Source organism: Erinaceus europaeus, chromosome 6 (assembly GCF_950295315.1).
Source record: "Erinaceus europaeus chromosome 6, mEriEur2.1, whole genome shotgun sequence".
NCBI classification, from domain to species: Eukaryota; Metazoa; Chordata; class Mammalia; order Eulipotyphla; family Erinaceidae; genus Erinaceus; species Erinaceus europaeus.
In genome coordinates, this window is record NC_080167.1 from 58979377 (window position 1) to 59051465 (window position 72089).

At 40.1% G+C, this 72089-nt stretch overlaps 1 non-coding gene across 1 annotated transcript; it reads right to left on the reverse strand.

The window, feature by feature from the left end:
• Nucleotides 1-25175: 25175 nt before the first annotated feature.
• TRNAN-GUU (transfer RNA asparagine (anticodon GUU)) lies at nucleotides 25176-25249 on the reverse strand. The gene has a single exon. It is a non-coding gene; the product is annotated as a tRNA-Asn (tRNA).
• Nucleotides 25250-72089: the final 46840 nt, after the last annotated feature.

A 72089-nucleotide genomic window follows, 5' to 3' on the forward strand; every position in this document is an offset into this window, starting at 1 on the left:
GAAATCAAAAAATAAGTCCTACTATTGCCAAAGAAGATGCACTTTGAACTAGTTATCTTAGTTTGAGCCTTACGTCTAAGTTCAGTTTAGAAAGACTTGTTTTCTTTCTTTTAAAAACATTTTAGTTATATTTTTATTTCATTTTAAATTATGATAGACACAGAGAGAAGCAGGGACAGAGTTGTGAAGAGAGAGGAGGAGAGAAAGAGAGACACTTGCAGCCTGTTCCACTGCTTGTGAAGCCTCCCTGCTGGAAGTGGGGACCAGGGGTTTGAACCTGGGTCCTTGAGCATAACTTGTGCACTTTACTGGCAAAGTAAAAAAAAAAAAAGGCAAAGAAGTAGATAGGATTTGAAATATCCAGTATTAAAAGTTAATCTAGTCAGTTGATGAAAATTAAGTAGATTGAGAATAAATTAAGTTGGATAGTTTGACTATTTGTGAAAGATGAATTCTTATTTAAAGGACAAGAGCCTAAATTGCAGGCTCACTGGGTCCTCATTACAGATTTTTTTATTTACTCATTTTCTCTTCTTTCTTTTCTTTCTTTTATGCCTCCAGGGTTATTGCTGAGGCTTGGTGCCTGCACTATGAATCCACTGCTCCTGGCGGCCATTTTTTCCATAGGACAAAGAGAAATTTAGAGAGGAGGGTAAGATAGAGAGGGAGAGAGAAAGAGACCTGAAGACCTGCTTCATCACTTGTGAAGCAACCCCCCTGCATGTGGGGAGCCAGGGGCTCGAACCAGGATCCTTGCACGGGTCCTTGAGCTTTGCACTACATGTGTGTTTAACCTGGTGTGCCACCACCTGGCCCCTATTTACTTATTTTCATACTATGAAGTGTTTTGTGGGAAAAACAGAATAAGGCAAGACTATGAAAATTAATACCTAGGTCTTTTTAAATTCGTTATAGCTGAAATTGTGTAAACATTATTTCTTTTCATTCTTAAATGTCACTCCATAGAGATATGATTCCCAAACATTTTGGCTTCTATATTGCTGTGTCACAAAACAGCCCCTTTAACCTGCTATTTTTTGATTTTTGTTTTCTTAATATTGTGTTTTCATTTCTTCTCACTGGAAGTTGATTTCTCATTTACACACTCCCATCAAGCCAACCAACCTATTTTAATACCAACCATTTTCCCTCTCTACCTTGTCATTACTCTATAGTGATTCAACTTCCAATGACCTTAATTACTATAGTTCACTATTATGGCTACACATCTACATAGTTAAGTCATACAAGAGTCTCCGACGGCTTCTCCCCCCAGATATTTTTCTTTTCTTGATCTCTCTGAATCTGCCTCTGAATCCTCCACACACTCTGCAAAACAAATCTCAAATCTTCCAGAGGACTGGGGAGATACAGGAGGCAGGCCAGGAGTCCAGGTTGTAATCTTTCAAACAATTCTCAGAACACTGGCTGCACTGTGCACCCGCCCTTGTTCTGTGGTTTCTGCTTCCTATAAATTCCTTGGCTTTGGGGAATTCTGAGGGGGAGGCCCCTTCTCCAACCACAATCTTGGGTTTCAACTTATTCATTGCTAAATAAGGTATCACTCATCAGCTCTCCAACCTTTGTTGACATCTTTTGCCTGTTATCACTTCCTCTCCCCTTCTCTTTGTTATTATGGATTTGCTCCTTTCTAATCCTTTAATATTCCTTTAGTGTGGTTTATGGGGGAAGGGAACCACAAATTAACGCATCTCTCCAATCCACCATGATTAATCGGAAATATTTGTCCTGGTTATTTGTAAAGCATGATTTTCTATGGGCTTTCTTATTTTAACATAACTCCTACTTCTTTTGTCCATTCAGCTGTCTGTAATTAAGTTTGATAACTAACAGAGCTATTTTTTTTTTTTATGGGGACAACGTTCAATCCCAAGTAGAACGATGATGAACTTCATGTTCAGTGTCTGTAGAATCCTCTTTTTTTTTTTTTTGCCATTTTCCCCACTTGATGGCACCCTTAGCCCTCTCCCTGTCCATTACCTGCCCCTCCACCCCCACCTATCTATCTCTCTTTCTCTTTCTGCTCCTTCCCCTCAATCCTCTCAGTCTCTCTTGCTCTCGTTGGCTAAATCCTAGAAACTAAATCTTAGGAGTTAGGGGGGAGCCATATTCATACTAGGGTATAAATGATTCACATCATTACAAAGTAATTCCCAGAATATTAATACAATAAAAATTTCTAAACTGAAAATAAAGGAACATGAAATTTTGAAATTTTTGATGGTTTGAAAACACTTGCTGAGAGAAAGATGTTGGTAGAAAACTAAAGTGAAAGTAAAAATAAAAATAAGAAAGGGGTGGTGGAGCACTCGATAGAGCACAAGTGTTACCATGTACAAAGAGACAGTCTTCACCTGCAGGGAGAAGCTTCAAGTATGGTGGAAGCAGCGAACTGAGCCCCAATAAGAACACTGGTGGCAATAAAAATGAAAATGAAAGGTAAGAGGAAGGAAGGCAGAGAAAAGGGGAAAGCAGGACCCAGGAGATAGCTCATCTGGTAGAGCACACACTTTGCCATGTACAGATGTCCTCAGGTCAAGCTCCTGTATTCTGCATGAGGGGACTTATACTCGGGAAACTTCATGAGCAGTGAAGCAGTGCTGTGGTACATCTCTCTCGATGCCTCTCTCCCTCTCTAACTCTCTGTAATATATATAATAAATAATAAGTAGAGAGAAAGAAAGAGGAAGGAAGGAAGGAAACAAAGGAGCAGACAGATTGGTGAAAATGTCCAATTTCTAATAATAAAGATATATTATGAACTCACCAACCTCAGCAGCAGCAGCAACAATAACAACAACAAAATGACCCCATCCAAAAATGGGGAGAGAATATGAATAGAATATTCACCAAAGAAGAGATCCAAAAAGCCAACAAACATATGAAAAAATGCTCCAAGTCATTGATTATCAGAGAAATGCAAATAAAGACAACAATGAGATACCACTTCACTCCTTTGAAGAATGTCATACATAATAAAAGGTAACATCAATAAATGTTGAAGAGGTTGTGGAGACAAAGGAACACTTCTGCACTGTTGGTGGGAATGTAAATTGGTCCAGTCTTCCTTGAGAGCAGTCTAGAGAACTTTCAGACACTAGAAATGGGCCTAGCCTATGAACCTGCAATTCCTCTCCTGGGGATATATCCTAAGGAACAAAACTTATCCATCCAAAAAGATTTGTTTATACCTATATTCATAGCAGCACAAATTGTATTAGCCAAAACCTGGAAGCAACCCAGATGAGTGGTTGAATAAGTTGTGGTGTATACACGCAAAAGAATACTACTCAGCTATTAAAAATGGTGAATTTGGGGGCTTGGCAGTAACGCACCATATTAAGCACACATAGTGGGAAGCGCAAGGGCCCATGCAAGGACCTGCGAAAGGATCTGGGTTGGAGTCCCCACCTTCCCACCTGCGGGGGGGGGGGGGGGGCAAAATGGGGGGAGGGTTCACTTCCTGGGTGGTGATGGTCAAGGTTCCATGCAAGGATCTCAGTTGGAGCTCCTGACTTCCCACATGCAGGCTCCCCACAAACAGTGAAGCCAGTCTGCAGGTGTCTTTATTGCCCCCCTATCTATCTTGCCCTCTTCTCTCAATTTTTCTCTTTCCTATGCAATAAAATGGGGGGGGGGAGTGGCCTCCAAGAGCAGTGGATTTGTAGTGTAGGCACTAAGCCCCAGCAATAAACCTTGAGTCAAAGAAAAAAAAAGTCCAATTTCAAGAGATGATCTGATATTTTCCTTCCTATGTATACAAATCTTGGGAATTCCTTCCTATGTATACAAATCTTGGGAATCTCAGGAGAGGCCACCAGGTTCCAGATGCTAACATGATGCAAACCGGACTTCCCTGGGCAAATGACTCCACCAATGTGTCCTGGAGCCCCACTTCCCCAGAGCTCTACCCTATTAGGGAAAGAGACAGGCTGGGAGTATGGATTGACCTGCCAATGCCCATGTTCAGTGGGGAAGCAATTACAGAGCCAGACCTTTCACTTTCTGCACCCCATAATGACCCTGGGTCCATATTACCAGAGGGATAAAGAATAGGGATGCTGCCAGGGAAGGGGATGGGATACGGAGTTCTGGTGGTGAGAATGTGTGGAATTGTACCCCTCTTATCCTATGGTCTTGTCAGTGTTTCCATTTCATAAATAAAAAATTAAAAAAGGGGAGTCAGGCAGTAGAGCAGTAGGTTAAGCACACAGTGCACAAAGTGTAAGGATCCCAGTTCAAGCCCCCGGCTCCCCTATCTGATTAGAACCTGTATTTAAATCTTTGGCCACAAAGCTCACTCAAACTCTAAAAGCACTAGAGAAGAAGTCAGAGCCTTGTTCAGGCTTGGTGCTTCACTTTAGGATGACAAAGAAAGAAACTCACTTCTTTTTGTCCATGTGTTCTGGGGAGAAAAGTATTTTATTAGACTGTTATGAAACTCCTGTTATATAGATAAGCCATGAAACCACTTGAAAAATACAAAGCACTATATAAATATCCATAGGTATGCTCAAATTCAATACATATTTTCTGATTTGGGACTCCCAGAAAGCATCACAGGTAGTAACATGAATTACTGCAGGTTTCCATTCATTCACATATACCCACTGGTTTTGTCATCTCTTGAAGTAACCTTTATACAAGCCTGTACCTCCTAAAAATTTCCATGAAGTAATTTCTTTATGATGGTTAAGACTCAGTTACCTTGTGAAGGCTACTCAATGTCTTATCTTTCTATGAAATTAATTTTTCTATGCTCACTGTTCAGTTTACAGAAAGAAACCAAAATTATCTCAAGGTCCTAAAACTGAGCAAACAGCAGACATTTCATTTAAAGAAGTATTTGCAACTATAAATCCACTAGCAGCTAGACATAGGGACCTCCACTGGTGGGTTTATCAACATGTCAAATTTAAGACCTCTTTGTATGTCAAAATACCTCTACAGCTGAAAAATACAGGACAAAAGAGCTTTAATATTTTGAGTGAATTTGCATTTTCCTAATCATAACAGTGTCTGTGTATATTTACAAATTAGCAAACAGATAATAACTGAGTATAGATGTAAAAAATAATTAATTTCTCACATATCAAGTGCAGGGAAAACAAGAAAAGCCAGGCAAGGACAATGAAAGTCCTTAAAAAGGGGTTGGGTGGTGGCGTACCTGGTTGAGCACACATATTACACTGCACAAGGACCTGGGTTCGAACTCCTGGTCTCCACCTGCAGGGGTAAAGCTTTGTAAGTGGTAAAGCAGTGCTGCATCTCTCTCTGTCTCTCTCTCTCTCTCTCATGCTCTCTCTCTCTACCTCATCTTCCCCTCTCAATTTCTGACTGTCTAACAAATAAATAAAGATAATTAAAAAAAGAAAGTCTTTAAAACAAATCAATAACAAGGTACAACAATACTTGTACTAAAGTGTTACTATCATATTTGTAGCAAGGTACATCCTCTTGTAGGATAAGTTAAGTACCAGTGTTATCCCACAAATCAAATTACTGTATCAGCAAAAAAAAAAAAATGCCCCACATGTTTCATGTTTTTCCCCTTTCTTGTTTTTTTATTTCTTTCCTTCTTTTTTCTTTTAGCAGAGCACTGCTTAGCTCTGGCTTATGGTGGTACAGGGGATTGAACCTGGGACTTCAGAGCCTCAGGCAAGAAAGTCTTTTTCTTGCAAATCCCACGTTTCCTAATAGACTGGCATAAAGGAAAGACCCTGAATGAGAACCCCTCGAGTGATAACAATATCAATATCTGGGTGAGCAAAGGAGCACAGGATGAGCTTGACATCTTTTGAAAACTGTCTTGGATATACTTTTAAGGTTGATATAAACTTTAATTAAGTCATACTTAAAGACTCTCTGGGGTTTTTAAGAATTAAAGTGCTTTTAAGATATAATAGAGTAACCACAATGTTGTACATGATATTCCATTTAAAGCTCTCCAATGGAAGAGACACAACTCCACTGTCACTCAATCCCTGCCTCTGGCAAGCCACTCATTGCAATTAAGAGTGATTATGTTTTATTTAATCATGTTTTGAACTTTAATTCTAAATAATACTGCCTTTCTTTAATTTTGGTAGTATGTCATACATTTCAATAAAGTATTTCCTTTGCATTAATTTGTAATAATAGTAAACATTTCATGCCCAAAACTCCATTTGTAGTGGGGAATTTATCAGGAAGATTTATAAGCAGTAATATTCAAATCCTGGACATTTTTAAAAAGTCCTAAAGCTTAATGAATTTTGCTCTGTTTACCAATTCTGATTTGCTAATTATAAAATTTTTGTTGCTTTGTTTTGCTTAGGCAAAGGCAAAGTCAAAGAAGTACCAACTGAAAGCAACATTAGATGCGTCTATGAATGCTCCCCTCCACCTTAGTGGTGTGTTAATCAATGCCATGTAAAGGGGCATGCATTCAGTCACCCATATCACCTCTTAGCTCCAAGACCCAAACATATAATCATGCATTTAACTAGATATTACTATCATAACAATCTGAACAACCTTTACTATGAATACAGTGAAAACATGGCCAGTTACTAAAATGGAGCCTACTCTAAGAACCCTGCTATTTTTCATTATTTGAATAACTAAGAATTAGGGCTGCAAAACCATGACGATGGAACCAAGACCAAACAAAGGAGAAAGTAAAGTCTCTTCAATAAGTGGTACTGGGAGAAATGGAGAGTGCCAAGGAAAAGAATGAAAGTAGACCACTATCTTATACTGCATATTAAAATAAATTCAAAATAAATGAAAGGCATGAATATGAAACCTGAAAGCACAAAATACATGGAAGATAACTCAGGTAGTATGTTCATCACCTCGGGCACATCTTTGTGGGTTCACCTCTAACAACAAAATAAAAGAGATATAAACAAACAGGACTATATCAAACTACTGGATTGCTGGAAAAGTCAATACTCATTTTTACATGGAAAAAAATACGTCAGACTTCCCCACAACCCAATAAAAAGATTCTGCACAACAAAGTGAATCATCTTTAAAGACAGAAGGCATCCTATGGAATAGCAGATGATATTTACAATGATTCAGACAAGAGATCAGCATCCAAAGTACAAACACATACAACTCAACAACAATAAAACACACAGCCCAATTAAAAAATGAACAGAGAATCTAAACAGTCATTTCACCAACGAAGACATACAGAAGGCCCATAGGCATATGAGGGAGAAAAATGTTCAATATCACTTACCACAAGGGAAATGCACATTGGGAGCACAGTAAGTTTTAATTTACTCAGTTTACTATAACTATTACTAAAAGGTCAAGAAACATCAAGTGTGGACAGGGGTGTGGAGGAAAAGGAACCATCAAGCACTTTTGGTGGGGATATAAACTGGTGTAGCCCCTATGCAAAACAGTGTAAAACAGACCTACAATATGATCCAATTATCCCATATCTGGGTATCTTACCCAAAGAATATGAAAACACAAATGTTTACTGTAGCACTAGTCACAACAGCCAAGGTAGGAAAGCAACTCAAGTGCCCACTGATAGATGATCAGCTACAAAAGATATGACATATAACATAATGTAACACTACTCAGCTATTAAAAAAAAAAGATGATGAAATTTTGCCATGCACAACAACACAGATGAATATTGAGAGGATTATGTTAAGCAAAAATAAATCAAAAGGAGAAAAACAAATACCATGTAGTTTCATTCATTTGTGGGATATAAAGAAACAAAGCAAAGGAACAGCCCAAATTAAACCAAAGTATATCCTTAGATTCTCATAATGGAATAGTGGTTACCAAAGGGGCAAGTGGGACAGGTGGAGGTGAAGGTGTGGGAGTGGCAGATAGTTATTGAGGTGAGAACTGCATGCCTGAGCCCTATGCATTGTTGTAAACTAATGGTTCTTCCCTTAAAAAAAAAGAAAACATATTCTGGGGGCCAGGCGGTAGCACAGCAAGTTAAGTGCACATGGCACGAAGCTCAAGGACCACCATAAAGATAGACAACCATCGACCTGCTTCACCACTTGTGAAGTGACGCCCCCTCTGTCTCTCCCTCCTCTCTTTTGATTTCTCTCTGTTCTATCCAACAACAACAACAGCAATAATAACAACAATGATAAACAACAAAAGGGAAAAAATAGCCTCCAGGAGTAGTAGATTCATGATGTAGGCACCTAGCCCCAGCAATAACCCTGGAGGCAAAAATAAATAAATTAATTAATTAAATAAAGTATATTTAAAAAGAAACATATTCTAGGGAGACCTGTGGTAGCACACCCAGATACAAGCACATGTTACTATGCACAAGGACCAGGGTTTGAACTCATACTGCCCATTTGCAGGGGAGAAGTTTCACGAGTAGTGAAGCAGGTTTGCAAGTGTCTTTCTCCTGAAAAGAAAAGGAAAAAAAAAAAAAAAGGAACGGAAAAAATGGCCACCAGAAGCAGTGGATTCACAGTGCTGGCAATGAGCCCCACTGATAACTCTGGTGGCAATAAAAAAAAATTACTTTCTAGGTTTAATAAAACAAGTTTGGGCTGGTGTTCCCAATGGCATTTACCATAATTTGTAGCACACCTACCTGGAGAGCTTTCTTTTTTGTATTATAGGATTTTGTGAGTTTTCCGAAATTTGTTCCGTCCACAAAGCTTATATAAAGTTATAGTAAATAACTTCACTTCTTCATTTTTCTATTGTTCTATAATATTTTACATTAGAATTCAAAGATACTAAAGATTAAGATAGGAATTATAATGCTCTTGTCTTCTGAAATTTCTAAAGCATGTAATTTGCAAACAGCCTATAAAAATTATTCTTTTATGGGATGATCTCATTCACAGGCAAAAGTTGAAAAACAAAACCAGAAGAGGAAACACTAGGCAGAACTTGCACTGGAGTTGGTGTATTGCACCAAAGGAAAAAGACACTGGGGTGGGTGGGTGGGGGTGAGAGTTCAGGTCCTGGAACAGGATGGCAGAGGGCCTCGTTGAGGTTGTATTGTTGTGTGGAAAATTGAGAAATGTTATGCATTTACAAACTACTGTAGTTACTGTTGACTATAAAACATCAATCCCCAATAAATAAGACTTTAAAAAATGTTCCTTTATCTTATAAAATACTGTAGCAGTGGGCGATATATGCCAAATCAATTTTTCAATCATTTTTTTTTTTTGTAAATAGAGTGAGTCCCCAGTGAGACTTCTTTAACCTAGTTATTGATCTATGATCTCAAGGCTGTTTCACTAGAAAGCTTTCCTTCCCATTTTGGCAATCTATTTTTGGCATAAAAATCTAGGCCAAACACAAAAGTTTTTGAATAATGTCTGGAATGAAAACTACTGAAAAGTATTCATAAATATACTTTAGATTTTGAGTACCAAATTGACATTTAAAATACAGTCTGTAAGACTATAATGCTAAATGAGAGAACTTAGAGAAAGATAAATATTGTAGTATATCTAATATGACTTACATATGGAATCTTAGAAAAGCAATTGAATTCAAAGATACAAGGTGGTTACCAGAGGTGTGAATAGGTAGGCAAAGGATACATACAACCTTCCAGATATAAAAATCACAGGGCACTTAACATATAGCATGGTAACTATAATTAATAATACTGTACTGATGATATATCTGAATGATGCCAAGAAAGATTTTAAGTCATATGGGTATTGGTGTATGGTGATAGATGTTAGCCAGATTTTCTGTGATGACAATGTGTATATATATATATATATATACATATATACATATATACATATATGTGTATATATATTGAATCATTACATTATATACTTAACAATAATATTCCCCAGTTGAAAAAACTTAGTGTTTATGTTCAAGGAAAGATAACTTATGATAGTCAAGAAGCAGAATAATTCAAGTAATCATCAGCTGACAAAGAGCTAAATAAGATATGCTGCATCTATTTTAATAGGTAATAAAAAGAGTGAAATATTAACATATGTTTGAATATGCTTAAAGCTTGAAATTTTATGCTAAGAGAAAAAAGGACAAAAGATCATATATTGTATGAGTCTATAAAATATCAGACCTATGTGTGGTCCGGGAGGTGGCGCAGTGGATAAAGCATTGGACTCTGAAGCAGCAGGTCCTAGTTCAATCCCCGGTGGCACATGTACCAGAGTGACATCTGGTTCTCTCTCTCTCTCTCTCTCTCTCTCTCTCTCTCTCTCTCCCCTGTCTTTCTCAGTAATGAATAAATAAAATCTTTAAAAAATATATCAGACCTATGAAGTAAAATGCTTATATTCTATGGAAATGTCCAGAATAAGCAGACATATAGAAACAGAAATTATATACAGGTGGGAGGCCAGGGGGAATGAAAGATGATTACTAATGAGTATGAGGTTCCTTGCTGGTGTCATATTCTAAATCTGTCCTAAACATGCTCTAAAATTAATTACAATGGTAGTTGTACAACTCTGAATATATATATATATATATATACATATATATATATATAATCAGAGCTATAGCTACATGCATACCATACAGTCTACACTGTATATGAATCATATTGACATACAATATTGTATACTATGTAGCTATGTAACATCAACTGCAAAACTATGTACTATATCAATCTATACTATTATATATATTATATATAATATACTATTATATTAATCTATACTATCTTTATTACAACCATGCTTTTTACCACACTATTTATTTTTAAAGCATGCCCAGTCAAATCACAAAAGAGAGAAAACAAGTTGAAAAACATGAGGAAATTATCAACATCTCTAGTAAACAAAAACATGAAATTTAAACAGTAGGGGTTTTTTTTGTTGTTTGTTTTTGCCAGTCACAATAACAGAAAAATCATATTTAAATGATCATTTTCACTGTTACTAAAAGCATAGCAAAACAGACATTCTCACATATTGTCAGTGGGAGGGCAAATTGACACAGTCCTTTTCAAAGGATATATACATATACATCATATACATATACATATACATATACATATACATATACATATACATATACATATACATATACATATACATATACATATACATGTGTGTGTGTAACAAAAACTCATAATCCAAATAGCATTCTGCCTAGTGCTGTGGCCATAAAAATACTGCAAAGAAATCCATTCTAAATATGAAGGAGAAGTCGACATGCAAACACTCACATTTCAGAACTGCATGTGACAATGAAATATGAACCCTACTTGATTATATGGTCACTCTGAGTCAGTGGCTAGTTCTAGAAGTAGACTGCATTCTACCACCACTTTCAGACCACACACCCTGAGGTGTAGAGGACAAAATACCACCTGCACTCACGGAACTAGCTTGGAAGAAAACATCAAGGGAGAAAAAAAAATTAACAAGGCAGAAGAAAACCTAAGTACAGACAGACCATCAATTAAGAAAATGATCTAGGGGAGTCGGGCAGTAGCAGAAGGTTAAGTGCATGTGGTACGAAGTGCAAGGACCAGAAAAGGATCCTGGTTCGAGCCCCCGGCTCCCCACCTGCAGGGAAGTCGCTTCACAAGCGGTGAAGCAGGTCTGCAGGTGTCTTATCTTTCTCTCCCCCTATCTGTCTTCCCCTCCTCTCTCCATTTCTCTCTGTCCTAACAACAGATGACATCAATAGCAACAACAATAATAACTACAACAATAAAAACAAAGGCAACAAAAGGGAAAATAAATAAATATAAAAAAAGAAAGTGATCTAGAAACTAACAGTAAAGGTGTGATTGAATTAAATATGGCTGCCCCTTGGGAGATGAGAGATGCAAATGCAGACAATTGAGACGACAATGGACCAGATAAATGATAAAAAACAAACAAACAAACAAAAAAGAGGCAACTACCATGGATACCTCAAAAGATGGCAAGGCATCAATTGCTCATAGGTGTCATCAAACTGAACCCTGTTTGACTGGTCTGTGTACCAAGACAGCCAATGTCTCCACTATACAACAGGCCCCTGAGTCCCAGATGATTACCCACAGACAACTTTGTTGGGGATAAAAATCTTTATCAAAGAAGGACCTCTGAGTGGTCAGTACCCAGGAACTCTCTAGATCTGAGGGAAATGGACAAAGTTATGAAGGGCTTGGATTAGTGCCAAGATGGCCCAGGAGGCTTCCAGAGGATCTGTGCTCTATTGGTGGGCTCCCTAGCAAATTCAATGATGGTGGTCCACAAGAAGGGAAAGAAGTAGGCAGCACTGAGCAATGACGTCTGCTGGACAGTAATTCTCCCAAAGGATCCTTTAAGAAGGCCTCCCTGTCTACAGCCTCTCCAATATAGAATTTCATGAGTAGGTTGGGCTCTTAGAAAGTGTACAAATAAATTCCAAACCCCCTTCAACCAGGAGAGAAATAAAAGTCAACAAGAGCCAGATAAACATATGATTTTTATATTGTTTGCCTCCCCTTGCCCTCAATAAATAAGCCCTTTAAAAATTTTACAGAAGGTAAATGCAGCCATAAGAGTTTGTGACAGAGCTACTGAGACAAATCCTGATTCAGCTCCAGCTTACAAGTGGTAAGGAAAACAGCCTGCATCATTGGGAGGGAAGTAGCAGTCCAGGATCTTGCCCTTGCATGTGAAACAGGATTAGAACAATGATGCTAGCCACAGTGCTGGAAAAGTCTGCAACAGGGTCCAGGAACTTGCAGAAACACAGGAGCAAGCAGGGCCAAAAATACAAAGAGCATGAGATAAAGGAAGCACAGAAAGGTTTGGGAGAGCTCTGGAAAAACATGGAGAAGAGCCCAGTGAGACAAAGGAGCCAGATGAAATTCAAGGGCTCAGCATGGCCCTTGTGCAGGTATCTCTGGAAAGAGGAGGACTGGCAGCTTTCCTGGAGAGATATCTGTCTGAGGGAGGCAACAAAATTCTCAGTGACAGAATTCCTGCAGTCATAGAAGAGATGCAAGTGATGGTGGCTTTCTAGGATGTGGCCCAGAATCTAGTGGATATGCCAAAATGTCAGAGCAACACATTTGTGAATCCCATCAGCAAATCGGCAACCAAATTTCGAGAGCAAGAGTGATGCCCTTCTGGTACTAATGCCCTTGCTGAAGGAACAACAACTCAGATCTAGAGATGCAGCTATTATAGAAGTTGTCATGCGTCTGACCACCTCCTGAAGATAGCTGTGATATTCTAACAACCCCTACCCCTCTGCTCCAAATGCAGGTGAAATATTTTATAGTGGCTTATCACTAGGTTATTCATTAAGATAATATTTTATATTAGGACTTGGAAACCCTTTTTAAGCTAAAAAATACTTAAAACAAATTTAAAGGATATATTAATTTCTTTAAAGAAGAAAAAGTGAAATATCTTAAATGTCAGTGATCAACAGTTAAGTGTGTCATGGCATACACAATAGATGGAATACTATTCAGCAACTAAAGATATCATACATATAGAGGGGATAATTATTACATCACATCAGGAGAAAATGACAGTATAAAATCATATATATATGATTAGAATTAAGCTTAATATTTTTGTTATTGAGTTATCTTTAATAAAACACATCTATTGAAACATTTAAATATCAAAGAGAAAGCTGTAACAATAACTATGGTGCAAGAGCGTATGTGATGCATAGTTGCTTTAAAGAGCACCAGATATCAGAGAAGTGTCTCAAACTGAGCATTTAAGTTCGGTATCTGAAGATGACTTTGTGCTTCTAGGCTTTCCCATACATACTCAAGTATTATTCAATTAACTCTTATTTCTTAACACCTCAGCCTTTGAGTCTACAAACAAAAATCAATAACTGGAGGCCAGGTGATGGTGAATGCTGTTGAATGCACACATTACCATGCACAAAGACCTGAGTTCAAGCCCACACTACCCACCTGCAGAGAGGAAACTCCACTAGTGACGAAGCAGGTCTGAAAATGTCTATTTTTCCCACTCCCTCTTATCTCCCCTGTCCCTCTACGATTTCTTTCTGTCCAGCTATGACAACAACAACATCTACAATAAGCACAATAAGGGCAACAAAATAGGAAAAATGGCCTCCAGGAGCAGTGGATTTGTAGTGCAGGCACCAAGCCCCAGTGATAACTCCGGAGGCAATAAATAAATAAATACATAAATAAAATTAATTAACTAAGTTTAATTTTAAAAAGCAATAACTTAGCAATAGGGTACACACCCATCCTTATTGTAAAACACATTTTTCTTTTTTTAAAAAATATTTTATTTATTTTTAAATTTTTATTTATTTCTTTTATTATTGGATATTGGCAGAAATGGAAAGAGTAGAAGGAGATAGAGAGGGAAACAGACAGACACCTGCAGACCTGCTTCACCACTCATGAAGCTTTCCACCTGCAGGTGGGGACCAGGGGCTTGAACCTGGGTCTTTACACACTGTAATGTGTGTGCTTAACCAGGTGCACTACCACCTGGCCCCCACAATTTGTTTCTTTATAGCTGTATTTACAATAAATATATACTCCTTGAATTACTTCCTATCTAGATTTGCCAAATACACTTTTAAAGTAGCGGTAGTATACAACTACCTTAAATTATCACTAATTGAATTTAAAAAGGCAACCACTTTAAGGAAAGTCACAAAAAGAGTACTTTCAATTCTTAAAAAAAAAAAAAAAATCCAGGTGGCAAATGTCTTTATGTGATCGGTAATTTAGTGGTCATTCTATTTCAGAAGCTTAGACTGTCTCTTTAAAAGAAAAGATCTAATGATGACATAACTCTCATCACTGGTAATTTGACACATAAAGCTCCTGTAAAAGGTAGATTAGAGATAATGAAACAAAAGCTGAGGAAGAACAGAATTTTGATGAAGAAGTTGAAGTTTGGAACTTGTAGCAACACAATTAAACAGTACAATCCTTCAGAAATTTTAACCCGACATTGAAAATACTGAAAGCTTAGTCAGAAATTATTACTGCTTATTGAAGTACCTCTTGCTATCCATCTATTCCACTTCCTTTCTGACAAAAAAACCAATGTAATCAAAATGGGGTACAATTTTCCTTGGGCTTCTTATTTCATAGAGAAAAAGAACTCAGTGACTACACTTAAGTTTCAAATTAAAAGAAAATAAAATCAAAAGCGTGTGTACAGCTTCATTCTACCTTGATTCAGCCAAATCAGACTCTATGGTTGCCTTGGAAACCCCTGTGTTTATTACAAAAATAACTGTTGCTTGATTTTAATGTGCTACTTACTTTGAAATTATTTTTAAGATCAATTGACATGTAATCAACATTATAGGAGAAAAAAAACCGTCTTTATTAGTCAGGTTGCTTTGCCCATTAGATGAGAACTCTAGAAGATAAAGAGAACCATCTCATAGTTTTCCAATTTTTTCTTTGCTTACCAAAAATGATGGGAAGGAGAAAAAAATAAGAACACATTGTATATACTGCATAGCATTTTATTTCATTGCACAGAAATATATTAGTCAGGTATGTCCATAATATTTAGTTACTTTATATCTTCCTTAGTAGATATGATATAAACAATAATAAACAAACTTTCAATTGGAAACAAAGAAAACTTTAATAAGTTAGGTCACCATTCTCTAGCTACATAGTAACCTAACCATGAATTCATAAAATTAAAGGTTTAAGAAGCAACTACTTGGGGTTTGAAAGATGGCACAATGGTTATGTGAGAAACTTTTATGCCTCAGGTTCTGAGGTCCAAGGTTCAATTCCAGCACCACCATAAACTAGAGCTGAGCAGTGCTCTGGTCTTTCTCCCTGAGTTTCTGTCTCATTAAAATAAGATAAATAAATAAAAAGAAACTTAAGAAAAAGCAATCACTTGAAAATAATATTAAGCCTAAGTATTTTAAGTAAAAAGTAAATAAATATAGATTGCAAAATAATGAAGACTATTATTTTATATTTTTTAAAATATTCCCTTTTGTTGCTCTTGTTTTATTGTTGTAGTTATTACTGTTGTCGTTATTGATGTTGTCATTGTTGGATAGGACAGAGAGAAATGTAGAGAGGAGGGGAAGACAGAGGGGGAGAGAAAGACAGATACCTGCAGATCTGCTTCACTGTTTGTGAAGTGACCCCCCTACAGGTGGGGAGCCAGGGGCTCAAAGCAGGCTCCTTATGCCGCTCTTTGTGCTTTGCGCCACGTGCGCTTAACCTGCTATCTCTCTGTCTCTGTCTCCGTCGTGAAACCACAGCAACAATAAGAAAAATAATAATCCCTAGTAACAAAAAGAGGAATGCATCCCTGTTTGGAAGTAGCAGATCTAAAATATTTCACTAGGTACAAGAGGGGTCCTGAATGCATAAATGTGTACTTGGCATGGGTACACTTGATAAATGGCAGAAAGCCACACAGGAGATGCCATGGCACCCGGGAAAACTCTGGCACTGAGCTGTCTCTCCCTCTCTTTCTCTTCCCCTATGAGAATGAAAAAGTGGTCTGGGATCATGAAATCACATGTGATCAAAGCCCTGACTATACACACAAAAACAAGAGGGCTCAACTACATCTGCACTGAACAGGCTCTGATGAATGGTGTATGGCCTTTTTACCAAGAAGAAAGGTTTGAAGCAGCATGACTCATGTGTAACAGACACAAGTAAACATTTAACTCTAGCCCCAGGCTCTACAAATTCTCTCAGTACTCATCATAATTTGATCAGTAGGAATGTGGATTATCTCAACATTCTGCAGATCTTCACTACTATTGATGGCATCATGGAGGCAGACCAGATAAGCAAGAAAACAAAGTACCCTGGAGGCCCTGGGGACCAGAAAGTGGAGAGATGAATCCCACAGACAGCCCAGCGCCACCATGACAGTGAACTTCTGAAGGGTCCTGCAGTCTGGGATATGCCTTCCAGAAGAATGGGCAAAGTATTATATCTCACACTTCCCACTACTAAGAAAATAGCAAAAACGTTTGCTAGGGATCATCAAGTGTCTCATTCAGGAACTTCAATGGCCTAGGATAGTGCACTGGACTTAAAAGCATGAGGTCCCATGCTCAATCAACATCACATATGCTAAAGTGACTCTAGTATCTCTCCTGAGTCTCAGTCTCTCTCTCTCTCCTCTTTCTTCCCCTTCTCTCTCCTCTCTGTGTTAATAAGTCTTAAAGAAAAAGCAAAAAAGAAAGGACACTATTTCCACCCATGGTGTTCCAAGGCTACCATTTTATGTGAGACCTGAGCAGGACAGGGCACAGCTGGCTCCTGAGACAAAAACCGCCCAATCTGAGCTGGTTCCTAGCAGATAACAGTGCCACAAGGTTAGGCAGGTCCACTAGCAAGACAGAAGTGACACAGCTGGGATCAAGGTCAGCAGAGGCCTGTGAACCACATGACCAGGTCACACCAGTGTCACCCCAGCACCTCTCCCTCAGAAACATGTATGGCCAAATTGGGAAGCTCAGGAGCTCCTTTCTGAACAAGGAATAGTGCTGACTCCAGTCAAAAAGGGTCCATTCTGTCAGTGGAAAAAACCATAGCAAAATGCTTAGAAAAAGTGCATAACAATCACACTACTGTCTCATTCAGGAGGGACAAGCCTTCCAATGGGCAGAGTTTCCAGTGTCGTATGGAGAAATAGCCCAAGATAAGATCTATGCAGACTTGTGGCAGTCATGAATGGTTTAGCTGGTTAGTCTGGGGAGACAAAGGTAAGAGAGTAGAGGATTAAGTGTGGTAGGAAGTCCTCAAAGACACCAAATACATCTACAACTTTCTTCATATACATGTCTCTGTTCTCAAGAGGAGAAGCTCACAGTTTCTCCTTGTGATTATGGATGGAGACCTGCTTTGACCAACAGAATGCAGAAGACGGAAAATTTTTAGATCTCTGTGCCCAGGAATCAAGAAAGCCTAGCTGCTCAGCAGAAGAAACCATCGACAAAGTGAAAAAGACAACTGCAAGAATGGGGGAGGGATATATTTGCAAACTGCATATCTAGTCAGAGGTTAATAGCCAAAACATAAAATCACAACTCAATAGCAAAACAGAACAAGTCACCTGATTTTAAAAATGGTCAGAGAACCTAAAGATATATTTCTTCAAAAAAGACAGACCACGAGGTACATGAGAAGATAGTTATCACCCTGGTCAGGAAATGCAAATGAAAACCACAATGTGGCATCACCTCACACTCGCTGAATGGTCATCATCAAAAAGATCAAATAACAAGTGTTGGCAGAAAAGGGAACCCCTGTGCATTGCTAGGGGAATGCTAAGTTGGTGCATCCACTATGGAAAACAGCATGGTTGGAGACTTCACTTTAGGTCTGCTTCTTAGGAATGCAATGCAGCGCATAATGACTGTGACCAACACTGCTGTATGAGATGTAAGAAAGTTATTAAAAGGGTAAATTCTAAGAGTTTCTCATCACAAAGAGAAAGACGTTTTGCCTTTATTCTTTCTTTTCTTTTTGTTGTGTCCATATGAGAAGTGTCACAGCCGAACTTGTTGTGACAGTCATTTTACAATACAGCTGGCCTTGAACTGCACAAACACATTTATGCTTGGAATTCTTTTTATCCGTGGGCTCCACATTAAAGGAGTCAACCAACGCAGGATATCAGCTGGCTAAGTTCCTAGATGCAGAACCCACAGAGGAATGACCATAAATTATTTGAGAAGTCCCTCTTAGAGGGATGGGGGCCTAAGCCCAGGTTAGCTAGCTCATGAGCCACCTTTATACGTAAACCAAACCATGAGATGGTGTACCTTAAACTTAGACAGTGATGTGTGCTCATTATGTCTCAATAAATCTGGGGAAAATAAAATTAGAAAAGTTAAAAGAAAGTCTTACATCTTCCACTTTCTTCTTGTTGGAGCCCTGGACTGTCATTTAAAAATATTCAATCCTTAAACAAGTAAAAATGGATATACATTGTTATCTAGCAATAGCACTCCAAGGCATATACCCAATGGCTATAAAAACACTAATTTGAAAGAATATATGGGGGTTGGGTGTAGCACATTGGGTTAAGTGCAAGTAGTATGAAGCGCAAGGACCTTCACAAAAATTCCAGTTCAGGGAGCTGGGCAGTGGCGCAGCAGGTTAAGCACATATGGCAGAAAGTACACAGAGGGCACCAGGATCCAGGCTCGAGCCCCCAACTCCCCTCCTTCAGGGGGTTCACAGGCAGTAAAGCAGGTCTGCAGGTGTCTATCTTTCTCTCCCCCTCTCTGTCTTCCCCTCCTCTCTCTATTTTTCTCTGTCCTATCCAACAACAATAATAACAACAATGACGACGATAAACAACAAAAGCAACAAATGGGAAAGAAAAGATAAAATAAATTTTAAAAAAGTAAAAAAAAAAAAAAGATTCCAGTTCAAGCCCTAGGTGATACAAGATGCTGTGTGGAGGGGGAAAAAAAAAAAAAAGAGAGATGCTGTGTGGGTAGGCAGAGGAGCATTCAGGTGCCAGACGGCCTGGCCCAAGTCTGAATTCGACCACATGAGAGACCCTAAGTAACCACAATAAAGCTGTTGCTTAGCTGAGCCCCTACTGATTCATGGAACCAAAAACTATAAGAAAACAGGCTGTTGTTAAGCTACTGAGTATTAAAGTGGTTTATTATACAGCAGTGGGTAACTCCACAGAACTCCACATCTGAAAATGGTGTCTGCCTTCACCTGAAGTGAAAATATGGAACATTTGTATTGAGACCAAGAGGTAGACAGAAGATAGAATTGCTTAGAGAGGTTACTAGTGAAGTTTGAGAGACAGCAGAGAAACTATTAGAGTTTGAAGGATGGGTACCTGTTACTCTGTAGTCACAGAATGTGATGCACAAACACACAACACAGTGATGAAACTGTCACTTGCAGTAGCACAGGAAATACTATAGAAAAGGTATCTGAGGAACTCACAGGTCTGGCTGAGGATATTTATAGGTAGACTACTGGAAGTACCAACTGGTTTTACTTCAGTTTGTTTTTGCTTTGAACTGCTTATGAAAAGGACATGAGGAGTAAGAAAAGGGGGAAAAAATCAACTGAATTAGAGGAAATACAAAGAAACAGGACTTATAGCAGTTATTTCTCCAAATGACAAAAAATTTTCAAGTAACAGATTGGTGAAGAAGGAATCAAACTCAGGAAACTGATAGTAAAACACCTAATTATGAATTTCAGGTCCAGGCTGGGACTGTAAGACTGTATGACACTTCGTGGAAACCTCAACAAGATTTTAAGTAATGTCAACAAGCCTTTCAGCTTAACAAAAAAAGGCATCTACATATTTTTAAAAATCTGGATAGTGATTCTATCATAAAATATTTCCTTTTATTTTTCACTGTGTAGACTACCCTCTCTATTAATAGTATATTTTGTTATACAGAAGGTTTTTTTTTTTAATTTAATGAAATCCAATTGGTCAATTTTTTTCTTTTGTTGTCTGTGCTTTTGATGTCATATCCCAAAACCACTACCAAATCCAGTGTTATAAAGCTTCCTCCTATGTTATCTTCTGAGTCATGTAATTTCAGAACTTAATTTTTAGATTTGCAATCTTTTTTGAGTTCATTTTTGAATGTGCTGTCAAATTTCATTCTTTTGCATGTGGAGATCTAATTTGTTCCATATCATTTGTTGAAAAGATGGTTCTTCCCCATTGAATGATTTGGACACTCTGGCTGGAAATTATTAGTCATATATGCAAAAACTTATACAAATCTAAATTTCCTATGCTTCCTTAATATTAACTTTCAGACCAAGGAAGAACTCAAAGAATTTAGCTAATAGAAGTGAAGCTGCAGTAATGTCAAAGAGCAATTTACTTTCAAAAACAAAATGTATTAACTTAAATGGCATATGTCTAGAACATTGTATTTTTTTGTTGTTGTTGTTGGTGGTGGTGGTGTTCCAGGGCTTTACTCCTGCACAATTTCACTGCCTTTTCTTTTCCTTTTCTTTTTAACTTGAGATTCAGAAAGACAAAGTGAAGATGAGGAAAGATATGTATCACAATACCTGTCATGCATGCTGCTCCCATGTGAAGTTATGCATTGAAACTTGGAACCTTACATATAGTTAAGTGTGCTTTCTACCAGGTAAGCTATCTCCAGGCCTGGTTTATGCTTTTTAAAAAATATTTATTTATTCCCTTTTGTTGACCTTGTTATTGTTGTAGTTATTGATGTCATTGTTGTAGGATAGGACAGAGAGAAATGGAGAGAGGAGGGGAAGGCAGAGAGGGGGAGAGAAAGACAGACACCTACAGACATGCTTCACCACCTGTGAAGCGACTCCCCTGCAGGTGGGGAGCCGTGGGCTCGTACAGGGTTCCTCACGCTGGTCCTTGTGCTTTGCGCCACCACGCTATGCTACTGCCCGACTACCTGGTTTATGCTTTCTAATGGGTGGGGTTTTAGTAGTGCTTTTATTTGCTTAAAGACCATATTAAACACTTCAAATAAGCAGTAAATTTCCCACATTTTATACCTTATAGCACAAATTTATTCTTAGCACATTTTTCACAGATGGTCTGGTTATAAGTGAATGGGCATGGAAAATGGATTTCATTTCTACCTTGTCTAATATTATGTATCATACTCATCTGCTGTAGTTAAGTAGTAAACTTATTTTTCACTCCTGATCCACAACTTAAAGTTTACATTATAAGCTATTACCCTGTATGCTTATTATTTTAAAAGTTTACTACATTTTTTTTTTTTTTTTTTTGGTGACTGGGAGAAGAGCGCAAGGTAGTTTCTGTGATGGTGATAACTGTTTTATTTATTTATTAAAGTGTTGGCTACACATGTGTATTTATTCTGTAAAGGCTTATTCCATTATAGTCCCAATGACTTGTGCATATTTCTTATGTACTTATGCTTAATGAAAATTTCTCTTTAAAATTATCCTTTAAGAATCATTTCCTGGGCTGGGTGGTGGTGCACCTGGTTGAGCACATGTATTACAACATGCAAGGACGTGGGTTTGAGCCCCTGGTCCCCCACCTGCAGGGGGGAAGCTTCACGAGTGGTAAAACAGTGCTGCAGTTGTCTCTCTGTTTCTCTCCCTCTCTATCATCCCCCTCCCCTCTTGATTTCTGGCTGTCCTTATTCAATAAATAAAAAATTTTAAAAAATAATCATTTCCTAAGGATATGAAACTCTAAATTATATATTTAAATGCTAACTCATTAAAGTTTTAATGGCATTTCTTTAAATCTTAAGCTATGGTGATAACTTAAAGTTGAAGTATCAATAAGATTTCAGAGAATTTATTCTCACAGTATTCATGTGTATTCAACATATTTTCAACATTTTCAAACACAAAATAAAGCTGCCTTTCAAAGTAACATAATGTACAAGATTACAGGCATTGTAATGTGAATAAACAAAAAGCAAATAGAAAAACAAAGGGACTCACCTGAAGCACTGTAGATGAAATATTGCAGCTGAAAAAGTTCTGAATTATTTCAAGAGTTCTAGCTTTTAAAACTATTTGCTCATTAACTGCATTATACAATAGTTCTAGCAGTTTGTCCCTGCTCTGCAGTGGTAGCTATAAGATGAATGTTATAGGCCTCATATCCACTCAAATTCAGAGAAATAAGATTAAAATTCATGTTGGCATTCAGAATACTCACACATGGTGCATTATGTGTGCAGAAAAATGGACAATTGTGTTTCTCTGGATCTTTTCTGATCTGAACCTTGTATCATATGACATCAGACACAGGTGTTTGGAAATGAATGCAAAGATATATTAGTCCTGAGGTTCCCTCCCAATCTTCATTATCCAAAGAAACACTTCAATCCAGAAACATTTTAAATTGCTAATTATTATAAATTGAGACTATTCTCTAACAAGTTGTAAGCCTTAGCAATTGGTTCACCCTTTATTGCACTGTTTTAGTTTTCCTTTGACTTTATACATGAATATTAAGTACACAACTATCGATTAGCAATATTAGAATCATATTTACATACTCAGATGTTCAACATAATCTTTCAAATGCTGTCTAATCTTTAACATTCTAAACAATCTCAACTTTTATCAGGATTGGTTGATTAGCGTTGTGACCCCAAGCAACTAAACATATAGTATTTCCCAGAAATACCATTTATTGCAACAATAAATAATATACATTACAACTGCACAAAGCTAGTGCATTTGCAAATAGTTAAGCAAATTTTCCAAAGTGTTTCCCACTTGTCTTATTTGTATGCAACAGCCATGTATGAGGAAACGCACTAAGCACTTACCCACAAAATAAGATCAGCTGCTTACATTAGAGGGCAGTTTTAGACTTCTTGCCCCACCTCCTTTCTCATTTAATCCTCCCTCTTTATTTTCTGGCCTCTAAATCCTCTTAATCCCCCCAAATAGGGTGAAGTAGAACATACTTAGAAATTTAGGATCAAATTTAAAACCGCCACCATGGCACCTGTCAAGAGCAAATCCTCAGTGCTATCTCACAAAAGTATTCTGAAACGGGGTTGGAGGAGTACCCCAATTATCAAACATCAGCCTAGAGTGTAAGAATCCCTAGATTCTAGCCAATTCCTTGTTACCTGAAATTATTGTTCAGTCTTCGCTTCCATATTTTGCCTGAGCTGTTCCAACCTGCTTTTCTTTCTAATCCTGCCTTCTCTGCATAAATGCTATCAAATTGTTTCCCAAAGACACATTTCACATTAACATTTCATGTTCCCACTCAGTTTTCATTTCAATAAAATTAAGCAGCACAATGAGCATGCAATTTAACAATGCCCTTTAGTATTTCAGGAATGTTCAGTAGGGTGTTTTTTTTTTCTTTTCCTCCGTGAGACTGGAAGCAAAATATTAATGAAACTTCATAAAACGCAATGAGAACCTCACCTTTGGTTTTAAATTAACTAATTAATCAGGGAGCTCTATTCCAGAGGTGACAATTTCTGCGTAGGCAGTACAACAGAGAGGAGCAGGGCAGATGTATGTGTCCTGCTAGGGGCCAAGTGACACAGCAAGCCAATTACCCAGTTGCACGGTGGGTGCTACTGCTGAGTCTCTGTACAATAGCAACAATAAGACCTACTTCAAGGCTTGTTAGGAGGATTCCACATTGTCACCCACAAAACTCACAAAGTAGCAAGCACTCAGCCTATCTATACACCCGGAAGGTGGGAAATACAAAGAAAGGCACAACTAAATTTTTGCAGGAGTGAAACATCACAACCACTTTCCAAATTCTTGTAACCTATATTAAGAGGCCTATTTTAATGAAATTGAATACACACCTCTCAAAGGATGTGTGTGTGTGTGTGTGTTTTTTTTTTAAGAGACCATGGTACAAGGTGACTTTTTTTGGGGGGTGCGGATTTCGCGTCTGGCGACAGTCTGCCAGCGCAATCTACATGAAGTGTCACTCGTAACCTTTTCTCCTACATCTTTGAGGTTTTCTCTCCTTCCGAATAGAGGAGGGAGAGATCTTGCATGTTTTAGCTCATTCTCTGTAAAAGCCTAGCACTTTCTTCGAAATAAGTGACACACGGTCCGTAAGTGCTCAGACACTAACAAAAGCGTCCACACAAAGGACGTGTGACAAATGTCCTTTCCGAAGGTGCCCAGCCCAGGACCGGCCCACGCTTAGGTCGGTGTCTGTCTGCACCGACAGGAACCGACAAAACAATGGTGTACAGTCCAGCAGGGGGGAAGGGGCAGGGATAAGTTTTCAGTCAGTTCTCAGCTTGAACTTGGCCTTCGGGGCGCGCACAGGCGGCAGCCCCAGGGTCGCACGCGCTTCACCCCCTGCGCGGGGCCCACACGGGTTCGAGCGCCGCGCGCAGCCTGAGATCCAGGGGATGAAAGGGGCGGGGCGGCCCTGCGCGCTCTCGCCGGCCGTGCGCGCGCCCGCAGTGCCCGCGAGAGCCGAGCAGGCAGACAAGGGCCCCGCAGACCTGGGTCACGTAGCCGCAGCGGGCTAGCAGGGTCCCGGTGGGCCCCGGGAGAGTGCTGGGGGAGCAGGAGGAGCGGAAGGCGGCTGGAGGAGGGCTCCACACGGCTCCCGGAAGCTTTGGCGCCGCCCTCCTGGGGGACCAAGAGACAAGAACAGAACGCGGCGGTTTCAATTTTCTCGTCCCTGCAAACCTACCCTGAGCCCCGGCGGTTTGAAGTCGGATGTATGCAAAACTGCCGTCTCCTGAACCGATAAAAAAGAAAGCGTCCCTGGGTGGGCTCGAACCACCAACCTTTCGGTTAACAGCCGAACGCGCTAACCGATTGCGCCACAGAGACGCCGCTGTATCTTGCTGCTCCAGCCGTAGCCTTTATGAAGCACAGCAAGGGCGGCGCGCGCCTACCTGCTCTCAGACCTGATTCATTCTGTTAAACTAGAGCATTGTCACCGAGTATTTCCAGCCCTCTCAATCCACCTACTTCAATTCCAAAGAATCTTGAAAAGTATCGAAAGATTGGGCCGAATTTCAGATTACAAAAGTGTTTTACGTGCACTGTTTCTCTACCCCCTACTCCCGTTTTGGACGTTCTGTTTTTTGGAATAGAACTGAATCTCCCCGTCTAAATAAAGAATTTTAAACCTTAGGGCTTGTTAAGACTTTGTGTCTCAAATTCTTTGTCTAGCATGCGGATCTTCGCGGTTTATTTGTGTAGCAAGGTTACCTGGATGATATTTGCCTTCTTTATTTTTATTTTTTCAGGCATGATAAAATGAATGTAGCAATCCCTTTTTTGCTTGTTTAGTGCTGACCTACAGTGCAATTATCTATCACAGTGACATTCTGTCAGCGGGAAAGGACATTAGTTTGGTAAACGCTCCAGTCCCCGAGAGGTGTAGCTCATTACTAAGATCGCCCTGGATTCTCCCTGGAATTAGTCTACACACCCACAATTGAGCCCTGCCACCTAAAACACATTTCTCAGGATATTTATAACCCAATTTGAGCAAAGATAAGTTACGGGAGAAAAGAAGTATGATTTATGACTAACTCCTGAAAGTTCCTAGCACAGAAATACTGCTGCCTTGCATCCCCATAAATACTCCATGGGAAAAAGCATTCCCTTTGTGTGAACATCTCCTGCCGCCTTGTGAGGTAATCTTCAAAACTCCACCTTCTTTTTCCCCTCTTCCCTCCAAAAAAAAAAAAAAAAAAAAAAAAAAAAAAAACTTGTTTCCACTTGACAGTTCTATATTTAAAATTTTAAGTCACTAAATTGCTGTCCAGAATCACTTGAGGAAGAATCTGTATCATGATTTATAAACGTTGCATGCAATTTGCCTTAGTCCAATCAACATTTCCAGTTCCTACTGCTTGACAAGACTGCTTAAATTGGCTTTGGAATCAATTAGCAGAGTGCCTTAAAAACACTGTGATATTACACAGCTGTGAGTCCACACCAAGCTGTACCACCCCACTTTCAGCAAACGTCCCTGGGTGGACTTAAATGCACATGGAAATTCTGAATTTGAAAAAAGAAAATCTAGGAGGCATTTATAAAAAATTTTTTTAAATTTTTTAAAAAGTTCAATGTCTGATCTCATGTGATGGTGCTAAAATTTCACTTAGATTTTTATATGCTTGCCTGATAATGTGAACTAAAACTATCAGGTACTGGTTTTTCTTCTCCGAATACCAAAATAAGTATTCTTTCGGTTATTGTCTGGTACCTATTCTGTCAGAACAGACAGCAACCACCTACCTGAAAACCACTTTAGTCAATATTTACTTTCTTGCTTAAAATATTAGAAACTATTCATGTAAACAGTTACCTTTAACTCTGACTTCTTTTCCTCCTTGTCATCATACTAGCATTTGAGTTCCTAAGAAGAGATGATGAGAAACAGTAGATGAAGTAACTAACTCACATGGAAATATTCATTGGATGCTAAAAATCTGTCTATGTAAGTTTCACTGTTTTACAACTCAGTCTTCATGTCTGCTTTTGTAGTTGTTAACGTTTGTAATAAACAGCCCTTGCCACAATACATTAACTTTGCTTTTTTGTTAATCACTCCACTGTAGAAAAAGCATATATATTAAATATGTTGAATGGGATCTCAATGATACAGTCCATATATATCTGTATTATATATCAATACATCAAATTTAATTTTTATTCAAGATACTCCTTATACTTAAGAAACAGGAAAGGAAAATAGAGGGTGAAAGTTAATTAGGAATGCTCTATCATAGCACTCAAAAACTCTAAAAGAGGGAGGCTGGAGGAGGCTGGCGTGCCCTGTGATAGAGGAAGAGGGCAAAGCAGTGGAGGATGTGGGGTCCTGACACCTCCCTACATCAGGGAGACATGACACTGTACACCTACGACAGCAACAGTGTCCTGTAAATCAGCATTTTTCCCAATAAAGTCATCTACTTTTTTAAAAAAACGCCCACTTACAGAAATAAGGAAATGTGCTATCATCTAAGTTTTTGTGGTTATCTCATCTTAGGCCTTAACACTCATGCCCAGTTTTTAAATAAAATTAAGCTTCCTGGATTAATTTTTAGAAAGATACATTATCTTACTAAATTTCAAAAGATCTCAAAGCAAATGATTTCTTAATAGTCTCATTAATAGGTTTTTATAATTGCTAAAAGTGAAAAAGAACTGCATATTTTGCCCCTCCCTTTGTATACAACTCAACTGCAACTTTATCTTTTCCAAGGATGTGCCCTATCAAAGGGGCTGACTTGTCTAATGAATGGTCTTCTTAAAGAAGAAGAGAGAAAAGTGTATGTGCAAACAGGAGCCACCTATCTTAACACAAGGCAGGATGGACCACATTGTAGATCTTTTAAGTTAGAAGAAGCAATGTTTTTACATAAGATGCCCCTAGTCCCATACCAACAGGAAGGCAGCTCTCAGAATCTCCACTGACATAATTCTTTTTTTTTTTTTTTTTTTTTCCTCCAGGGTAATCGTTGGGGCTTGGTGCCAACACTACAAATCCACTGCTCCCGAGGCCATTTTTTTCCAACAAGACAGAAACTGAGAGAGGATGGGAAGATAGAAAGGGGAGAGAAAAATAGACACCTGCAGACCTGCTTCACCGCAGGTGGGGATGGAGGCTCAAAGTCGGATCCTTGAGTAGGTCCTCGAACTTTGTACTATGTGCACTTAACCCAGTGTGCTACCGCCCAGCCCCCTGACCCTAATTCTTTCTAATCACTGTATTTTGGTGGATGGTGACTGAGTTGTTTAGAATGAAAATTCCAGTTAGCATTTTCAAATAAGTCCCATGAGTTAGAGAAATCATCTTAATAAATGGAAGGTTGTGGCACCAGGAAACAAGGTAAAAACAAAACCACGTATTACTAACAGCAATAGAACTATGAGACCAATTTTCACAGTCATAGTTTAAAACTGATGTGCAGGGGAAACTGAACCTTCCAATCCAAGCTTAAACAGTATTTTCAGCTTATCGAGAGCTCAGTTCTCATTCAAGACTGCTGACTCAAGGTGAGCTGTCAGTTCAGCAGGCCAGTAGCAGCATGACACAAGATAGAATTCATAGAGAACAATGCTCTTATAGTTGACCTTTCCATCGTGTCTACTCATATAATAAGAAAATTGAGGAAGTCATATTAGAATGTCACCTGTTTTTTCATCATTTTAATAACTGTATCACTGGAAAATTGTGTGTGTGGCATTATTCAGATCATTAGCTGCTTTACTTTTTTGGCTTTTGCCACCTCTCAGGTCCAATTCTGAAAAATGTGTTTTTTTTTATTGCATTCATGTATTATTCATTTAAATCCTTTTTAAAAACTTATTTACTTTCATGAGAGAGATGGGGAGAGAGAGAAGTGCACTGCTCAGCTCTGGTATAAACTGGGGACTGAACCTGGAGCCTCTGAGCCACATTGGTTTATAGATCTTTCAGGCAAGAAGCTGGTGCTTTTACATAATGTCCCTAGTCCCATATCAACAGGAAGGCGAATCACAAAGTCTCAGGCACACAGATTGGTGCTCCATCTCTGAGCCCTGACACAGGATCTTCTTCTGCTTCTCTGACTGAAAGAGTGAGGTAGATGTCAATATGAGAGAGAGAGAGAGAGAGAGAGAGAGAGAGAGAGAGAGAGACCCATCAGGTGGTGGAACATCTGGTTGAGCACATGTTACAATGTACCAGGACCCAGGTTCAAGCCCCCAGTCTCACAAGTGGCAAAGCAAGGTTTCAGGTATCCGTCACTCTCCCTCTCTGTCTCCCCCTTCCCTCTACAATTCTGGCTGTTTCTATCCAATTAGTAATTAAAGATATTTTAAAAATTAAAAGAGAGCGAGAAAGGGAGGGAGAATCACGAAGCATTGCTCCATCACCCATAGAGCTCTGACTGTTTTTGTCAGTGTTACTTTCCTGTGGTATCTGGAATCCAGCCAGGCCTTCATGTACAGAAGGGAGGCACTCTATTGCTGTGCACCCCTCCCGCCCTCCTTTTATCTTTATATAACAAAACATGCTTTAAGAGATCAGATAAGAGGAAACAAACAAACTATATATATAATTTAAAAGTTTTTCTTTTTAATTTAATTTAATTTTATTATTTTTAATATCTTATTTATGTACTGGATAGAGACAGAGAGGAAAGGGAGAGATAGAGAAGGAGAAAGAAAGCAGCACTGAGAAACTTTCCCCAGAAGGTGGGGACTTGGGGGCTTGAACTTGGGTCCTTGTGCATTATAATGTGTACATTCAACCAGGTGTGTCACCACCCGGCTCCAAGATAGTTTCTCTTAACAAACTTCCTTTTTGTCTGTGAAAATCATTTTAGTAGTTTTGCCAGTTAACACAGAACTAAACTTTTCATCATTCTTTTCGCATTCGTAGGAAATTATTATTCATTAAGAGTATCCATTACAGCTATATCCATGCCATTAGAATCTCAGATCCAGCTGGAATCGGGACAAGAGAGGTACAATGGATTTTAGCTTTGTTCGATATGCTGGGACTTTTCCAGAAAGGCCCTAGTCATCTCAGCAGTTCTGATGGGTTTACCTCATGGCCCAGCTCATGACCACATACTATTAATAAGGCAGATGTGGCTTCTCCCTGTGGTGCTTTCACGGAGGTAGCTCATGGGCACACAAGGACTGGCCACTGACTGCCCTGCCTAGCTGTCTGGACTCACATCTTATAAAAATCAGAATTAATGATCTCAGAATGGAGGAGGGGATGAGAGGGTGGGGAGGTGACTCATGCAAGAGGACATGGGTTCAATTCTTGGGCCCACATATAACAGGACAGTGCTCTAGTCTCTCCTCCCCTCCCCCTCCTTTCTTTCACTAAAGACAAAAGGAAATCAGAACAGCTGTCCTCTTTTGTTTTGCTTGCAAAGAATGCAGAAAATACACAGATGCCAACAGGACACTCAGCTGTGGAGTGAGTGTGAGTGTGTGTGTGTGCGCGTGTGCGCGTGTAAGGGGCACTCCCTGGTGAAAGAAGGGAAGGCTCAATAAGCTGAGGAAACACAGGGAGCATCAGTGAGGAATGAGACCAGCAAAGAAGACAGAGAAGGAGCACTAACTATTGCCTGGCTTGGAGAAAGTGGTCTTCTTGTACCTCCCCTATAGAATATATGTTTGCCTGGTCGAATTCACAAACCTATTGAAAAAATAACCAACAAGTATACTTCTTTCACTTCTAAAGTGTCGTGAGTGCTATAGCTGTATTATTTAAATTTCCAGTGGTCAACAGTTCCGTTTAAAAGAAATTGAAAGAAAAAAATATCTTAGTCAAGATTAAACCAGAAGATCTAGAGCTGGGGTCCTAAGGCCAAAGTGATATCTCCAAAAGGCCCAGTCCCTCTCACGCACAGGGCCTACAGGTATTCCCAGCAAGGACAGGGGGAATGTACTGGGGTGAAGCTCCTCCATCCTCACAGCTCCAAAGGCACTAGGGGAGTAGGGGAGGGGTGGAATTCAGACCCAAACTTGAGAACAGTTCTCTCCTTGCAGTCACTGCCCACAAGAGATTGGAAACCTTGAGCTAAAATCAACTAAACCATTAAGAGGACTGTAAAGAGTCAGTATCTGATGAGTGTTCACTCAGTGAACAGTGAACCACTGCAGCATTCGAGTTTTTGAAAGCATATGAACATGAGCTTAAGCATTTAGAACTGTTTTTAATCAAGACTCTAAATAACCTCAATAAAAAAAATCCATATTATGAAAAAACTCACTGTAGGGTATTGTGAAATGATGTATCCAACAGCACTGTAAATTGCAAATGTATATTTAAAATATGACCCCACCTAGAAGATGCTTTTCAAATATGAGAAAACATGAGTAAAGTACATGCCCAGTGCTGGAAGTTTATGACATGGCACAAAAGAAAGTCAGTTTCTTTTCCCAAGGACCCTTAAGGAACACTTCTCCTAACGTAAACTAAAACCCTGACATCCACCCTCTCATGTCTCTCATGTTAACTTTATCTCCTCCTTTTCACCCCTGTCCCCACCATTCAGTTTTTAAGATGTGATGGTTGAAGTACAAAGAGTTTGAGGGCACATGATATTAAATATTAAACTTTCTAAAGTTTTCAGCTATGTACTTTTAGAAGAAATGAAATCTCAGTGAGAAAAAAATAACTCAATGTTATAGACACTGTACACAGGTCTGTCTAGCAACAATTCTGATGAAAAATCCGGCCTAATCTTATCTGTTGATATATACTCTGAAAAAACTAACTTGCAGCATATTGATTTAAAAAATTTTATTTACTACTGGATAGAGACAGAAGAGAAATAAAAAGGGAGAGAGAGAGAGAGAGAGATACCTGCAACCCTGCTTTGCCACTCATGAAGCTTTCCCTCTGCAAGTGACCAGGTTCTTGAACCTTCATCCTTGCACACTGTAGTGTGTGCGCTTAACCAGGTGTGTCACTATACTACCTGGCCATCATTCAATATCAATCCAATACATTCCATGTTGCTATTTCCTTACCTACAATACTCCAAAAAAGGAAAGAAAGAAAGAAAGAAAGAAAGAAAGAAAGAAAGAAAGAAAGAGGAGAAAGTCTGACAGAAATAATAATGACATTGATGGAGCATTTAGCGTCCAGCATACTCAACCACTCTGTAGGATGCACTCATTTATCTTATGTTTGTGTTATAAAGAAACCCCACCTTCCCATAGCCCTGTCCCACTAGGGAAAGAGAAACAGGCTGGGAGTATGGATCGACCTGCCAATGCCCATGTCCTGTGGAGAATCAATTACAGAAGGCAGACCTCTCAGCTTCTGCACTCCATAGATATCTTTGGTCCATACTCCCAGAGGGATAAAGAATAGGGAACCTTCCAATCAATGGAGGTGATGGGACACAGAACTCTTGTGGTGGGAACTGTATGAAATTGTACCCCTCTTATCCCACAACCTTGTTGGTCATTATTAAATCACTAATAAAAAAAAGAAAGAAAGAAACTAAGGTTTAAAATCTACATTCTCTTTGATTTTCAAATGACTTGTACAAGATATTTCCTGCTGTTCCTTCTCACTTTTGTTCATTTGAAAATACCCATCTTTTCACTACAGTCCCATTCCTCCTTTTGTCTCTTAGAGCAGTCTCCTACTCCCTCTAATCAGAAGCACTTTCCCTGTGGTCAGCCATCTAGTGCTCTTCCCTTCTCCAAACTTCATACTGTATTATAACTATCTTTGTGCTTATCTACCCTCCTCTTAATTTGTATACTTTTTGAAGTCAGAAATGCCACCCATCTTTATATCCCCTGCAGCACTGGACTTAGTCATGCTAAATAACTGCATTGGGTAGTTGAAAATGAAAGAAACTTATTGAATATTTGTCATTTAAAAAAACCCAAATACTTCAGAATTTCCAGGATATATATATATATATATATATATATATATATATATATATATATATATCTTTTTTACCACCTGTGAAGGGACTCCCCTGCAGGTGGGGAGCCAGGGGCTTGAACTGGGATCCTTACACCAGTCCTTGTGCTTTGCGCCACGTGCATTTAACCCACTGCGTTACCACCAGACTCCCTGTTTCCAGGTTTTTAATCAGAAGCAGATCACACATTAAGACAAAAGATTATTAAGGCAGAAGAGGACTCTTAAATTCCTCCACTGTCTCAAAAAATCTCTTTAAATAATGTTCAGGTTTTTAAAGTTTTTTTAACCTTAAAATACTGCTATTCCTAAAGATTATTTTGATACCCATAAGGGTAAAGTGCCTTTCATTTAACAAATACTTATAAAAAAATACCTTTGTGTCAGGCATTGTGTCAAGTCCTCTGCAAATATTTACTCTTGCAAATGTAACAGTTTTGTGAGGTAGATTCCATCACTAGTGTTTCTGATTTATATGCAAGGAAATCTAAAGTCCCATACACAAAATAACATGGCTAGTAACTGACAGATTCGGGATTCAAACTCAACCCTTTTCTTCCAGACTGCTATTTTTTAAAAAATTATTTTATTTATTTATGTATTTATATTTATTCATTTATTTGACAGTGACGGAGAGAAATTGAGAGAGAAGAGGCAGACAAGGAGAAAGACAGACACCTGCAGCGCTGCTTCACCTTTCATGAAGCTTGCCCGCTGCAGTTAGGGACTGGGGATTTAAACCTGGGTCCTTGCACATGGTAATGAGTGTGCTCTACCAAATGTGTCATTATTTTGCCCCCCAGACTACTTTCTTAAACATTAGGAGAGTGGCTCTACTTTTTTTTCCTGTCACAGTAAGTCTTGTGTGAAGTAAAATTAGTTTTTCCCCGGCAAACGCTAGAAGAAGAAGTTTTTCCCCCCCGAAGGGGGGATGATTTAAGAGAAAGAAAGAGAGAGAGAGAGAAAGAAAGGGGGAACATGGGGGTCGGGCGGTGGCGCAGTGGGTTAAGCGCACGTGGTGCAAAGCGCAGGGACCAGCGTAAGGATCCCGGTTCCAGCCCCCGGCTCCCCACCTGCAGGAGAATCACTTCACAGGCGGTGATGCGGGTCTGCAGGTGTCTATCTTTCTCTCCCCCCCCCTCTCTCTCTGTCTTCCCCTCCTCTCTCCATTTCTCTCTGTCCTATCCAACAACAAAGCAACGTCAACAATGGCAATGATAATTGCAACGAGGCTGCAACAACTAGGGCAACAAAAAAAGGGAAAAATGACCTCCAGGAGCGGTGGATTCATGGTGCTGGCACCGAGCCCAGCAATAACCCTGGAGGAAAAAAAGGGGGGGGGGAACACTATAATACCAGCACCAAAGCTTCTTCCAATACAATGGGTTGAGTGTAAACCTGGATCATATGCACTAGAGTAGGTACATTATCCAGGTGAGCTATTTTGTTGGCTCAGACTCTTTTACAAATATAATTTCATAACATTAAATTTCTTCTACTACACTGTTTTTTTTATGAAAGGAAGAGATAAAGAATGAAATATCACTCTGCCATTTATTAAGTTATATTTTTGTTTTTCTGTAGTGCTGGGGCCAGGGATCAAACTCAAAGCCTTGTGCAAAGTGTATGCTACAGCTAAGCCACCTCCCCAGCCCTAAATATTTTATATAGATGATTCCAGACTTGGACAGAAGTAACAAGAAGTATACAGATAATTCCACACACAAAAAAATAAGGCTATTGTTTTACTAAACTAACTTTACCCTTGAATTTCCTGACCTGCTTAGAGAAAAATACAAACATGATACCTCCTAAATACTTTGTGTTTTTTAAAATCAAGGAATTTTATTAAATAAGCATAGGGCAATTATCAGAGACAGGATTTTTAACATTGACACAATAGTCATTCTGTAGCCTTTATTCAGATTTGATCAATTACTGCAATAAGATTTTGTTTTTTTACTACAAAATAAATTCAATATAATGTTTTGCATTTTACATGTCATGTCTTTTATTCTTTAACGTATAATAGTTCCAGATTCTATCTGCTGCACACTATAACTTTGACATTTTTTAAATATTTATTTACTTATTCCCTTTTGCTGCCCTTGTTGTTTTATTGTTGTAATTATTATTGTTGTCATCATTGGATAGGACAGAGAGAAATGGAGAGAGAAGGGGAAGACAGAGAGTGGGAGAGAAAGATAGACAGAGAGGGGGAGAGAAAGATAGACACCTGCAGACCTGCTTCACCGCCTGTGAAGCGACTCCCCTGAAGGTGGGGAGCCAGAGGCTCCAACCGGAATCCTTACACAAATCCTTGTGCTTTGCGCCACCTGCACTTAACCCACTGCTCTACCTCCCAACTCCCAACATTGACATTTTTAAAGAGCAAAGGTCAGTTATTTGATAGAATGCTCACCCCAACCCCCCACCAAGTTGTCTGGAATTTCCTCATGATTAGATTTAGACTAGGTGCTCTTACTTCTCAAATTGAACGTGCTTCATAAACTGGATATTGTAACATCTATCTGAAACAATGAGGCAAAAACTGAGGCCAGCATAAAGCACAAAGAGGAGGGTGATGTTAGTCCTGAGCTTGGCAGAAACGTTCCTCGATGTCATACTGTATGAATAGTCTCATATTTATCTAAACATAAAGACACTTGCAATAGTAACTTAAATGTCTATTTAAATATCCCCCAAGAGTATATTTGTTGTTTCAGTTATATATTCACTAATTCTGATCTGAAACGTCATCGCCTGGGAAATTCTCATAAGAAAGAGGAACAACCAGTGAAAACTGGCTCTGACTTTTTGGTGAGCTGAAGCCTTCACTTAGCAGTCATTGTTTTATGGTTTAAAACCATACCCTTTGAAAAATATTTTTAACTGAAGAAACATTTGTTTTTGCCTTTCTATAGACTTCAGTTGTGCAGCAGTATATGTCCCTATATGTACATCAAAGTCCAGCTTCCATTCACCACTGTACAGCTCTACTCTCAACCCTGATGGTCACCACTTTGTTGTTAGAACCTGATTTTGTCTCATTTTGTTTGCTCATTTGTTTCACTTTAACTTTCTGCTAAGTCTCAAGTGTATAGCTTTACATTTTAGCATCTGTATTATACTATGGTCACCGATGAAAGTCTAGTTTTTATCTGAGACCATACAATTGACCCTCCCTGCCCCCTTCTCCTTGGGTAACTACCATTCTATTGTGAGAATTGAAGGATTTGGTTTTCTGTTTTGCTTTTGTTTATTTGCTTTGGTTCTTCTTATTATAAGTTTTTGTTTTGTGGTTATCATGAAGTTATATATAATTTCTATGAAAGTGATATTCTATTTTGTGTTGATAATTATTTCAATGTGAACACATAACAAAGCTTTATGTTTTTACTACACCCCCTTTTGTATTTTTGGTGCTTCATTTTATAGCTATATATATACTTTTTAAAAAATTTCCTTATTGGGAAATTAATGGTTCATAGTCAACAGTAACATACAATAGTTTGTACATGGGTAACATTTCTCAGTTTTCTTTTTTAAATGTTTCTTTTTTATATTTTTGTTTATTTATTTATTTATTTATTGGATAGCAACAGTCAGAAATTGAGAAGGAAGGGAGAGGTAGAGAGAGAGAGAGACAGACACACGTGCAACACTACTTCATCACTTGTGAAGCTTTCCCCCTGCAGGTGGGGACTGGGGTTCAAACCTGGGCTCTTATGCACTGTAATGTGTGTGCTCAACCAGGCATGCTAACACCGGGTCCCCATTTCTCAGCTTTCCACATTTCCATTCAACCCCCACTAGGTCCTCCTTCTATATACTTTTTTATGATGATTTTAACTTTAGTTAATTTTTACTACTTTTGTTTTTTAATCTTTATGCATCGATCTTTTTTTTTCCCTCCAGGGTTATTGCTGGGGCTCAGTGCCTGCACCATGAATCCACTGCTCTTGGAGGCTATTATTTTCCTTTTTGTTGCCCTTGTTGTTTAAGGTTGTTGTGGTTATTATTGTTGTTGCTGTTGTTATTGATGTCATTGTTATTGGATAAGACAGAGAAAAATGGAGAGAGGAGGGGAAGACAGAAGGGGAGAGAAAGATAGACTCCTGCAGACCTGCTTCACCACTTGTGAAATGACCCCCCTCCAGGTGGGGATCCTTAGGCTGGTCCTTGCACTTCGTGCCATGTGCACAACCACCCAACCCCTGCATCTCTTATAATTAACTGATTCTTTACTTTTACTGCATATTACCTTTTAAAATACATACTTACCAGTGATACTTTTCATATGGTTGTGTGTGTGTGTGTGTAAGTAAGTGGAGCCACTTTTTCACTGAGAGAGAGAGAGAGGAGACCACAGCAGCAATAGAGCCTCCTCCAATGCCCAGAACCTTCCATCAGGTATTGGGTTCACACTTGGGCCGTGTGCCTGACAATGCAGGCACACAACACAGTGAGCTAGGTCTTTGGTATTTCTTGACTTGAATTATTGGAAAGCCAGTGATGTAACCCTAGTCTAACCCTAAAGAGTGTAAGAAATATGTGCCCATGGTGTAAGTCCCAGTTCGGTCCAGCAAAGAGGAGCACTGAAGTCTGAGGGTGAGAGAAGATGGAAACCCCACTCAAGCAGAGAAACTTGCCAATGCCTCCACATATTGTTCTACTCAGGCCCTCAATGAAGTGGGTGATGTCTACTCTCACTGGTGAGAGGGCTCATCTTTCCCCCCCCATTTTGTTGCCATTGTTGTTGTGCTTGTTGTAGTTGTTATTGCTGTCATAGTTGTTGTTGTTGGATAGAACCTTTACTCAATCTGCTGGTCAAATGCCAATTTCAACAATAAACTCCTCACAGACATACACAGAAAAAAATGTTTTGACAGTTATCCGGGCAATCCTTAGCCAATAAAATTGATAAATAAAATTAACTACCACACAATCTTAAGCATGACCACTAAAATACAGAGAGCAGAGGCTTCCCCTTCTCCCCTCACACCCAAAGATTTAGTAGTGTTTACATAACCTCTAAGTTCAAAAATCCCTTCAGAGACAATGGGGATTTAAGGAGTGACTTCAACAGAAACACTGAGCCAGGAGCTCCCTTTTGTAAAGATCAAAAAAGATCTGGCAAGCTTTTCTGAGGGAAAAATACACCAGCCTGGCTAGTTAAGAGAACTATTTCTCCATTTCATGGAAGCTTTACCTAGCTACCACTTTCCTTCATCTAAGAACAGTTAAATAAATATTTTTTAAATCTACTAAGCATTTTTTAAAGTTAATAACAGAAACACAAAAGACTATAATTAGATAAAGTAAATTTATTGCCCTAGAGATTGAAGAGATTTATTTCTGAGAATTCTGCACTGAGAGCAGTCATTTACATCCTTTGTCTAAATCCACTGAATAACAAATAAATGCTTTTTTCTAAAAGTAATGATTTGAAGGATTTTGCTTGAAGTTGAATACTAGCTCCTAAATTAGATTAACATTGTGCATCCTAACAACAGAACTGAAGGCCTCATTTTACAATTTACTTCTTAACTGCTTCATAAAATACAGTGAGGGCCAGCCAGCAAGAGAGCTCACCTGGGAAGTTGTCCATTTTGTCATGTATACAACCAATCCAGGCCTGCACCACACTGGGGCCTCAGTGCTATGGTGTCTTTCCCTCTCTCCCTCTGTCTCTGTCTGTCTCATCTTATTATCTGAAGCAGTCAGCCCAATTGGTGAAGCCTCAGCTTTAACAAAAACACTATATATATATATATATACATATACATATACATACATATACATACACATATACATACATATATATGGAGAGAAAGAGATTTCTAAAGGCTATATTATCATCATAAAAACTGAATTATATTAAAAAAAAACCTTCAGGTCAGCATTTCAACTTATTGGTAGATCGAAGCGCCGGGATGGCCCTGTGGACAAAATGTATGAAGTTCATGCCTGAGACCCCAGATGCATCTACCATACCTGGAAACAGATGCTAGAATATTACCCTGGGCTCCTTCTCTCTCTCTCTCTCTATCTCTATCTTTCTCTCTCTCTCTCTTTCTCTCCCTCTCTCTCTGCCTCCAGAGTTATTGCTGGCTCAGTGCCTGTACCATGAATCCATTGCTCCTGGCAGCCATTTTTTCCATTTTTATTGGATAGGTCAGAGAGAAACTGAGAGAGAGATGGGGAGACAGAAAGGGAGAGAGAAAGACAGATACCTACAGACCTGCTTCACTGCTTCTGAAATGACCCCTCTGCAGGTAGGAAGCCGGGGGTTCAAACTGGAATCCTTGCATAGGTCCTTGCACTTTGTACTATGTGTGCTTAATCTGGTGCACCATGGCCTCAACCCCTCCTTCCTTCCTTTCTTTCTTTCTTTCTTTCTTTCTTTCTTTCTTTCTTTCTTTCTTTCTTCCTTCTTTTGTTCTTTCTTTCTTTCTCTCTTTCTAATAATTTTTGTTATTTTTATTTATTTATATTTATAGAGATGGAGAAATTGATAGGGAAGGGGGATAGAGAGGGAGAGAGAAGAAATACCTGCAGTACTGCTTCACTGCTTATGAAACACCCTCCCATCCCCATCCTCACACACAGGTGGAGACCTGGGGCTTGAACCTGGACCTTTGTGCATGGTGATGTATGTGCTCTATAAGATGCAGCACTGCCTGGCCCCTCTCTTTCTCTCTCTTTCTTTCATGAAATAAATTGTGTCTTTAAAATTATATTTAAATAGCAATTTAGTTAATTTTTTATATTTATTTTCCCTTTTGTTGCCCTTGTTTTTATTGTTATAGTAGTTATTATTGTTGTTGTTATTGATGTCATCATTGTTAGATAGGACAGAGAGAAATGGAAAGAGGCGGGGAAGACAGAGAGGGAGAGAGAAAGAGAGACACTTGCAGACCTGCTTCACCGCTTGTGAAGCAACTCCCCTGCAGGTGGGGAGCCGAGGGCTCAAACTCGGGTCCTTATGCCGGTCCTTGTGGTTGTACCATGTGCGGTTAACCTGTTGTGCTACTACCCAACTCCCCAATTTAGTTGTTTTTGATGGAAGATATTTTACAATGCTTTATTTTTTAAATATTTTATTTATTTATTAATGAGAAAGTTGGGAGGAGAGAGAAAGAACTAAACATCACTCTGGTACATGTGTTCCTAGGGATTGAACAAAGGACCTCATGCCTCACAGCCCAAAGCTTTATCCACTTCGCCACCTCCCAGACTACCTGATGGAAGATTTTAATGCAATGATTTATTTTTCCAAGAAAAGTATGAGAGAAAATTCAAGTCTCTTGAATTACCAAATAATGTTAGAATAATAACTTTTTCAGTGCAATTCACTTTGCCACTCTAAAACTATAGCTGTAGTACTGGCATAGGACAGACATAGAGACCAATGGAGTAGAACTGAAAGCCTATCCAGCTGTCAGTAAATGATTTTCAATGAGTGCCAAGATAATTCCATAAGAAAAGACTACTTTTTTCAGCACTGGGCCTGGGATGACTACAAACCACATGCAAAAGAATAAAGTTTGATTACTAATTTCCACCATATATAAAATCAACTCCCTTGGGGCCTGGTGGTGGTGTACCTGGTTGAGCTCACATATAACAGTACGCAAAGACCCAGGTTCAAGCCCCCACTCCCCACCTGCAGGGGGGGAAGTTTCACGAATGGTGAAGCAGTGCTGCAGGTGTCTCTCTGGCTCTCTCCCTCTCTGTCACCCCCTTCCCTCTCCATTTCTGGCTGTCTCTATCTAATATATAAAGATTAAAATATTTTAATCAACTCAAAATCAATCAAAGACATAAATGTAAGAGTTAAAACCATAAAACTGCTAGAAAAAATACACCTTAATTTTCACGGCCTTGGATTAGGCAATTGCTTCTTTAAAAATTCACATACACACAGCAATGAAAAAAAAATAGATAAATTAGATTGTCAAAAATTTAAAATCCTGTACTCTGTGGGTTATTATGAAGACAGTGAAAACAGCTCACAGAATGGAAGAAAGTGCATATCTATATCGCATAAAGATCTAACATCTGGAATATATAAAGAATTCTTATTATGCAATAATATGAAGAAATATAATCTGTTTAAAGAATGGGCAAAGAATTTGTACATGTTTCTCCAAAGAAAGCATGCAAAGGGCCAATAAGCACATGGAAACTTCTCAATATCAGTCATTTAGGGAAATCCAAACTAAAATACCATGAGATAACACCTAAGGCTTACAAGGAAGGCAATAGTTAAGGTGGGGGGAAAAGGAGGAGTGCCCAGTAACAGATGTTGACCAGGATGAGAAAAAAATTGGAACCCCTAGACATCGTTAATTGGAATGAAGAATGATGTAGTTACACTGAAAAAACTTTGGTAGTTCCCCCAAAATGTTATACATACAGTCCCCACATGATCCCACAATTTCACTTCTAGACAAATGAAAACATATGGCTGCACAAAAATTTGTACAATAATGCTAACAGCAATATTATTCATAATAGCCCAAATGTGAAAACAACCCAATTCAATTATAAAGACATTCAACCTAATCCAACTGCTGAGTTAATGAACAAAATCAGGTATCTCTAATTACTGGGGTAGTATATAACCATACAAAGGAATGAAATAATAACACCTGCTAAAAGGTGGAGTAACTCAGAAAACTTTATGCTCAGTTTTTTATGCTAAAAGAAAGAAGTCAGAGAACAAGAAGTGAGTAACACATGTACCCCACCATGCATGAAGCCCTGGGTTCTATCCCTTGTGCCACAGGAGAGCACCAAAGACAGCACCAGGGAGAGAACTAGGGCTAGCACCAGGGGAATTCCATGGCAGAATGGTGCTTTGGCACCTTTTCATCTCTCACTCTCTCTCAGAGTAGAAAATAAGAAATTGGACTGAGAGGTAGCTTAGAGGGATCATACATTAATGAGGTATTGGGTTCATTCCTGGCAACATTTTTTTTAAAAAAAAGTCAGACACAAAGAATTACATTTTATATGATTCAATTTGCATGAACTGCCCAGAATAAACACATCTATAGAGACAGAAAGCAGAAGCCAGGAACCAGAGGGCAGAGCTTTGCTGGGGGGGCGGGGGGGGGGGAGGCTGTCTCTAATGGCTGTGGGTTTTCTTTTAGGGATGATGAAAAGTTCTGGAATCAGATAGTGGTGATGGTTACACAACTCTGAAAATATATGAAATTGTACATTTAAAGGGGTAAACTTTATTTTTCTTTCTTTTTTAAAATTTAATCCTTATTTACTTGTTTTTACCAGCGCACTGCTGAGTTCTGATTTATGGTGGTGTGGGGGATTAAACCTGTATTTTTGAGCCTCAGGCATGAGAGTCTCTTTGCATAATCATCATGCTATCTAGTCCCACCCAAAAGGGATAAGCTTTCATAGCACGTGAATTATATGCCAGTGAAAATAAATGCAAAGAGGAAGAGTAGTTGTGTCTTAGAACTGTTAGAGGCATGGAGAATTCACTACATTGCCCCCAAATTAGCAGCAGATTCTGCATTGATTCTACCAGGCTTCACTGTGGCTACTTACACCCAGCTTCCCTGCTGAATATGTCACCTGGTTTCTTGTTAATGACTGGGATTAGATAAGAAATCAGGTTGGGAACATTTCTCCATTAATCCACAATGTAAAATTCAGTGACTTCAGTCAGTGAAATACTTACTTGGATAGTACAGTGTTTTGTCCTGTGTGTAACTCAGGTTCAGGCATGGGACCTGCAACACTCTGGAGGAAGCTTTGGTGCTGTAGTCTCTTACTCTTTCTGATTCTGTCAAAAAAAAAAAAAAATCAGTAACTTCATACATAAAATCTCTCCTATAGCATCAATTTATTTAGGTTCAGCATTTTTCTTAAATCAATCAGGGCATGTTGACTGAATCCAGCTCATGTATGTGGTTGTTGGGAATTTCTGGGAATGTAGAGCACAAGCTCAGGAAGTTAGGGCACTAGAAATACAGATTGAGGGAGCCAGGCAGTAGCGCCGTTGGGTTAAACCCACAAGGCATGAAGTGCAAGGACCAGTATAAGTGTCCTGGTTCGAGCCCCGGGCTTCCCACCTGCAGGGGAGGTCACTTACACAAGCGGTGAAGCAGGTCTGCAGGTGTCTTTCTCTCCCTCTGTCTTCCCCTCATCTCTAGATTTCTCTGTGTCCTATCCAACAACAGCAGTGACAACAGTAACAACAACAACAATAAACAACAAGGGCAACAAAAGGGGAAAAATAGCTTCCAGGAGCAGTGGATTTGTGGTGCAGGCACTGAGCACCCCAGCAATAACCCTGGAGGCAAAAAAAAGTAGATTGAGATGTCATGGGAATACAGATGCTAAGATCAGATGAAACTACTCAGGATGAGCTGAGTGGAGAACTGGGACAGAGCTCAGAACAATCAGAAACGACTCTGCTCGTGACAGACACTTGTAATGAGTGGCAAGGCAGAAGCTGGAGTTTGTCCCCCTTATGAAAACTTTGTATCATATGTTATTCCATTGTTATTACTCGTCTTTCCTGCTATTCCCCAAAACTCTTCAGTTTTCTGCCTCAATATAGTGGGGAGAGGGAACGGGACAGGGAAGTCACCAAGATCTTCTAAACTGTCAGATTCCATGCTTCCTCCACCATTTCTAACTTTAGCATGCATTGATTTTGAAACTGTAAACCTACTAATTATTACATTACTTTTCTTAAAATGTGGACATAGTGGCGTTTCTTGTAAAAGTAGAAGTTCAGAAATTACAACTCCCTGGACAAAGGGATGAGTTAACAGTACAGAGAATCCTTCCCTCATAGTGGACCTTGCTGTTTCCCCTTCCACTGCAGAACAAAGCCCAAGTGGGGTTCTTTGTGAAGCCTCTCTTACAATTTACCATAGAAAAAGACAGATCCAGGGGACCCGGCGGTAGCACAGTGGCTTTTGCATCTGGACCGGCACAAGGATCCCAGTTCGAGCCCCCAGTTCCCCACCTGCAGGGGGGTGTGTGTCACTTCATAAGTGGTGAAACAGGTCTGCAGGTGTCTATCTTTCTCTCCCTCTCTCTATATTCCCCTCTCTCGATTTTTCTCTGTCCTATCCAACAATGATAGCAAGAACAATAATAATAACAACAAAATGATAAACAACAAAGGCAAGAAAAGGGGAGCAATCTTCTTCTTCTTCTAGCGTTTGCCCTTCTTCCATAGCCAGTCAACAGGTCAGGTTGAAAGCTGTCAGGAGCTGCTTGTTGCTGGCTTTGAAAGTGACTGGGATCCATGTGGATTCAGTCAGCTAGGAAGGATCATCAGTTTCCCCAATGAATGGGTACTCACGGGATGCACCACGAGACGGGAGCAATGGCCTCCAGGAGCAGTGGATTTGTAGTGCACCAAGCCCCAGCAATAACCCTGGAAGGAAAGAAAAAAAAAAAGAAAAAGAAAAAGATCCAGAATGCCTCCAGAACAGACCACCTACAGCACATTAAGGCAAGCGTCCTGGTTTCACCGGTAAGAGTCCAAGAGTCATGACACCTTCTGGACTCTCTCCTTTGCAGGATCCTTTTCTGCTGTTAACTGCAAACCTGGACCTGCTTCTCCTCTGGTTTTCTTATTCCTGAGCAATCTCATCTTACCTTTTTTTTAGACAGAAACAGAAATGCAGAGAGAGAAAGTGAAAGAAAGACTAGAGCCCCTCCTTTCAATGCCATGGAGACCAGGCTCGAACTTGGGTACACACTACCCAAGTGAGCTATTTCACTGGCCCCTCATCTTACCTTTTTTTAAAAAAATCATTAAAAAAATTTAATTATTTATCTATTGGGTAGAGACAGCCAGAAATCTAGAGGGGTAGGGGGAGATAGAGATAGAGATACACCTACAGTATTGCTTTACTACTGGTAAAGCCTCCCCCCTGCAGGTGGGGACAGGGGCTCAAACCCGTATCCTCGCACATTGTAACATGTGCACTCAGCCAGGTGCACCACCACCCAGCCCCCCTCATTTCACTTTTAAGTTTTATATCTCTTTTGTTTCCTTTCTTCTTTTTTGGTAATTCGGTGCTGGGTGGGTGTTATGCCTGGACAATACTGCTGAGTCACCTCCCCAGGCTTTTTTTTCCATTTTCTTTTTTAAAAAAAACTTATTTTTTATTTATTTATTTATTTATTTATTTATTATTATTGGATAGAGACAGAGAGACACTGAGATGGGAGGGGAAGATAGAGAGGGAAAGAGATAGACACCTGCAGCCCTGCTTCACCACTCATGAAACTTTTCCCCTGCAGGTGGGGACCAGGGGCTTGAACCTGGGTCCATGTTCACTTCAATGTGTGTACTTAACCAGGTGTGCCACAGCCTGGTCCCTCCCATTTTCTTTACAGGAAGACCAAACAAAGTACCACTCCACCATCCATGGCATGTCCCTGGCACTGTCCATGCTATTCTCCCGTGGTACTGGAGCTCGAACTCAGGGCCTCAAAAAGTAAATCACATGCTTTATCTGTCTACCTTCTGTCCTCCACTTTCATTTCTAATTGATATATTAGTAGCATCCATTTATATGTCATTTCCAGATCAGCTCAAGAAATACAATGCCACCTATCCATCTCATCCTTGTAGAAATCTTAAATTCAAGGGGGCTGGGCAGTGGTGCACCACACCAGGTTAAGCACACATAGTATGAAGCGCAAGGACCCTCGGATCCCGATTCAAGCCCCCAGCTCCCAACCTGCAGGCAGGTCACTTTATGAGCAGTGAAGCAGGTCAGTAGGTGTCTGTTTTTCTCTTCCCTTCTCTAAGTTCCCCTCCCCTCTCAATTTCTCTCTGTCATAGCCAATGAAAGAGAAAAAATGGCCACCAGGAGCAGTGGATTTGTAGTGCTGGCACTGATTGCCAGTGATAACCCTGGAGGCAAAAAGAAAAAGGGAAAAAAAGAAATCTCAAATTCAACATGCTAAAAAAAAAAAAGAAACTATTCAAAGGCCAGTTTTCCCCCCTATAATTTTGTTATTATGTCTCCTTTAACCCAGCTGTGCAACAAAGCAATAGAAATTATCCTATCTTACTTTCTCTCAAAACCACTTGATAAGGAAATCATATCCAGCCTGTCTTCATAGCTCCACTAGCATTAAATGTGCTCCTCATTTTACAGTCTAGTCACCTCTTTCCTAAAATGGCCTCCAGACTCCCAGTCTTCCCATCATACCTCCAGCTAACGCTTCATTCAATCCACAGGAAGAATCACCTTTCTGAAACACAAACCTGAATGCTTACTTCAATGAATTTTTTAAAAGTTCTAAACCATAGTTTCCAAAGTTGGCACCAAGTCACCCTAGGGCCTCAATATGGAGATGTTGCAGGAGAGTTTACATTTTTTTAGGGAAATTCAGCAATTTCTCTTAGTTTTCCTATTACACACTATCACTATCATGCCACAGAACTACTTAAAGAATGGGTCTGTTATGCATTTATTTTAACTTAGAGCACTGTGGGGTAAAAATACAGAGGCACTAAGGGTTCTGTGAAGTATGAAAATCAGAATCAAAATAGCAAATGGATTCTGTATGAATTGGATTACTCTGAAAAGAAAGGAAAGAGGAGGAGAAATGGAAGGAAAGAAAGGGGGGAGGAAAGGAAGCTGGGTCTTCTCTGGAATTCAACACCGATTTGTCAGGTTCAGAGAAGGGAAGTGATGCAAACTTACTTTCATGTCTGAGACTCTGAGTTCCCAGCACCACCATAAATGAGCAGTGCTCTGGTAAAATTAACAAAAATAAAATAAGGTAAATAAATAAAGGAAATAGCAGACACATACTCCTACACACAAACACATACTCCTGTTGCACATTTCTCTAGAGGTCAGTCTTTGGGTGGGGTGGGAGGCAAAGTGCCAACCAACCCAGCACACTGAGAATAGTTTTTGTTTATTTTTCACTGGGGAGAAGAGACAGTTACAGGGGTTGAACCCAGAGCCTCCTATGGGCAGAGCTCTCTACCCAACCTACAGCCCCTGCCAGGAGTTTGCATTTGTTGAAGACTATACAGGAACCCTCACTTCCCTGAAAAAAGGCATCACACCTGAGTTATACATTACTAAGTACCTTTCTTTGTGCCCCATTTTTCTTACCCTATCATGTTAGCTGTCCCACTTCTTTGTTCACCTGTCTCCTAACTAGCCTGAAACTTGTTATCATCTAAGACCATGCATGAGTCACTTCTGTAGTGCTTTGACATCACTGAACCCAGGAAAACACCAGAAACTCTTAAAGAAAAAACAGAGACAGCCAAGTAGAGGTCATTCTTTAAAAAAAAAAAAAGTGTTACAAATATAGAGACTGGCAAAAAAGTTCACAGAATTTGTTTGGTAGCATTTGGAAATGCAAATGGTTACAGGGACTCTGATGACAGATAAGAGGCCTGGGGTATAATTTTGTTGGCAATGGAAAGTCATAGAAGGTTTGTGACTCCACCAAAAATTTCCTCAAAATAATTAATAAATTCAGTGAAGTAGCAGGATACATAATCAATACACATTATCTGTGGCATTTCTGAATACAAACAAGGAGTCAGAGTAAGAGAGATAAAAGACAAACCCCAAAAGATAAAATACTCTTGAAATGAATCTCACAAAGGAGGTTTAGGACCTTTACAACAAAAATAAGACATTGTTTTAAAAAAAGAAAAGGAAAGAAGAACACACAAAAGTGGAATAACATTCCTTGTTTCTGGACTGGAAGAATAAACATTAAAATGACCATTTTACCAAAAGCAATCTACAATTTTAGTGTGATCCCTATCAAGAACACTATGACATTTTCCCAAGCAAATTAAACAACTAGTCCAAAACTTTGTGTAAAACCACAAAAAGCCATGAATTGCCAAGCACTTTTGAGAAAAAAAGGAAAAAATATGGAGGTATTGCACTCCCTAACTTCAGCTTACTAAAAAGCAACAATAATAAAACAGCATGGTACTGGAATAAAAATGGACACTTGGATCAGTGGAGCACAGCTGAAAGCCCAGAAATGAGCCCACATATATACAACCACCTAATATATGACAAAGGGGCCAAAGCTACTCAATGGAGTAAAGAAGGTCTCTTTAACTGATGGTGCTGGGAGAATTGGATAGCCACATGTAGAAAAGTGAAACTGGACCACCACCTCAACACCATACACCAAGGTCAAATCAAAATGGATTAAAGATCCAGATATTAGAACAGAAACTCCAAAATTTAAAGAAGAAAATGTTGGTGAAGCTTTGCAGGACCTTTACATCAAAGGTACATTTGGAGACTCACACCCCTGGGATTGGGAAATGAAAATAAGAGTAAATAAATGAAATTACATGAAATTAAAAGCTTCTACACATCGAAAGCAAACTACACAAGGATAACCAGGAAGCCCAGTAAATAGGAGAAAATATTTGCACATTACACATCTGGCAAGTGCCTGATATCAAACATCTATACAGAATTAGAACCGATCTACAAAAGAAACAAAAGTAACCCAATTAAAAAGTGGGCAAAGAACTAAACAGGCAGTCTTCTATGGAACACACATGGCCCACAGATACATGAAGAAATACTCCACTCCACTTACCATTAGAGAAATGCAAATCAAAACTAGACTGAGCAACCATCTCATACCTGAAAGTGGCTTACATCAACAAATCAGGAAATGACAGGTGTAGGAGAGGTTGTGGAGAAAAAGGAACTCTGCTACATTGCTGGTGGGAATGCAAACTAGTGAAACTATTTTGGAAGATTGTACAGAGAGTCCTTAAACAAAAACAAATGGAATCACCTTATAATCCAGCAATACCTATCTTGGGCATTTATCTAATGGACACTGAAACACTAATTAGAAGGGGCATATGCACCCTTATGTTCATAGCTGCAGTATTCACACTAGCTAAAGAATAGAAGTAACCTAACTACCCAGAAGACTGGCTAAAGAAGTTATGGAAGGAGCTGGATGCAGAATATCCAGTTAAACTCACATAGTACTAAGTGCAAGGACCTACACAAGGATCTGGGTTCGAGAGCTGTGAAGCAGGTCTGCAGGTGTCTATCTTTCTCTCTCCCTCTCTCTCTCTCTTTCTCTCCCCTCTCAATTTCTCTGTCCTATCAAGTTAGGAAGAAAGGAAGAAGCAAAGAAAGAAACAAAGAAACAAAAAAAGAAAGAAGGGGAGGAAGGAAGGGTGGGCCTCTAGGAGCAGTGGATTTGCAGTCCTAGCACTAAGCTCCAGCAATAACCCTGGAGGCCAAAAAAAAAAAAAAAAAAAAAGAAGAAGAAGGGGAAAAAAAGTTATGGGATACATATATTCTATGGAATACCACTCTGCAATCAAAAAAGGTATTGTGTCCTGGGAGTCGGGCGGTGGCACAGCTGGTTATGAGCCCCAGGCTCCCCACCTGCAGGGGAGTCACTTTACAAGCAGTGAAGCAGGTCTGCAGGTATATATTTTTCTCTCTCCCCTCTGCCTTCCCCTCCTCTCTCCATTTCTCTGTCCTATCCAACAACGACAACAACAATAACTACAACAATAAAACAAGGGGCAACAAAAGGGAATATATATATAGTCCTTTGGGATAAAATAGATAAAACTGGAGGTGTTTATGCTTAGCCAAATAAGAGATGAAAGACAACTACCTGATGACTTCACTCATGTGGAATCTACAGATCTGATTCACATGAACTTGCAAAAAAAAAAAAAACCCTAACCTAACCAAAACAAACAAAAAACAGAAGCAAGCAAACTGCTTTGAAGACTTGTGAGAACTCTTGTGGTTATCTTTGGGAGGGAGGAGGGTGAGGACACAGAACTTCAGTAGTGGGTGTGATGTGGAATTGTACACTGTACTCTTAGAATCTTGTAACCCACTATTAATCACAATTAAAAAAAACTGTGTTACAAATTTAGAGACTGGCAGTAAAGTTCACAGAATTTGACAGCATTTGGGAATGAGGTTGGAAATGCAAATGGTTACAGAGTCTCTGGTGAGAGACAAGAGATTTGGGCTATAATTTTGTTGGCAATGGAAAGTCACAGGAGGTTTGTGACTAGTTTAGAAACTGTTAGAAGACTAAGTACATTATGGCCACCCAAAGAGCGATGCACTTCCTTGTCTCACTCTCTGACCTTTATTTGGCATGACTGTATTGCCACTGACCCCTGTGTGATATGCTTGGTATATAACTTCACTCACAACTCAGTTCACACAGGGGTGGGCAAAATGATTTTTTTTCATTATGTTTGGTAGCCAAATCAAAAACTATGTATATGAAATAAAACAAAGTACATGAAATGTTACATTATTCCTGACCACTATGATATGGATAATCCCAGAATGAAGTTACAAATAAACAGAACTTCTAAGGAGAAGTAGCAATGATAAAATTAAACAATGTGAACTGGCACAAAACCATACCTATCCTTTTTTTTTTTTCTTTGCCTCCAAGGTTATCACTGGGGCTCAGTGCCTGCAGTTGGATAGGACAGAGAGAAATTGAGAGAGGTGGGGAAGACAGAAGGGGAGAGAAAGACACCTGCAGACCTGCTTCACCGCTTGTGAGGTAACCACCTACCCCCACTCCCGACAGGTAGGGAGCCAAGGGTTCGAACCGGTATCCTTGTAAGGTCCTTGTGTTTATTATAATCTATAAATTCTACAACAGACACCATGTCTGATTATATTCAATACAATGCCTCTATGGGCTCTTAACTCTTAACAATACTAGTACTAATACAGTATCTTTTTTTTTCTCATGCCCACTGCTATACAGCGTTATTCATCTTAAGTTGTTTGAATTACACCTTTATCTTTCCCTCTTGAGCAGAAAATATTATCTTTAAAACAGAAGTGAGTCTAGGTGGCTCAGTGGGTAGAACAATTGTAAAACAGGAGCAAAACAGGCCTTGTAACATAGGAGTAACTTGGTGTAAGCACTGTATTATTCCAATTAAACTGACCGGCTCTAGTAAGTTCCCTAACTTTTCCCCCTTTTTAGGAACTTATTCTGGAAAAAATAGGGGAGGAGGCATACCTACCCATCTAATTAGATTCATCTTATTTGTTCTTTCACCAAGCAAAAAGCTCAACAAACTGGCAACAGCCTCACTTAAAAACAGACAGGCTTCAAACTACTTCCATAAAGGCTTGTAAGTCATTTGAGTCTGAGGAAAACGTGTGCCATGATAAACATATTTTCAGAGTATCAATTTACAGATTTAGGCTCTTAATAAGGCCTAGCTACCTTTGCTAAATTCTGGCAAGAATTAAACTACTTGTGTCCTTTTTTCTTTCACAAAGAAACCGTTTGAAAGTGAGATGTGAACAGAAATTAGCTTCAATCCATGAAGAGTAATGAAAACTAAAATAATTTTTTAAAAAGAAAATGTCTCAGAGTATTTGCGTATACACTTTTTTTTTTTAAGTCTCCTTATAATGTTGGACCTTTCAATTAATTCCAAGAGAATTAAAGTCCCATGAGAAATAAACACTAAGGTTCTTCCTTTTTTTCTGGAGGATGTGACTCTGGCAGAAGACAGGAGTTGAAACTGCCCAGCAGACATGAGTACACACTGGTAAATGTGAATAGGATGGAAAGTGGTTGCTAAAAAAGATATACTGGGAAGCAAAATCATTTTATTTTAAAATACTGTATGTGCTCTAACCTTTTACCAAGATACAAAGAGGCACTCAGGTCAGAAGAAAAGAAGATTTCAGCTATGTATTGATTTAAGTTTTTCATCTGAAATGCCTTCTAAGTTGGCTCTTTAATGGAAATAAGACTAAGTAGAAAAATTCTGCCTAGTCATAAAGCAAAACAAAAACAAGCCCCTGGGTAAGATTAAGCACAACCAGGAAATATCACCTTCTTATCTTTAACGCAGCAACATATCTCTCATTGTTTCGCTGAGCTGCGCTTAGAACTTGACTTTCAAAAATCCTGACTCATCTGGAGAAACTACCGGAGAACCACACATTGGGAGGCACTGTTTAATTCAAAAGGATCGACCTCAAGGGGGTAATAAATAAATAAATAAATAAATTCTTCCTTTATTTTATATATTTAAAAAGGCTCAAAGTCAGCAATGACTATACAAGAAAAAGTAATTCTTCCCAAAGTTCAACCTGTAAAAACGTTAACTAAATGCTGGGGGTGGGTCCCGCTGTTCAAAGACAAGGGGGAGCGGGGTGGGGAGGGATGAACTTGGCCGTCTTCAGGACGCGTCTTAAAAAATCTCTGGAAGCGCCTCTGGAAAGTGGGCTTCCGAATGCACAGCTATCCCATGTCAAGCAATGCCCACGAAACTTGCAAAAGCACAATCGAGAGGACAGACAGATAAGAAAGGGTGGGGGGGCGCTCCCTCCCGCGTCAGTCGCAGCCTCCCTGCTGACCGCGTCGCCCGGCCGGGGGGCTGGGGCGGGACGAAGCGGCGGGGCCCGGGCGGCCCGGGGTGCAGGTGGGCGGCCAGACCCGCGCGCACAGCCCAGAAGAAAGGGGATTCTCGGCTTGCGAAGAAAACCTTCCCTGACCCAAGACCCTCAGCAACGGGCAGCCCAGCCTCGCCAGCGCCACCCCCCACCCAGGCTGCGGGACCCCCAAATAAAACCAGATTGGGGCGGGAGGGGGGTGGTGGAACCCAGAAAGGGAACTGAGAAGCAAAGCTCCTGCGACACAAAATGGAGAAAGGGGAACCGAGCGGGGTGGGGGGGGGAGAGGATGGAGAGAAGGAAGGACGAGGAGGTGGGGGAAGCTGTCCCGGAGGGCGGCCGCGGGGTCGGGGCGGCCCGCGGGGGCTGAGGGGAGGCGGGCGCGCGGCGGGGTCGGCCCGGCTCCATTTTCAGCCGCGCCATGTTCGCCCTGGCCCGCTCTGGCCGCCGGCTGTCTGGGTCTGTCTGCCGGCGGTGGCGGGGCGCCAGCACATTCTGCAGCCTCAGCGGCTTCCGCCCCACCGCGCAGGAGGGTCTGCGGCCCGGCGCGCCCCCTTCCCTCCCCTTCCCGGCCGCCTCCCGCCCCGGGGTGCGCAGAGCCCCGGCCCCGCCCTCGAGGCGGCGCGAGCCCCGGAGGCGCGTCCCGGAAAGGAGCCGCGAGACAACGCAGCGCCGTGGGGAGGAGACAGGGGGCGCCCTCCCGGGTAGCGCGCGGCTGCGAACGGGGCGCCCCCGAAGCCGCGTCGTGTGGGATCGGGCGGCGCCTCCACCTGCGCAGGGGGGGGCCGGGACACAGTCCTCGGAGCAGCGCGGCCCCGCCACCGGTCGCTGCCGGGAAGGACGTCGAGGCGCGGCTCGGGGGCGCCCCGGCAGCCCCGCAGGAAGGGAGGCGCCGGCGCCCGTCTGGGGGTGCGACTGTGGGGGGCCGTTTCTGGAGCGGGTGGCGTCGGGGGTGACGCTCCGGGGCAAGTGGAGGCGGGCCTGGAAACCAGACGTTCGGGTCTACTCACCCCCAAGGCCCAGGCTGGTTTCCGTCGAGTTTGATCAGGGTTCGGGGGAGAGGGCCGAGCGCACCCCGGCGGCGGCTCGCTCACAGCCCTCTGCACCTCCCTGCGCGCGTCCTTCGCTCGCTCGAGTCCTCGCGGGCGCGGGAGACGCACGGCACGGCCACCCCCGCGGCTGCGTGGGGGACCCACACGGCCCCCGCCCCGAGCGTCTCCGTCTCGGTCGCGACTCCCCGCGCGAAGCGGTGCAAGGCGGCCGGGGCAAAGGATGCTCGGAGGGGCTAGGGGTGCGGGGTCACCCCTGCGCCGTCGGGGTTCGCAGGCCCGCCGTCGCCTGGGCTCTCTGGGCCTTGCCTCCTTCATCCCGCGCACACGGCGGTGGCTGGAGGTTGCAGCAAGTTAAGATGAAGACTTGGGGGTGGTGCTCCCCGGGGGGGGGGGAGTGCTCCACGTGAAGGCAACGTCCCGCAGGCTGCCTCCCAGCGCTTGGCTATTTTGTCCTCCTTTCGCGGCCTCCGCGCTCGCCACAGTCCCGGAGCGCCCGCACACGCTCGAACCCCGCAGCTCAACAGAAGCGTCCCGCGCGCCTGACGCCTGTCGAGCCCCCCGCGCGGGTCGCGGGCCCCTTCGCTGCACAAGCTCCGCACGGCGCATGCCCGCCTGCGGCTCTGCTTTGGATTTGGAACCGAGGGTCCTAGGACTAGACCTTCCATTTTGAACTTGCACCTCAGTGATTTTCAACAATTGGTCCCTGCTATATTGAGTGGTACAGAGTATAAATTTCCACAAAGAGAACACTTCTTTCCAGACAGCAGAAAAACCCACATTGTTTTTATTCTCTTACTAGGAGAGTGGCATAAATGTGCAGAGTCCACGTTACTTTAGGATTACACTTTAGGATCCCACAGAGAAAACTCAAATGCCAGTCTTGGCATCACTAGTTAAGGTGATCTTTCCTCTTGTGACATAAGATAATAAAAAATTCAGATTTGGCTATGTGATAGTTTTTTTTTTTTTAATCTTTACTTCGTCCACCAAACTAAGATAGTGACAAGCCACAAGGCCTAGTTCACAAACAACATCCCATCTTCTTTTTCTGAGACAAAAAAATAACTATGAAAGCGTTTTGTTTAAGTATTCATTGCCTGAAATTAACTCATCATTTGATAAATGTATAAAATTTAAGCTGAGCATTGTCCACAGACCTCATATTTATTTTCTTGGGTATGTTCAGTAGACTTTGTTGCTTTCTTACCTCATTTATGAGACAACTTGCACTTTATTCACCAGGATTCTTTCAGTTAGATGATGATTTTTGTTCTTTTTAAGTATAAACCCTAAAACCATTTAGAGTAGGGTCTTTTATTGCAATCAAAAAAACAAGAGCAAATAAAGCTTAAAATTAGTTATTTTTCATCTCAAGAAAAGTGTTTTGTGCACTCTTAAATCTAGCCTTTGAATGCAACTAATTTTATTACGGCCTACCCTTCGCCCCCCCCTTAGTTATTACAAAAACACATATTAAACTCAAGAGAAGCTTGAGTTTCTTATCATAAATTCATGTACTAACAAAAAATAAAGGAAAAAAATCATGTACTAATTAATGTTCTATGTAGATCAAAGAGTCCCAAGTTAAGGCACCCACTGTCATCATTTCATGTGTTAAACTGTGCTAGTTAACATGCAATTCAAAAAGAAAATCATCTCTATTTGATAGAGTACCATATAAAAGAAGGCATACAATCAGTGTCTTAGAATTAAAAGAGGCAGATTTTAAAATAGAGCTCTTATGCTTTAGTCAAAATCCATTTAGGAAGGCATAAGAACAGAGTTTTCAGGAATACAAAATAACTCACAAATGTCCAATATAGTGATATGATAATCATTGTGTAACACCTATAGCCTTTGCAAAACTATCTTGATTATATTTAATATTACTTACTGATCTATGTCTTTCAGAACCTTAATACTAATAACTTATTGACACTTGGAAGCAATTCCCTAGACATTTTAAATTGCTTTGTTCTATATGTCATATTACTTCAACCCACTAAAATGTCATACTGAGTGTATTTTAAATGATCTGACCCTCATTTGTATTATAAGCTATACATATCAACTACCTGTATCTGCAGCTTTTGCATTTTGAAATACATTTAAATACAGATATTATTATGTTAGCACATAGAACATACTTAAGTGTCTCATTTTAATAAGATCCAGTATAAATGTTTAAAGTAATGCACGTATAACCATAGGAAGCAGCAAAGAAGTTTTATTTCACTGTAATTGTTAGGCATTTTAAGAATATTCAGTTAAAATATAAAAGTTTTACTTCACTGTAATTGTTAGGCATTTTAAGAATATTCAGTTAAAATATACAAGTTTTACAGCTTGCTCTAAAATCCTAAACATACAACTTGCATTCTCCAGAAATTTCTTCCAAATCCATTGCTTTAGGACTTTTCCTATTGTCTAATGGATCACACAGTTGATGATGAAATGCATTAAAATAACTTCAATTTTCCTTTGAGACATCTGATGTTGCCTCTTAATTATTTAATGAAAAATTCATACAGTTGAAAGATTTTAACAATCTAAAATTGAGGTGAATACTTAATTTCATTTACTAAATATAGGGGGTGGATGAAATGAGGTCCAAGGTCACTTGTGGAATGGGTATGACAAAAAAAATTATGATAAAGTCCTCCTTAAATTATTGAATGTAGGAGTAGGCTCATTTTTATTTTAGTATTAGCTCTTGATTTAGAACACAATATAAGGTACTCAAAGGAAGTGTGTAGTGGTGGTGGTGGCTGAGGAGGTGTTATGGGTTGCCAAGGTAATCTTTCAGCTTCTTAATGTAAACGTCTGTATGAAAACACTTCTTTATTTTCAGTTAGATATTTGTCAGTATATCAAGGTATTGGACAATTTTAGATGATTGTAAAGATCTAAAGATGATAAAGCAAAAGAATGGTAAAATTTTAGAGTTTCCATGTCAAAATAAAAGTGAAATATAAGCCATAGATCTTAAATGATACTAGTGAAAAATCTAGAGTAATACAGAAACTGCATAGCTGCATTACTGAATAAAAATACCACTACAATAAATGTAATTTTATAGAAGTAAGTTTTTACAGTGGTTTTTGCACAGTGTCTTTATATACTGTTTTAAGTTCTTCATTATTATATACAAGTGTTTTGAGTCAAATTGTTTTAAGCATATAGAATACCCAACTGATTGTGTACATTAGGAATAATAACAAACTACTAGAATTTTTGGTTACTAACAAGGGTCTAAACACAATGTTAACAGAATTTCATAAATCAATTATATGCTCCATTTGAAGATTATAAAGCATAATTAACTTACTTGACACCAATACAAACAATGTTTTGTTTCTTCACAGAACATGCTATGAGCTGTTTTCAATTACTGCACTGAAATGCTGTCCTCTAAAAATAACAAATGAATGAACATTTGCATACTGTACATTGTACTAAGGACAACCTAGAGAGGAGCCATCCAATGGTTTTTCTAATTATATTTTGCCTACTTACATAATTTATTTTCCACTGAGGAACTAGTGATTACCTAATTATTTTTTTTAAACTAAGCCAGTTTGGGGGGATGCTCCTAAAGTAACAAATTATCCTATGAATAATGTGAATAAAATTAATCACTTCAAATGGAACCTAGAAATTATTTTAACTCTTAATTTGGAATATTGAGCATAAAATGCATCAGTTATATTGTACCTTTTGCTATGCCCTTCCTTACAAAGACAGAAACAAACAAATATGTGACTAAAATAATTATTTTGTGGGTGGATAAAACAAAGGAGGGTTTTATGGGAAGGGGGCTGGTGCAGAATCCTTGTCTGTCTTCCTCCCAGAGGGAAAAAGCAAATTGCTTCTTGGTACAAATTCAAGGGCAGCTGCAAAGAGTTTATCCTCCCCCAAATACTTGAGTTACCCATTTATCTATACTTTCAACATTTTTTTCTAGTTTAAAGGTTTAAACCTAGGTAAAATCCATATAGAGCTGAGAAAACCCACAATCTCAGCTGTTATTTATGCCTCTGGATGAGAATCCAAGGAATGTAGATGAAAAAGAACATTTCAGGGCACTGTAATTAAGATGAATAGGGAGAGAATTTAGGGACAGAGAAAGGGCTAAGGATGGGGTAGTGTTGAGAAACAGAGACAAACTTTCTTGTCCACAGTTTTGTCTAGCTAAAAGTGACTGCCTAGATAATATCCCATTTAACATTAGAATATAAAGATCATAAAAACAAGTCTATCTTTTTTTTCTTTTTTTTTTAAATTATCTTTATTTATTTATTGTCTTTATTTAAATAAAGACAGCCAGAAATCAAGAGGGAAGGGGTGATAGAGAGGAAGAGAGACAGTCACCTGCAGCCCTGTTTCACCACTAGTGAAGCTTTCCCCCCTGCAAGTGGGGACTGGGACTCGATCCTGGGTCCTTGAGCATTGTAGTGTGTGCACTCAACCAGGTGAGCCACTATCCGGCTCCGTTTATCTTGTTTTCTGTCATTCCTTGTATTTGGGAAATGATCATTGCAAGGTGAAATAGCAAAAGTCAATTAATTAGATGCAAATATGAATTTGAAATTCTCATATCATTGAAGTCATATATAAAAAATAGAAGGTGAAAACTTGTTTTACATATGACAACTGGGTAATTTATCTTTTCATATAAATTAGATTAGCTAGATAGATGATCGCTAAATTTGAGCTTTACTATAAGCTATAGTAATAAATATCATAATTAAAATAGACTTTTAAGTCATTTTTGTAGTGGGTTTTAGGTTTTTTCCCCCTATCACTACATTAGTGACAGCTTCTACTGTGAAAATTAAAACATTTGCCAATTTAAAATCAACTATTAAGATAGCAAACAATCATGTAATGGTTCAGTTATTTCAAACATAAACTAAATTCATATTTATTTTTCTAACAAACTGGTTCCAGTCCATTCAATATTCTATCCGAACAGCAGTATCTTGGATTTTTAGGCAATTTCCAAATAGATGAAGATTAATGAATGGTCTGTAATTGAGTTTAGTTTTATAACTTAAACTGAAAAAAAAAAAAAAAAAGAACTGTTACTCGGTCAAAAGGCTAATGACCTGAATGTGAAAGTTATGTGTATCACTGGTTTTTCAATTGTAGAACACATATCAACTAATCATTGCATGAGCCTCCCCCCAAAAAAATACATATATATGCATAATTTCTGGTTAATTTATCATCCATAATTGATTATCTTGTTTTTTATGCAGTTCAGTAACATAGTAATCAAAGATGTGCTTCTACAAATGAACTCTTCAAATTTAAACAACTAATCACAGACTGGTGTTTTTGTTTTGTTTTCTCTCTTTACATTCTTTGACTTGACAAGTAAACTGAGCTATATTTTGTATCTTTTTCCTTTTTTTTTTTTTGCCTGCAGGGTTATCAATGGGGTTCTGTGCCTGCACTACAAATTCACTGCTCCTGGCGGCCATTTTTTCCATTTTTTTGTTGTTATTGGATAGGACAGAAAGTAACTGAGAGAGGAGGGGAGATAGAAAACGGGAGGAAGAGGTGCTGAGCAGTAGTTCAGTGGGTTAAGTGCACGTAGCTCAAAGTACAATGACTAGCCTAAGGATCCTGGTTCGAGCCTCTGGCACTTGTAAGGGGGTCTCTTCACAAGAGCACATCTGCATATGTCTATCTTTCTCTCTCCTTCTCTGTCTTCCCCTCTTCTCTCAATTTTTCTCTGTCCTATCCAACAACAATGGCAATAAAAATGGGAGAAATGGCCTCCAGGAGCAGTGTATTTGTAGTGTAGGCACCAAGCCCCAGTGATAAACCTGGAGGCAAATAAATAAATAAATAGAAAGGGAGAGAGAAAGATAAGACACCTGCAGACCTGTTTCAATGCCCATGAAGTAAGCCCCCCCACACACACACACAGGTAGGGAGCCAGAGTCTCCAACAGGGATCTTTGAGCACTTCAGACTATGTGAGCTTAACTTGGTGTGCCAACACCCGGCCCTCTTGAATTTTTTTTTTCCTTAGTATTTCTCTGTTTCTGAAAAGATCCTTCATTGTTCTCTGATCACAGACTAGTCATCGCAGTGACCCAGTAGGCAGTTGATGCAATTTTTTTTGTTAGCATGCCCCCCCACCTGAAAAAAAATGCCCTTCAGTAAGGTCAGAGCCCTGTTATCTGCTAACTGGGTTTCCTCCTCCGCCATGTCTGGTGTCAGGTCATCTAAGAAGGGATAGCCATGCATTTCCATCTGATCAAACCAGAAAAAAAAATGCCTTTGCAATGCTTCTTGGCTGAGCTAGGTTTGCCATCTATTTCTTTATCTTAACAATTGGGTTGTCAGGAAAGTCATGACACATTGACACATTTTTGCATAGAAAAACATGGGAAAAAATGGTCATGAATTCTCTGATAGCCCAAGAGATCAGTGAGTAATGTTCTGTCAGTTTGTTGGTTGTTAAAGATCATGTTCTTGCTGGTTTATCTGACAACATGGCCACTGTGTCCATCCTCAGTTAAAATATTTAGAGGAATGATTCTTTAAGGTCCTGGTCATCCCCATGCTGGGCCAGCCTCAAGAGTTGTTATGTGTCTCCTTAGTACTGAAACTTTGAGCAAGGCCTTGCATCGCAGGCCTTGTTTTTTACCTTCACGTTTAAAAGTTGTAACGAGCACCATGAATCTCTACTTAATGATGTCCTTTTGAGCTCTGTGACAGCTTCTGCTAAACCCCAGCACCTAACTGTGCTGACTAAAGGGACCCAAAGCCAGATGTGTGCTGGATAGATGATGAAATCACGGTCAGTGTTTTCCTTTACTGTAGTGTGTCTGTAACACGGTTCTCCACAACTACTTCTCTAGCATTCTAACAGACATGAAAGGCTGGTTGGGCCTATTCTCACTACTAAGTCATCCACTGGCTGCAAGTTTTGAGTTGGTTTATTTATTCTCAGATATGTCCAGTACAAATAGTTCAAGTAGCTCTACAGTGATGACTTATTTAAAGTTTCTTTAAAAATCTATTTTTCTTTCTTTTCTTTTCTTTTCTTTTTTTTTTAACCAGAACACTGTCCAGCTCTGGCTCATGGTGGTGCAGGGAATTGAACCTGGGGCATCTGAGTCTCAGGCATGAGAGTCTTTGCATAACCATTATGCTATCTACCCTCCGCAAAAATCTATTTTTCTAACATGTAACAGGATTTCCTTTATTCCTCCAAGTAAGGTGTCTTTTTTTCCCCCACCAGGGTTATCACTGGGACTGCACAAAGAATTCACCACTGCCTGAAGGGCATTCCCCCCCCCCTTATTTGATGGACCAGAAATTGAAAGGTGAGGGAGAGATAGAAAGGAGAGAGAAAGAAAGACACCTACAGACCCGTTTCACTACTCCTGAAGCTTCTGCCTTGCAGGTGGGGAGCAGGGGCTTGAACCCAAGTCCTTGCATAAGGTAACATGTGCTTCACCACCTGGCCCCTCAAATGAGATTTTTGAAGAGGACAGTACCAAACTAAGTCCATGGAAATATAAGCCTTTGTTCTCTACTGGTATAGCAGCTGACTTAACTGTCAAGCATTGTACAAAGTATGTGAATACTTTTGCACTTACTACCAGGTGGATGCAATGATTATGAAATTTTACAGATAGATGAAAGGACGCTTAAGAACATTCATTAGAAAGCTGAGATTCTTGGCAGGGTTATTTAATGGTCTTCCATGTTGTCAAATTCAGTTGATCTTTTCCTACCTTTACCTTACTCAATGTCAGAGCACCAGTGAACCCTCCAATTAACTGCCACAATAGTTGCCTTTTTCCCTCCTATTTCATTGATCTTATTTACTGCCCCTTCCTTACCTTATCTCAAAATGATTACATTCCTACAACAGGATCCTGTCTCTCTTTTTTGGTCTCTTTCCCTGGATAATACTAAACATTCCCATAACTTTTTTTTTAATTTTTTAAATCTTTATGCTATGTACCCTCCGCAAAAATCTATTTATTTTTGATAAAATAAATATTCGATAGAGACAGCCAGAAGTTGAGAGGAGGGGGGAGATAGAGAGAAGAGACAGACAGACACATGCAACATTGCTTCACCACTTGTGAAGCTTTCCCCCTGCAGGTGGGGACTGGGGGCTCGAACCTGGGTCCTTGCATACTATAACATGTGCGCTCAACCAGGTGTGCCACCACCCGACCCCCCATAACTTCTTTTTTATTTACTTTATTTATTTTATTTTTTGAGAGAGATGCAGAGAGAGACACACACACACAGAGAGAAACACCAGCTGAGCACTGCTCAGCTCTGGTTTATGGTGGTTCGGGGGATTGAACCTGGGATTTAGGAGCCTCAGGTATGAGAGTCTGTTTGCATAACCATTATGCTGTCTCCCCCACCCTAACTTCTTTATAATCTGTCTACAGTGGTAACACTTAGCATCATTCAAAGACCTCTGTGTGCCAATTTACCTACCCAACATCTACCTGAGATCAAACAAATAACCTTAACCTAGTTCTTCAGTTGGCCCTCAATCAATCCCTTGTCACCCTTTATTAATTTTTAGGGGAAAAATTTAGAAAAATGCCTAAACACCTCTAAGGTTCCCTTTACACTTGGACAAAAAAGCAAACTTGTCCCAATGTAGCCCGACCTCAACATTCTCTGCAAGCTCAGGTTCTCCCACTTCGCATTTGCGCTCTGGGAGCATCACTGATTGGAGCTCTTTCTTGACTTGGGTCCTTTGTTAGATGCCATTTCATCTGTTGATACTGAAAAGTTAGTTCCTGTATGGCTAGGTTTTCTTCCACTCCTAAGCTCTTGCTAAGGCTTCATCTCCCCAGACAACCTCCCCATGACCTCTGCTCTCATATATTATTCTGATCCTCCTGCCATAGGACTGAGGCTAATGTGGATCAGGAAAATCCCAAATCTCTTGGGGTTGGCCAACAAAAGAGGCGTGATTTGTTTCTTGCTTTGCTTTAGCAGCTGTGCATGCACTCAGTTTAGGGAGGTGCACAGACCGGCTAAAAAGGAAGTTGGACTGGGGGCCAGGCAGTGGTGCAGTGCACATAGTACAAAGCACAAGGACTGGCTCAAGGATCCCAGTTGGAGCCCCTGGCTCTCCACCTGCAAGAGGGGTCACTTCACAAGTGGTGAATCAGGTCTGCAGGTGTCTATCTTTCTCTCCCCATCTCTACCTGCCCCTCCACTCTCAATTCCTCTCTGTTCTATCAAATGAAAAAAACAATATCATCAGGAACAGTGGATTTGTAGTGTAGGAACAGAGCCCCAGCAATAACCCTGGAGGCAAAAATAAATACATGCATACATACATACATGCATACATACATGAAGGAAGGAAGGACGCTGTAGGGGGCACGTGGTAGCACACCCAGTTGAGCACACATGAACCTGGGTTTGAGCCACCTGTAGGTGGGACACTTCACAAGCAGTGAAGCAGGTCTGCAGGTGTCTCTATGTGTGTGTGTCTCTCTCCTCTCTCTACTTCCCCCTCGCCTCTGTCCCAATTAAAAAAAAAGAAGTTGGAGGAGGGGATCAGCAGAGTGCATTAGGTAGAACACATGCTACTATATGCAAAGATCTGGGTTCAATCCCCTGGTCCCCACTTGTAGGGGGGTGAAGTAGTGCTGCAGGTGCCTCTCTTTCTCTATCTCCCCCTTTTCTCTCAATTTCTCTCTGTCTCTATCCAAAAAGAAAGAAAGAAGCAAAAAGAGAAAGAAGAAAGGGAGGGAGGGAGGGACGGAGGAAAGAAGAAAGGAAGGATGAGAGAGAGGGGGGAGGGGAGGGGAAGAGAAGAGAAAGTAAGGGAGGAGAGGGGAGTCACTGGGAGGAATTGATCCATTGTATATCCACCAAGCCCCAGCCATAACCCCGGTGGAAACTAGAGAGAGAGGAGAGAGAGGAGAGAGAGAGAGAGAGAGAGGAGAGGGAGAGAAAATGGGGAGGGAGTTAGAGGAATTAGAAAAGAAATGTCAAAGACAGAATTTGGAAGGACTGTCCTGCTGTCCTAAACAGCATCCTTATCATTGATTTTAGACTTATGCTGGGGAGAAGGAGGACTGTAACCTTTTCTTTAAAGCTGCGAATATTAAGTCCATCTTTCAGTGAAGAGCATGTTATAGTCCAGTGGTGAGCTCTGGGCACCTGGCAGGCAGAGCCATGTGTGGGAGAGAAGCAAAGGCTCCTTCTGCACGTTTGGCTCATTTCCCAGAACCCAGGTGGTATATTCCTGGCAGCAACATCAACTCTATACATTGAAACACTTATCATCCTATATGAGGTCTATGTGTCTTAATTTGTGTGACTTGAATATAGATTTCTTGGAATACTTCATTACCATATTCTCTCGTTTCCACTTAGTAAAGTCAAACATTGTGGCAATATGCAACTGACCCAGGCACTGGAGAGAGGGAACTGGAGAAAGGTTGGTGTGGGGGCCAGGGGGCAGCAGCCAAGGACACTGTCAGCTGGCCTTGAGGAGAGTGATACAACCTTGTGGCTCACAGGGCTGTCTTGAACTGGAGATCTAGTCCTTCCTGTGCCCTTCTCAAGCCATACAACCCCTTGCCCTGGTCTGGAAGAAAAGACACACACATACCTTTCTAGGCACCACTCTTCAGTTTCATAGACTGCTCTGATTTAAATAGGACTTCGGAATGAATTGCCTCCTCCTGTAGGAGTTCGGTTCACTTGGAGAAAATAACAGCCAGCATTATCCCCAGAAAGCATTTTGTGCTCCCCAAATGCGTACTCTCATGTAGACTATGAGACAACACAAAATTGTAACAATCTGTTTGCTATGACAGTGGCATTACTATAATGAATTATTATTAATAACAATTATTTACATTATGAAAGAGAATAAGATATTTGATGCTGCTTGGGGTTCTAGTTAGACTGTTTTCATTTCAAAAGAGGTAGATGACTGCTATATTCCTAAACTCTTATAATAGTGAAAGCCAATATTAAACCAATAAAGCATTAACAAACCTGTGTGTGTTTGTGTGTGTGTGTGTGTAACCCAGACCTCACACATGTGCAGTTTCATTGCTCTATACAGCTTTTGCATTCAATTAAAGAGAGATACAGAGACACAGAGAGAAAGAAAAAGAGAGATACAGAGACAGAGACACTATAAAGTGGAGCTCCGTCCATTGCCATAACACCTCCCATGTGGTGCCAGGGCTCAAACCAGGACCACACACATGGCAAAGCAGGCAGCCTACCGAGAGGACTAGCTCTCAGGCCCAGTAAAAACAGTTTTTTAGGAGGCTGGATGGTGGTGCACCTGGTTAGGCAAATCAGTTAAATTGTGCAAAGGACCCAGGTTTGAGTCCCCAGTCCCCACCTGCAAGGGGAAAGCTTTGCAAGTGGTGAAGCAATTTTGCAGGTGTCTCTCTCGCTCCCTCTCTATCACCCATCCCCTCTCTATTTCTGACTGTCTCTAGCCAATAAATAAAGATAATAAAAAAGTAAAAACAAAACAAAAACCCGTTTTTAAAAAAATTATATTTATTTTCCCTTTTGTTGCCCTTTTTTGTTGTTGCAGTTATTGTTGTTATTATTGTCGCCGTTATTGGATAGGACAGAGAGAAATGGAGAGAGGAGGGGAAGACAGAGAGGAGGAGAGAAAGACACCTGCAGACCTGCTTCATCGCTTGTGAAGTGACTCCCCTGCAGATGGGGAGCTGGGGCTAGAACTGGGATACTTAGGCCAGTCCTTGCGCTTTGCACCACGTGCACTTAACCTGTTGTGCTACTGCCCAGCTCCCAAAACCCCCAGTTTTTTTTTAAACAGACTGTAAAGCTATCTCTGCTGAGTTGAGGGTCAGTGAGGTAGAGTTGCCTTCTGGGGAAGGCAACTGTGCCCACTAGACAAATATCACCACTTCCTGGGGTGTCTGGTGTTGGGTGCTGAGGCTTGTCTTGCTACCATCACAAGTCGGGCCTCCTCCTCATGCCTCCAAATGATGAGTCAGAGAAGGAGGAAGGCTACAGGGAGATTCCACCAGCATAGAGAATGACTTGGCTTTTGTGCTCAAGCCAATAAATGGACTCTGAGTTTAGCTCTCAGGACCCATCTAGCTACTGGCAGCTATCACTCCATCTGAGAACGTCTTCCTGCTCCCGGAGGCCATTTTCTTTCCTTCTTTCTTTCTTTCTTTCTTTCTTTCTTTCTTTCTTTCTTTCTTTCTTTCTTTCTTTCTTTCCTTTTTATTTACTATTTTTGTTGCCCTTGTTGTTTTGTTGGACAGGACAGAGAGAAACTGAGAAAGGAGGGAAAGACAGAGGGAGGAGAGAAAGATAGACACCTGCATACTTGCTTCACTACTTGTGAATGAACCCATGAAGGATGCCAGTGAATAGATCCCCCTCCCCAGCCCTTTTTAAAAAAATATTATTCTTTAGTTTGGGGAGGGGGAAGAGCTAAAAGAAATAGATAGTTACAGAGAGAGAGAGAGAGAGAGAGCAGAGACACCACAGCACTCTTGTGGTGCTGGGCCTTAAACTCAGAGCGTCACACACAGCAAGGTGTGTGCATTTTCAGATGAGCAAGAAGCAACTGCAGTAACAGCAGGCAATGGATTTGACACTTAGTAGAGTTTAAACAATGCAAGGAAAGTCTTAGCAGTGCAAGCAGTAGATAGAGCACATGCTAGATAATCTTTCTTTTTTTTCTAAAAACTAAATTCCATGCATTTAATGGTAGCAGATATTTTTAGAGAATATGTTCCTTTAAAAAAAAAAGGAAAAAAGAAAAAGAAAGCTCTGGTTTGGCATGTTTATTTGATCCAGCTGTGAGGTATTATTATACTGAATGAAGATATTAACATATTCTTTAGAGATATTAGTATTATAATAGTCTATTTCTGCAAATAATAAAAACCAGACCAGAAAGATTGATGTAAGGTTTGATTTGTACCTCTGGACATGAATGGAAGGGGGGGGGTTGGTGACAAGAAGGACTGGGAGAGGCCGATGCATGTTCCAGCTACAGTGTTTACAGTAGATGCTAGACATTTCCTATCTCTTTTTGCATTGTTTCACATGAGTTCAACCCATTTTTCCTTAGGCTCAATAGGAAACAGGTGTCAAGGGAATAACCAAAGATTTTTTTTCCTTTTAAACTATTTCTTCTGCAAGAGGAGAAAACACTTTCCCACATTCTGAGTGAAAACAAGATTATAAGTTTCCATCTGCCATATCTACCCTCAACTCTAGAAACCATCCTTGATTTCTCCCATCAGTTACCTTCTATTTCCTGCCAGCCCATGATTGAGTCCTGGCAGTATTTCCACAATAGATGCTGAGTCTGACTGCTTTTCTTCATCTTCACAGCCATACTTCTGACCCAGTCTAGATGACTATGACAGGCTCCATGTTGGGAACAACAGAAAAGCCAACTAGACCAGCTTTAGCAAATTAAGGTTTGTTTATCTTTCCTGTAATCACTCCAAGCCACCAGGTTTGTGCAATAGCTCAATACTGCCTCTGGGAAGTCAGGCTTTTTCTCTCTCTTACTATCATCTGTACTGGATTGGCTTTCCTTCTCATGCCTGTCACCTCATGGTACCCAGATGGCTGCTACATTGCCAAGTATTGCCTGGAGAGCTTAAGGAAAATTGGGTTGAAGTCATGTTAAATAATGTATCTGTGTTCCAGGCAGGGAGATAAGTAAAGGCAGAAAATGATTTTCTGCCAAAGACTTGTCTTTATGTTTTCATCTTTTATTTTATTAGTATCATTGTCTTTTTAATTTGTCCTCCATTGCTGGAAAACTAACCTATACATCTCACTAGCTAAAACTGGACTTCATACTTCTATTACCTATCTTCAGACCAATCAATATGTCAAGATGTAAAACCATAGCTACTGGAGCCATGTTTACACAGTGTCTTTTCTAATACCCTTTCTTTTCTTGCCATCCTGCACAGCTGACACAAGAAAGCTAAAAGCTACTTTTCTAGATTCCCTTGCAGGTAGGAAGAAGCAGAAGCAGGTGCAAGCAGTCCATTTTACTGTACAAGTGGTTCCAGAGTAATAAAAGAGGCATTGCCTTAATGGCTGCTTTGCTGTAAAAATGATTTAAATCATTATCAACTCCACTATGCAATGGGATCTGCTCTTTTTTATTTGCACCTCCAGCTATATCAGGAAAGAACATTATGAAGCTGGGTAGTCCACAACAAAGCAATTCATAGCCTACTAGGCTTCCTCACTAAGCTTAGAGCCAGATATACATCTTTGGTCTTAGAACCTCAATTACTGGGATACCCTTCAGGCACTGGTTGCTGTTACTAATAGCAATTTTGACAGTGAGGTAATTTTTCTAGATCACCTGGATGCTGTGAATTTCCACCAACACTATTCTTACCCTCTTGACTATTAAATGCCTCAAAGGAAATAGCTAGCTTCCTTTCTGAAAGCATAGTAGTTATTTGTTATATTTTGTATTCTACCCTCACTGATCCTTTTATACTGTCTCCCCCCCACCACCCTTGTTCCGGATTCTGTTTTGTTATTTCATTTGTTCATGTTTTTGGACATGTACCAGAAACTGTCTTTGAAATAGATAGGATCTGGGCTAGGGAGATAGCTCAGCACATTAGAGTATTTGCATGCCTAACGTACCAGGTTTAATACCTAATACCACCACATGCTAGAGTTGAATAGTGTTCTATTTTCTCTCTCACAAAACAATTTTTTAAAAATAACTCATGTTTTAAAATTAAATAGATAAGATTATACAAGTCAGCCTTCTAAAGAAGAAAAGAGATGACAGAGTCAGTAAAACATACACCTTGCTGTATGTGAGGCCTACTGAGTTCAAGCCCCGGTTCCACCTGAGAACACCATAGACCACACAAGGGGAGTTTCATGGATTGTGGAGCAGTGCTGAGGTGTATCTTATCTCTCTCTTTCTCCCTCTCGGTGTCAGCTCTATTTCAAAGAAATAATGAATGGATAAATAGGGTAGGGGCGACACAAAGTAAATTCCAAATACACCACAGACTTGGGTGTTAGATCAGAAACTATTAAATACTTAGAGAAAAATATTTGTAGAACTTTTTTTTTTCTCTGAAACTGTTTCTCTGAAACAGTGCCTGGAACATAGGAGGTGCCAGGTATACCTTTTTTAAAAATAAATGAATGAAAGTTATTATTCTGAAGGAAACTACTAACTACTAACTTACATAGATAATTTTTCTCTGAAAAAATAAATTACTCACTACCTTATCTACATCATTTATGTTGGATCAGTATCCATATTGCCTAATAAGTCCTTCAAAAAAGTGCTGTCATCCAATTCAATAGTCTTAACTACTTGTATTTTCTCCCTTGTTAAACTTATAAAACCTTCATCTTGACTTACACAAGAAACATCAACATATTTGTTTGAATAGTGGATATTAAATAATAACATAAAAATAAATATTGGCAATGGCTTCCTATAGAATAGGAACATGGGGGTCAGGCGGTAGAGCAGCGGGTTAAGCACACGTGGCGCAAGGCGCAAGGACAGGCATGGGGACCCTGGTTCGAGCCTCCCCACTTGAACTCGACTCCCAGCAAGGGAGTCGCTTCACAGTCGGTGAAGCAGGTCTGCAGGTGTCTATCTTTCTCTCCCCCCTCTTTCTTCCCCTCCTCTCTCCATTTCTCTCTGCCCTATCCAATAACAAACGACAACAACAATAATAACCACCACAAAGCTATAACAACAAGGACAACAAAAGGGGGAAAAGATGGCCTCCAGGAGCAGTGGATTCGTGGTGCAGGCATTGAGCCCCAGCAATAACCCTGGAGGCAAAAAAAAATAATAATAGGAACATAGTCATTTCTCATTTTATTAAGATGAGGTAGTTCTTTTTTTATTTCTTTTTTTTGGGGGGATGTGGAATATAGGCTCTATAGAAGAAGCGGGAGGTTCCTGCTATCTTAGGGTTTAAGAAGGCAATAGACAGTTGTTGCTATAATCATATTATTTGGCAATTGGGTTAAGTTTGAAAAATCCCTTTGTTAGGATTTACTGTATCATACACAACATCATCATAATTTATGTCCTTTGACATTATTTGTATATATCTATGCCACCGGTTGCTTCTGTTCTCCCTGGTCTAAGCTTTTAAGAGAGTCAACATATCAAAGACTTAGCCTATGGTCTGCGTATAAAAAAGTTTGAGACATTCAATCAATATTCCCATCATATTAATTAAATAGTTATTTATATGACTACAAATTAATAGTTGTGTACATAAACACCATTCCCACCACCAAAAGACTGTATCCCATCCCATATCCCCCCTCCTCCAGAGATGATGTTAAGTAGTTCTTATTCAAGAGCTGTGGAGAAAAACTATCAATGTCTTTTTTACTGTCCAGATGATGATGATGATGATAATAACAGTAATTTACTTTGTTAAATTCTGCAAGGTGGCAGGCCCTTTAAATGAATTTTCTCTTTCAGTTACAACACTATCATTACCTCTATTTGAGAATGAGTAACTGAGTTTCAGGTACGCTAAAATGACTTATCCAAATTTATACTGGAGTTGAGATTGAAACCCAGGCTGTCTGTCACCAGCATATAGGATCTTTTTCTCACTTCTAGGAGAAAGAAAGACCTTACATTAAGGAAATATATATACATCCATTGCTAGTTATGGGGTAGAGCTTGCTCTAAACTGGCTCTTCTGGGACTACCCTGCCAGTTTTAGCTACTAGAGCATCAGAAATTGCATTCTGTGGGTCGGGCTACCAAGCGCACATGGCGCAAGGCACAAGGACCCACATAAGGATCCTGGTTTGAGCCCCCAGCTCCCCACCTGCAGGGGAGTCGCTTCACAGGCAGTGAAGCAGGTCTGCAGGTGTCTGTCTTTCTCTCCACCTCTCTGTCTTCCCCTCCTCTCTCCACTTCTCTCTGTCCTATCCAACAATGAACGACATCAAAAACAACAACAATAATAACCACAATAAAGCTACAATAACAAGGGCAACAAAAAACAAAAGGGGGAAAAAATGGCCTCTAGGAGCAGTGGATTCATGGTGCAGGCACTCAGCCCCAGCAATAACCCTGGAGGCAAAAAAAAAAAAAAGAAATTGCATTCTATGTTACTTTTCTATTGCAGCTTAACAAGGAGATAACAATGGTAATACAAAAATAAAATAAAATAAAATAAAATAAAATAAAATAAAATAAAAACCTTTCATACCTGAGGCTCCATTGTCCCAGGTTCAATCCCTTGTACCACTATAAGCTAGAGCTAAGCAGTACTCTGGGAAGAAAAGACTAACAACCTAACATAAACATTTGTCTTTACAGTTTGTGACGTCTGGAGTCTGCTCATCTGGATGGTTCCAGCCCAGTCTCTCCTGAGGTTGCAGGCAAGCTTTAGTAGCCCCAGGTTGCAGCCATGCCAAGGTTCTGCTGGGGCAGAAGGACCCACTCATGGGGAGCTGGCAGGTTTCATTCCCTGAAGATATGAACTGAGGTTTCTAATTTCTCCCTGACTTTGGCCAAGGACCTCCCAGCCGTTCCTCACCACACAGGTGCTGCCATAAATCAGCTTATCATATAGACACTGCCATTCCTCAGAGGGAAAAATCTGAAAGCATGAAAGAAACAGGTGGCTCAAGCAAAAAAAAAAAAAAAAAACCTCCAATCTTTTTCTTTTTCTAGAACTAGGCCCTTGTGTATTCACTGCTCCTAGGCCAATCTTTTTCTTTCATTTTTAAACATTCATTTAGAGGTACCACAGCATGGACTCTTGCCCCTCAATCTTTTTTAGAACATATTTTCTATGTTTTTATTCATGTATTTTAAGAGAAGGAGAGAGAGAAAAGCACTGCTCAACTTTGATATGCAGTGCCAGGGGTCAAATGTGTGGTCTCATGCATGCAAATCCTATGTAATTTTATAGTTCAGTTATACTTCAATTAAAAATATTTTGGTTAAAACAAACAAACAAAAAAAGATGTAAGCCACAAAGTCCTGCTCGCTCTCTGCAGATAATACGAAGACCTGACTTCCAGATGAGAAGGAGAAGGACTCTGAGGTGGACTGTCACTCAGGCTTCAATATGCTCCAGAGAAATCGGTGTCATCTCATTCCCAAGTTTTAGCTTTTCCTGTATTAGGGCTGCTTTTTCTCTTAACTCAAATGAAAGAAATTAGTCTACTAAGCACAAGGACCTGCCTAAGGAACCTGGTTCAAGCCCCTGCTCCTACCTGAAGGGGGGAAGTTCATAAGCGGTGAAGCAAGTCTGCAGCTCTCTCTCTCTCAACATTTATTTATTTATTCCCTTTTGTTGCCCTTGTTTTATTGTTGTAGTTACTGATGTCGTCATTGTTGGATAGGACAGAGAGAAATGGAGAGAGGAGGGGAAGACAGAGAGAGAGAAAGAAAGATAGACACCTGCAGACCTGCTTCACCGCTTGTGAAGCAACCCCACAACAAGTGGGGAGTGAGGGGCTCCAACCCACATCTTTACCCCATGGATCTTTGCACTTTGCGCCACATGCGCTTAACCCTCTGTGCTACTGCCCCCACTCCCTTTCTCTCTATCTCCCACTCCTCTCTCAATTTCATTTCGAAATGAAAAAAAAAAAAAAGGCCACCAGGAGCAATGGATTCGTAGTGCTGGCACTGAGCCCCAGGCATAATCCTGGAAGGCAAGAAGGAAAGAAAGGAAGAAAGAAAAGAAAGAAAGG